Raw genomic sequence first — 69,045 nt, forward strand, 5'->3', positions numbered from 1 at the left:
TCTAACCTAGAACATTAACTACAATGTCATTTATACTAGTAAAAAAAAAAATTAGAAACAACCAAAACATTTAAATAGAGAAAAATGACTATTAAAGTTATACTATAATACATCTGTAAAGGAAATGTTTTACAGGCATTTAAACTGAGTTGTTGGTATATGTACATCACTAAGAATAACTTTAGAACTAACACATGCTGTGAACTTTCCTTCAACTCACATGTCTTCTGTCAGGATTCATTTGGACACAGCAGCATTTTAAATTCAAGGATCCAATACTAAGCCCCTATCTCTCATCTGGTTTCATTGTCCTAATTCACGGCCTCTTCAGGGCCTTCTTCACTTCAGCGTTTCTCAGGGAGTAGATGACAGGGTTGAGGAGAGGAGTGACCACCCCGCAGAATATGGCCACCATCTTGTCCACAGAGTGGCAGGTCTCAGATAAATGAAGATGATGGGCCCAAAGAACAAGACAACCAACGTGATATGGGACCCACAGGTGGAGAGGGCCTTGCACCGCCCTTCAGAGCAGACTGATGAGGAAGGCAAGTTTGAGTAGGAAAAGCACATTACAGAAATAGTGGACGATCATGTTGGGGCCACAAAAGGTCAAGTGGAAGGTGAGAAGGACTTGGGCAGAGGAATGTACAAAGCCCCTCAGCCATGCAATTCCCACCAGGACAGCACACTCCTGCTGGGTCATGATGGTGGTATAGTTGAAGGGCTTGTAGATGGCCATGTAGAGGTTATAGGCCATAATAGTGAGCAGGAATATCTTAGTACCACCAAAGAAGTGGATGAAAAATAGCTGTGTCAGGCAGCCCCACAGATATAGCTTTCCTTTCAGCCAGCAAGTCTGAGATGAGTTTGAGGGCTATAGTAAAGGAGTAGCAGATCTCCGTGAAGGACAGCTGAGGAAGAGGTACATGGGAGAACCAAGACTTTAGCTTGTGTTCGAGGTTTGGAACAGAAGGGTATCAGGAATGAAAGAAAGAGAAAAAGAATGTGAAAGGGAAAGAAGGAAGGAAGAAAGGGAAGGAGGGAGGGAGGGAGGGAGGAAGGGAGGAAGGAAGGAAGGAAGGAAGGAAGGAAGGAAGGAAGGAAGGAAGGAAGGAAGGAAGGAAGGAAGGAAGGAAGGAAGGAAGGAAGGAAACTCTCTGCACCTCCTGATTAGGAGAAAGGCCCAGAAAAATGAATTCAGGCATACTGTGTGTGTAAGTCATGAAGTTAGTACTAGCAGACAATATTTTGTGTGGGGTGGTCTGAAATGATACAAAGCAAGAGACTGTTCATTGGAATGAGTGTGTGAATTCTATAATAAACTCTGGCATATCTGAGAAGCTTGTAAGCTATATATCAAAAGATGAGTAGGAATTAATTGTGTGTAGAAGAGAACATTCCAAGAAGGCAAAAGAGCAAGTACAAAACTATGAGAATTCAGTGTGTATGACTAGAGTAAAGGGGGTAATAGCAAAATAAAAATCAGGATATAGAATGTAGAACAATTTAAAGAAGGACTGTTATGGACATTGAGTTTATCCTGCAGACATTGGGGAATCACCAGATATGTGAGTCAACTAAAAAAATAAAATCACTAATGGAAATGTGAAGTTGGGGGTTCCTCTGGCTTTGCCCAGGCTGCTTGAGGTGAGGGGTCAGGTGGATGCACAGCGGGCGCAAAGAATGCTGCGGAGACAGCGAATGGTGGTAACACGCAGTCTGCTTTATTAAGGAAGTGCTGGACAATATATATTGTGGGGTGAGGGGACGGGGCAGGCAGGAGGCGGCGTGTGGGGCGTTGGTTGGTTGGGGCTGGTGGGAGTTAGGCAATGTGGGAGTTGGCCGGCGGGAATTGGCTAGTGGTCGTTGGATGGCGTGGCCCCGGCGAGGGGGGGGAGAGGGGGAGGCAGCAGGTCGGGCTCGGCGGTTAGGCAGGAATGGTTGAGAGGGCGTGGCTCGCCCGTACCTCGGCGAAGAGCGGGCGGCCTGTTCACCAGACAGGGAGGGCGGGACTCGCCCATGCCCCTGCGGAGAGCAGGAAGCCCGTCTGTTCTACCAGTTCCCTTGGCCCACCGCAGCTCGCCTGGATAGCCTTCCCTCAGAAATGGACCCAAGGAAGGGAAAACCTGTGAGGAGATTAGTGCCTCATTGGGAACTAAAAGAACCTCTTGGGGCAGCTAGGAGCCAGGGCAGGCTTACATTTTTTACATACATTTCTATTACATCTGAATGATTTTAATTGTTGTTTGTTTCCTGAAAACTTCCTTCAACCTCCTTCCTTTCATCCTTTCTAGCCATGGTTTTCAGAAAACATTCACAACTTCCCCACACGCCCTTCAGAGTGTTCAGAAAAGATGTCCCTTCTGTACCACCCTTGTCACTCAGTGCCCCTTCTTACTTCTGTTTTCCCTCTGAATTCTCTTCATCTACACTTGGTTAATGGGTAACTTTGTCCCTTCACAAGGGTCTTGCTCATTCCCTAAGTTCTTCTCTGTATTGGTACCTTCATGTCCTCCAATTTTATGCCCCTCAGTGGTGACAAAGGTCTGAACCACTCACTCTGCATGTCACTCAGGCTCTGACATACCCTTCTTCCCAGCCCAGCCCTCCAGACACTCAGGGCATCACCATGACTTCTCACTGACTGGTATGAAACTGTCCCAGTCCATGCTGAACTCTGTCCAAGGTGGCTGAGGTCTGTCTGTCAACACAGCCCCTCATGTAGCTCCTGGGATGAGGAGCCAGATGCCTTCCTCTCATACTAAAAAGATCCTTCCCTTGGCTATTAGGACAAGGTCAGGTGATTCAGAACCAAAAACCAGAAGGAAATCACTGGGAAAGTTTAAACCACAGAGACAAAGAAAAGTGATAGAGACCAGCCTGACCTTCTCAGATCAGCAGGGAGATTTTACCAAGAGGCTGTTCATGGAAGAAAGGACTGCTAGGAGCCTGGCTGCGGTCACCCCTCGGGCTGAAGTGTGGTTTGCTGGCCTGGCGGGGGAGCAGCCGCGGCAGGCCAAGCCGCTGCCCCCATAATAGGGTGGCTGGTCGGACTCACCGCCACCCCTGAAGGAAGCTCGGCATGGGCGCAGAGTGCCCTCGGGTCTCCCCTTCTCGGCAGCCATGCTTCCGCGGCCGCCCCTCCTCCCAGATGGCGCCACACGATGCCTGTGGGGCAGCACCCTTCTTCTTCTTTCTCCCTGTGCAGGCGCAGTATGGAAAATTCCAGTCTGCCCTTTTCCCCTCCCCCGACAGCAACAACAGCCAGGCGTGGGTGGAAAAATCCAGTCTGCCCTTTTCCCCTCCCCTGACAGCAGCAACAGCCAGGCGTGGGCGGAAAAATCCAGCCCACCCTTTTCCCTTCCCCCGACAGCAGCAACAGCCAGGCGTGGGTGGGAAACTCAAGTCTGCCCTCCACCCCAGCAACAGCAGCCACCAATCCCTAAACCCTGCCCCTTCCCCCAGCAACAGCGACAGCCAATCCCTAACCACCACCCCTCCCCCGTCCAGTACCGCCCACTGACCTTTCGCTGGCAACCAATCAGAACAGGGCGTGGCTTCAACCAATCAGCCTTCCCCAGCCCCTATAAAACTGTTGCCTCTCCCTCAATAAAGTGGACTTGCGTGTTTACCTTGTCTCCGCGGTAGTTCTTCTGCCCTGCGCCCTCCAGTCCTGAGAGCCCCCGACAAGGGCCTGGCCTCCCTTGTCCCCAGTTCGTCGCCTGCTTCTCCGGGCGACCCCTTCGTCGCCGGCTTCGCCGGGCGACCCCGTCAGCCGAACCGCGCAACCCCTTGTGAGACCGATCCCTCGTCTGCTGCCGGACCGACCCCTCGTCCCAAGTGGGACCGACCCCTCGTCCCAAGCGGGACCAACCCCTCGTCCAGAGCTGGACCGACCCCTCGTCCGCAGCCAGACCCCACCTCTACCGACCGAGCAAGCCGTCGCACCTGGCCTCTTGTGTTCACACTCAGGGTTCCTCAGGTAGTATCAATGTGATGTCAGGAAAGTTATTTTACTTCTTAGAGACTCAGGGTCCTCAGGGAAACATGGTGATAATTCCTACCTCACAGGTAGCTGTCCTAATCTTTCTTTTAGGCCCATTCCAGAATGTCCCATACTCTGTATTGTCTTAGGTTACTCTCAGACATGAGAAATCCAACTCCCAGTGCACAGGACTTTAAGGTCAATGGTCCCTCTTTTCTCAGGGCATTTTGGAATCACTGCACTTACCACACTAACTTATCTTACAAGGCCATCGGCACCCTGAACAGTGAGCTTCCTGAGAACAGGGATTATATCTTGCTCACCATGTTATCGCCAGGGCCTACTGAGATGCCTACCAAGATATAGCATCCAAGAAATGTAGTTAAAATGAATGAATCGAAAAAAAATGAATGAATTGATTGCAGATATATATCTTCCCTAAACTTCTTAGGACAATCATAGGCACATTGGATCAGTTCCATAAATATTGAAGGAACAAAGTTCCCCAAGGACCAAGACTATGTCTTCTCCATCCCTCAATCCTAGTGCCTACACTGTGTTTGCATCAGGGTAGGTGTACAGTCAAAGACCTGATCGTTGAGAGAGCTCTTTGTAAGATGCCATGTGCTTCATGAAACATTCCTTTGCTTACAAATGGGATGGTAAAATTCACATGCAAAAGAAACAGATGGTACAAAACAAACTCCCCTCAGTGTTTCTGTGGCTGTGCTGTTTTCACCACAGTTACATTTCCTGTTCTGACCACAAAGATCCAAATAACAACCTGAGGACAGCCCTCCACTCACCCAGGTTTCCCACTTAGCCAACTGAGAAGCACCATATCTAAGACACCAACCAATACTCTTACATTGCTTAAGCCAGAAAGCTGTGGATGTGCAACCCCTGCTCTCAGGTTTGGGGATGCTGAGACTAAGCCTTGTGGGGTCTTAATTCTACCTGATTTAAAACAAAAGCAAAAGAGACCTGCCTCTCTTCTGCCTCTTTGGCGTTTCTCAGAAAAATGGGAACCACGGAATCCTGACCCTGAGTTCACACTGCTCAAGAGACAGGGGAATGGCATTATGATCAGGTGAGAGGAGGTTAGTCCCCAGTGAGTTGTACCCATTTCCCCTTTCTAATCAGAGAGACTTCCTCATGGGAAGCAGGACCTGGTTACTAAAAACTCAAGCTTCTTTATGGAAACAGTTTCAGAAATCAAAAGAAAATGTGAACATTTAAATTAACCCATGTTCACAGATACTCTGGATGGGGCTCTATGCTGTTCAGCAGGTAATTAGATACAGCTAGGAACAGGCGTAGCTCAGTATTGATCACCTGCTTCACATGTACGATGTCCTGGGTTCAATCCTTAGCACCTCCTTAAAAAAAAAAAATAGATACAGCTTCTGCTAACCATGGGTTAGTCATGGGAGTTTATATGAAATGACATGACTTGAAAAGGTAGGTTGAAGAATTAGGGGCCTCATGTGTCAGGAAATGGAAATTATATTGTTTTGGTGTGGACAAGGGAAAAGATCAGTAGTTCCCAACCAGGAGCAAATGCTCCAGAAGCAAATGGCAATGTCTGGAGGCACTTCTGGTTGTCATTACCTGGGGCAGGGCAGAATGAGGTGGGCTACTTAGTTGGTAGACTATGTAGTGCAGTGCAAATGATCGTCACCTAAAGCAAAGAATTAACTGACCCAAATGTTAATAGTGCTGCTATTGAGATACCATGGTATTGGTACAGACTAAACAAATTCCTCCTGAATTGATAACCACTGAAACTAAGTTTTGGTCATTACGCTGCCATTCTCGCATCTGTATCTTTGAAATTTTCCATAATAAAAAGTCTTTCAAATGCCATAAGCACTCTTCTAATATGCAACAAGCTGTACAGCAATGCTATTCACAAATACCATTGTGAATTTTAATCAGCCTTGATTAAAATTAAAATTGAAATAAGATGCCACAAGTTTCAACTATTGGCTAAGAAATTTTGATGAGACTGCTTAAGATAAAAATGGTTTGTTTACAATTGCTTTTAAGAATGCAAACACAGATTTTACCATTACCCTTTGTATGGAAAAAATAGAGGAAAGAAATTTAACAAATATTTATATTTAATAATAGCTTAAGTACAACCTATATTTATTCCATAAAACGCCATCATGAAATTGAATTTCTGTGAAAGTCTTTCAGCCAAAATCATTTCTATACTGAAATATTTGTATTAATAAATGTAAGGAAGATAGAGGTTTTTAATTTATTGAAATATATCACTCATAAATAAACATACATAAACAATAAAAGTATTATAGTTGTGAACCTACAAAACAAACATATATAATATCTCATCTTACCACCAATAACTTGAATTGTTTTTAAACCTTTTTAAACTAATGATTAAAGAGTATTGTCAAAATATTACTACTAAACAAAGTATTTTCCCCTAACAATCTGATTATTATCTTTATATTGTTTCTATATGAAAATACATAAACAATTAAGTGTATAGCAAAAGTTGTGTACTTAAAAAGCAAACATGCATAACATCATACAGGGGTCCCATACATCAACCCTCCTCCAACACCTTGCATTGTCATGAGACGTTTGTTACAAACTATGAAAGAACACTGTCAAAATCTAACTACTAATCATAGTTCTTTTCTTATATTTGGTGTGCTTTTTCCCCAACCCACCCTATTATTATTTTTTAAATATATTTTTTATGATAGAAGTTGTAAATTTATAAAACAATCATGCACATGTGCAGAATTCTCAAACAACACCCCTCCATCAACACACCACAATGTGGTGTGTCATTTGCTACAGATAAAATAATATCATCTGATTATTGCCATGTCCGTAGTGTATATTGGGCTCACATTTTCCATACTGCCTCAGTATCAACACAGTACATCTTTTGCATAGATGCAAGAATATTATATTATTACTACTAACCACAGTCCATAGGTCACTCCAGCTGTATTTTTCCCATGCTTCTCCACATTCCCAACACCCTGCAGTAGTGATACACATTTGTTCCAGCTAACAAAGGACACTCTTTCATCTGTACCCTTAACCACCATTCTCATCCACCTCTTGGTTAACCATGCTTTCAGTTCCTAGATTATTCTCTAGCATTCTGTCAATTGGCATTTACACACCTAGACTACCGTTTTCAGTCACTTCCTCATTTATAAACTAGCTGTTACTCACTGTGTGTTACCATCTACTCTATACATTTCCACACATTTACAGTAAAGCTAATTAAAACTTCTACATACATTAAATATCAGTAGTCCACTCAGTCCTTCTCTTATCTCCTTTAAGAATCCACCACCTACCACCAGGTCTTGAAGATATTTTCCTATAATTTCTTCTAGAAGTTTTATGGTTCTTGCTTTTATTTTTAGTTTTTTTATCCATTTTGAGTTAGTTTTTGGAGAAGGTGTGAAATGGGGGTCCTCTTTCCTTCTTTCGGCTATGGATGTCCAATTCTTTCAGCACCATTTGTTGCATGGATTGCTCTGCCCAAGCTGTGTGATGATACCTGTGAGGGTCTGTTTCCGAACCATAAACTTGGTTCCATTGGTCTATTGTGTCTGTCTTTAGGCCAGTACCATGTTGTTTTTACCACTAAAGGTAGGTATTATGATTTAAAGTCTGGAGATGATGGTTCACTTTTCCTTTTTATGATGTTTCTGGCTATTCAGGACTCCTTACCCTTCCAAATAAATTTAATGTTGTGTTTTCAATTTTTTCTTTAATTTTCTTTATCGGTATTGCATTAAATCTGTATATCAATTTGAGAGAATTGACATCTTAATGATATTTAGTCTTCCAATTCATGAGCATGCAATGCTTTTCCAGTTATTTAGGGCTTTTTTTATATGTTATAACATTGAGCTGCAGTTTTCTGAATACAAGTGCTTTACATCATTGGTTAAGTTTATTCCTGACTATTTGAGCTTTATCCATCATATTTTATTTTCACCACTCTTTTGACACTTCTAATTACTTTTGTTGATATAATCTTCATTTCTAGACTCTCTTCCAGGCCTCTCTCTCCTGTCTTTTCTTTATAGGCTTTAGCACACCCTTTAGTATTTGCTGAAAATCTGGTCTCTTGCTTAGAAATTCTCTCAGTTTCTGTTTATCTGTGAATATTCCAATTTTGCCCTCATTTTTGAAAGATAGCCTTGCTGGATATAAGATTCTTGCTGGAAGTTTTTCTCTTGTAGTATCTTAAATGTATCAGACCACTGTCTTCTTGCCTCCATGGTTTCTGGTGCGAAATCACCACTTAATCTTATTGGATATCCCTTATATGTTAAGCATTGCTTTTCTCTTGCTGCTCTCAGAATTCTCTCTTTGTCTTTGGCCTTTGACATTCTGTCTTGGAGTTGGTCTATTTGGATTTTTTCGGATGGGAGTACATCATGCTTCTTGGACAGGGATATCTATGTCCTTCAATAAGGTTGGGAAATTTTCTACCATTATTTCTTTAAATATTCCTTCTGCCCCTTTTCCCTTCTCTTCTCCTTTTGGGACACCCATGACCAGTATGTTTTGCATGCCTTTTGCTGTCATTTAGTTCCCTGAGACCTTGTTCAATTTTTTCCATTCTCTTCTGTTGCTGCCTCCCTTCACCCCTCCTCCTAGCCCTTGTTATCTCCCTTTTCCAGCCGTGGCTATCCTTCCCGCCAGTCCCGCCCACTTAGCCAACTCATAATCTGCCCCCTTCCTTAGTTACCGCTTACCTCATAGCTGCCTGCACGGCTCCGCCTATCCACTACCGCCCCGTAGTTAATCCGCCCCAGCTCCTACCCCTCCCTTAACCCGACCCTATATAATCAAGTGTATTTCCGCAATAAAGTGGACTAGCTCACTCTCACAGGCTGTCTCCGTGGTTTTTACCGCGCGTCCCCCACACCTGGAGAACCTAGGTCTACGCGCTGGCCTAGGGGCTCACCGCCGAGCCGTGGAAGCGCGCCCGGTCCTCGTGGGTTGCTAACTCAAAGTAGCAAGCTCAAAATAGCAAATCCACAGCAGGGGGCTCGTCCAGGATCCTTTCTTTCCTTCCACCGCCCTCCGACCCCTCTCTGCTGCTGCTGCTGTCTACAGGCGACCATTTCAGCTCTCCAGGTAGGGACTCCATCGCCATCTTTTCTTCTCCCACTATGGGCGCCTCTCTCTCCTCACACCATACCCCTCAGGTTCGGCTTTTAGCCGCCCTGCTTGATACCAATGGAGTCCGCGTTTCCCTGAAACAGCTCCAAAAATACTGGGACCTGCTACTCCCTTTTAATCCATGGCTCGCCACCTGCCAGCTCTGGAGCCCGGACACATACTCTCGACTCATAGATCGAGTCACCTCCACCATAGAGCATGAGAAGCAGTCTTTTCCGCCCGGCCTGCTGCCTGCTGTAGTAGCCATACGCGCCTGTCTCCTTGGTGCGCCGTCAGAAGCCATCCGGGACAAATCGGTTAAGCAACCCAATGACTATGAGCCCAATGATCCTGGCGACACAAATTCTCTGTCTGACCAGCTTGCCACCGCTTTCGAGCGCGAACCTCCCCGCCCGCGCTCCCCACGGCCCGCAGAAGCCGCTTCAGTAGCTCCTCAAAATAGCGGACTTTCTCCTTCTTCTTCCACCTCTGCCCAAAATGGCGCACTTCCGGCTTCTTCTTCACCTATATCCGAGCCCGCCGGCGGGAACAAAGGCGCTTCCTCTCGCCTTTACCCGCCCCTCCCTGTCCCGTCATCTTCCGGCCCTGCCCCGGAAATGACTTCGCCGCCATCTTGGCTGGCGCCCGGAAATGACGTGACTTCGCCGCCATCTTGGCCGGCGCCCGGAAATGACGTGACTTCGCCGCCATCTTGGCCGGCGCCCGGAAATGACGTGACTTCGCCGCCATCTTGCCCGGCGCCCGGAAATGACGTGACTTCGCCGCCATCTTGGCCGGCGCCCGGAAATGACGTGACTTCGCCGCCATCTTGGCCGGCGCCCGGAAATGACGTAACTACACCGCCATCTTGGCGGGCGCCCAGAAGTGATGTAGCCGCTCCGCCATCTTGTCCAGCGCCCAAAAATATCCCACCGCCAGTTTGTTGCCACCTTGACTCTGCTAAGCCATCATTCTCTCATCTGTTTCCCGCTACCATTCATCCCTCGCCACCACCGTATGGCAGCAGCCCCCCACCTGCTTCTAGCGAAGCACATTCTCCCGCCCCCCAGCTATACCCACTCAACCTGCTGCCCACGCAGCAACGCCCTCAGACTTGGCTTCCCTTCACAGCAGAAGAAGTTAAAACTCTTCGCAAAGCCGTTAAAGAAGACGGCATTGATAGCCCATATGTTCAACAACTAATAGAAGAGCTGGGGGTTCAGCTTGTTCTTCCTTATGATTGGATTTCTCTAGCCCGTTCCATCCTTCAGCCAGGCCAGTTCCTTGAGTGGCGCGCTCACTATCAAGTGGCTGTTGATCAACAAGTAGTGGAAAATGTTCGAGCAGGTGTCCAAGATCCAGCTGATGCCTACACAGGGGTTAACAACTATGCTGACCCTCGTTCCTATGTGGACATAGACCCAGGGTTTTGGCACCGAGTGAAAGTTCTCGTTCAGCGGTCATTCTCTTTAATTTCCACCAAACAATCCACCAAGTTCGCGCAAATGCTTCAGGACTCGCAAGAAACCTTTCCGGCATTTGTCGCCCACGTTATCGAAGCATGCCAACGTAAAATTACTAACGAAGATGCTCAGTTTGCGTAAGCAAAAGAACTCATTCTCGATGGGTGCCTCGCACCCTTCCGAGCTGTCATCCTTCCTATCCGCGATAAGCCGATGCACGAATGGGTCCTAGCTTGTCGAGATATTGACCCACAGACTAAAGCACTTACTGCTGCCTTCGCTTCCGCCATGGCTGTCTCATCTGCCTCCACTTCTGCCTGTTTTCGATGCGGTCAGCCCGGTCATTTTGTTCGTGAGTGCCCTCAACCGGCAGCTCCCCACCCTGCCGTAGCACTGCACAGACCAAGAGGTCCCCCCACGCCATGCCCGCGCTGTGGTAAAGGGTATCACTGGGCCCGCGACTGCCGCTCAGCGCAACGTTTTTCTCAGCCTTTAAACTTCCAGCGGGGCAGGCCTCAGCCCCTCCCCCAAGAGGCCCTCCACAAAGCTCCAAAACCCTAATGTGGACCATGCCTATCAAACGTCACCACAGACCTTCACTAGAACTTAAAATACAGGGACAATGGCTTGACGTACTCTTGGACTCGGGTGCCAAAATCTCTTGTATTCCCTTCGAAATCGCCGCTTTTAATCACTGGCCCCTCGAAACTGGCCCTCAAGTCATCGGCGCCACGGGAGCTGCTACCTCTTGGAAAACATCTCAGCCTCTGCATTGGAGCGACCGAGAGGGTCACGAAGGCCAAATTCGTCCACTCGTCCTCTCTTCAGTCCAAACCATCCTGTGGGGAAGAGAGGTACTCAGCCAGCTAAAAGCTCGAATCACTACAGAAGCCTTCTTAGCTGCGCTGCCCCCCCCCCCTTATAGGGGCCACTGCTCCCGTTTCAAGACCTGACCCTATCCCTCTGGAATGGGACACAGAGGAGCCCATCTGGGTCGAGCAGTGGCCCTTGCCAACTCACAAACTACAAGCTCTCTCTGCCCTCATTGAAGAGCAACTACAGGCAGGGCATATTGAGCCGTCTACCAGTCCCTATAACTCACCAGTTTTTGTCATCAACAAAAAGAACACAAGCAAGTTTCGCCTCCTCCACGACCTTCGAGAAATTAACAAGCATATTAAGCCAATGGGGCCACCTCAGCCTGGTTGCCCGCATCCCACTGCAGTCCCCCAGCATTTTTATGCAGCCACTATTGACATCAAAGATTGCTTTTTCTCCATTCCCCTTCACCCGCGAGACTGTCCACGATTTGCGTTTACAGTCCCGCGTACCAACAATCAAGGGGCAGCACTCCGATTCCAATGGCGAGTACTACCACAAGGCATGCGGAACAGTTCAACTATATGTCAGCTCTATGTCAATCATGCCATTGAGCCGCTACGCTCTAAGTTCCATCCAGAGCACACATACATCATCCACTATATGGATGACCTTCTTTTAGCAGCAAGTTCTAACACACTTCTCAATGATTTACTCTCTGCAGTTATGACGAACCTCTCAAGTCTCGGATTAACAGTGCAACCTGACAAAGTTAGCCCCCAGCCACCTTTCCAGTTCTTAGGCTTTCATTTTCATCAATATATTCGGCCCACCAGCCCGCAAATCCATGTTTCTGATCACATGACGCTGACTGAGCTCCAACGGCTTTGCGGACAGATCAATTGGCTTCGATCAGCACTCCCCATCACAACAGCGCAAATGCAACCCCTTTTCGAGCTCCTGCAGACTAAGTGCAGTCCATCCGCTGCAGTCATTCGCCCCATCACCATCACCCCAGCTGCCAAAGAAGCCATCCAACAAGTAAATGCTGCACTCCAGCAATGCCGCCTAGAGCGATTCTCTCCCGATCTCCCAATCCTTGCCTTAGTTTTGCCAACACCAGTCACCCCAATGGGTCTCCTATGGCAAGATGGTCCTCTTCTTTTTCTACACACATCAAAAAGTAAACTCCCAAAAATCTGCCCATTTACAAGGGCTTGGATCACATTAGCCACTGACTTAGTACTTCTCTCCATACAAACGTACGGCGTCCCACCACACACCATTGTTTGGCCCTTTGATGCAAAAGAAGTTACTTCCCTTATCATGAATAATGCTCAAATGCAGAGCCTGATAGAGTTCTTTCGTGGCTCCTTCGACAACCACTATCCTCATCATCCACTGCTGCAAGGTGTGTCTCAATTAGCATTTTTCAACCCGTTCCGTCCGCTGCCCGCAAGAAAGCCAATTCCCTTTGCCATCACTGCTTTCACTGATGCCTCAAAAAAGGCCTTCGCTGCTGTCCTATATGCGCCAGGAAAGCTTGAGCCACGACAGGTAATGTTTGCCAATCACCTTTCTGTTCAAGTGGGTGAACTTTTAGCTGTTGCTGCAGTCCTCAATCTTTACCCAGACCAACCTCTCAACATCTTTACAGACAGCTTATACACCTTACAGGTATGTCGCAGCCTCCCACTTGCTACCTTTCTACCCAGCGACTCATCTATAGATCAAGCACTCGCCTTTGTACAGCGACTGCTTGAAGAAAGGCAACAACCCTGGTTCATCGCTCATATCAGAAGTCACTCTGGCCTGCCAGGACCACTGACTCAAGGAAATGCCCTTGCTGATGCCTTAGCGTCTGGCCGCCATGTATACCCAGCTGCCATTCGAGAAGATTCCATTGACAAGACAAGACTAGGGGACTTCGTCAACCAAGCCAAACTTTTACACTCTCAATTCCACTTCTCTGCGCGATCTATCCAGAAGCTCTTTCCAGACCTCCCCATCGAAACATGCAAACATCTTGTGCGTTCCTGTCGAACATGCGCACCTTTGCTACCCCTTGGACCCTTGCAGCCCCGCGGAGCTAATCCCCGTGGCCTGCGGCCTAACTCCCGCTGGCAACTAGACGTCACCCATGTTAGTGCTTTTGGGCGCCTTAAATATCTTCATGTTGCAGTTGATACCTTCTCGCACCTATGCTATGCCGTGCCCCTCACAGGAGAGAGTGCCAAACATTGCATCAAAGCGCTTCGGCAAGCCATTCTATTCATGGGAATTCCCTGGGATCTAAAAACCGACAATGGACCAGCCTACCGCAGTGCCACCTTTGCCAGCTTTGTGCAGATGTACCACATCACACACCATTTCGGCATCCCCTACAACCCGCAAGGGCAAGGAATTGTTGAGCGCACTCACCAACAGCTCAAACTACTCATTCAAAAAGAAAAAACTTCCTCTCCCCATAAAGCCCCTGCCGACGTCATTACTGCTTGCCTTATCCATCACAATCTCCTGACCTTCGATAACAAAGGACTCTCCCCAACTCACAAACATTGGGGACCCATGTGGCAACCTTCGCAAGTTCCTCTTGTTCATTGGAAAGACCCCGCCACAAACCTTTGGCAAGATCCAGCCCCCTTGCTAGCACAGGGGAGAGGCTTTGCTTGTGTCTTCCCAGACTCCGAGCCACAACCGCTCTGGGTTCCTGGGGGCTACATCAGGCCTGCCACCGACCCCAAAGTTCCACTGAATGACGAGTACACTGTGCTCTCCCTTAGAGACAACATTGACTGCGGAGGCCCAGATGTCACCCCATTCGCTCAAATTCAACACCAACCAGCCCCTCCCTGAAATGTTTATATTTAAATAAGTACTCTCTCCGAGTTTCTTTCCGCTGATTGTCCCTCCCCTATGAGGGCTCTCTTCTCCCTTCTTTGTCTTTACAGATTCCCCAAAAGACTCGACTCTGCACAATTTACAAGAAGAGCCTTATTGCCGCCTCTACAACCTGCTGCTGACAAGTACCTGACCTCCACCGAAACGTGCCTTACAACTTATCAGAGAAGAACTCTCAGTGCAGATGCTCTTCCCACTCCCCTCGCACCCTCACCCACTTTTATACTTCTTTTTTATAGTCTTCATTTTTTTAACAATCTTTTCAGCTGTCTGTCTCGCCGCTACAGCCCCAGCAGATTGGAACCTCCGCCAACGCTTTCTCCTTGCTGTCGCCTTTCTACTTCTAATTGGCGTTTTCACCTCCCTCGTCGCCCTCCTCCCATGACCACCATGCGCCCCCAAGCAAATTCACTCGAGCCTACCTCTCCAACACCACCGTCCGTGAGAACCACACCAGCTCCTTCTCGCCGCGAACGACGTCGACAACGCTTCCTTGCCCGCCGCCTAAGCCGTCTTTCCCTTGAAGATGATGACCCCATCGAGCGCCAAGTTCTCCAGCTCCTCCGACAGGCCCGCTCTGTTCACACCCCCGCCTCCTGTTCCCCTACCCTTCCCTACCTCATCCATCTCCTCATTCTCATGTTGTCTCTAGCCTTCTCTGCCCAAAGCTCCTCATCCCATCAGCCATTCAACTGGACCTTGCAGACATTCCCGGAAAAACGCATTCTCGCTTATAATGTTACTAGTGTCGCTCCCTCCTTTCTCACGCACGTCTGCCCTCTTGCTGGAATTTCCTTCCGTCCCGAATGCCAAGTAAGCAACATCAGAAAAGCGAAGGTAGGCCACCACTCCTCCTCATCCTGTCGAGGCGGGAATACAGCATGCCTGCTTTCTCGAAACAACCGTCTCCTTGGCCCTCAATTCAACCCTGTGTCTGGTTTTTACATCTGTCCTGCTAGTGCTCGAGGTTGTCATGACCCATCACACTTCTACTGCCCCTCTTGGGGATGTGTGACCATGGCCCATGGATGGTCCGGCACCCCCAACAGAGACCCGTATCTCTCTCTCCAAGTAGCCAACAATTCCCGTTGGGACTTTATTTGGCTGACAGTAAAAAACCCAAATGATGATACATGGCTGGCCGCTCGCCCCTATGGACTCTGGTTGTATATGAGCAACTATGATCGTGGCACTTTGTTTGAAATCCAAAAGCGTGTTGTCTCCGCCCCACCCTCTGCTATTGGTCCCAACCACATCCTTAACCCTCCTCCCTCACCCACTGTTAACCTTCTTCCATCCTCATCTACCCCCCTCAAAATCTCTTCCACCTCGGCCGCCGTCGTCCCTTCTACAAGCCCCACTTCCCCCCCGCTCCAGGTATTCAACCACATCCTCTCATCCCCTCTAGTCCCTACTTCAAACTCCTAAACGCCTCCTATTCCTCTCTCAATGCCTCCCACCCCAACCTCACTCGCTCTTGCTGGTTGTGTCTTTCCCCCAGCCTCCCCCTCTATGATCCACTTGCTATCCCTTCACCACTCTTTACTTCCTCCACCGACGATTCCCCCTCTTCCTGCAATTGGAATCAGTCTACTCATGTCCCACTCACTTTTACGCACATCTCTTCCAAAGGTTTATGCATTCACCCCCGTTCTTCCCACACTCCTAGCCTTACTGTCTGTACCAACTATACCTCCCCAAACATCTCTGCCAAATACTTAGTTCCCCTAAACACCACCCAATGGCTCTGCTCTTCCACCGGACTTACCCCATGCTTATCTGTTGCCACACTTAACAAGACCAAAGAAACGTGTGTTCTCATCCTCCTCACGCCTCGAGTCATCTATCACACTCCTCTACATTTCTTTGAAGCCTTTGATCACACTCAAGAAGCTATCTACCTCCACAAACGCGAACCTATTACTGCTGTACTCACTGTCACTTCCCTCCTAGCTATAGCGGGAGCTGCCATTGGTGTTGCAGCCCTAGCCACACAAGCCTCCGCCCTCCAAAACCTCAGACAAGCAGTAGACTCTGATATCATCTACCTTCGAGATGCAGTCAAGTATCTTAGAGACTCCCTCAATTCCCTTTCGGAAGTTGTCCTGCAAAACCGCCGAGGCCTTGACCTCCTCCTCCTCAAAGAAGGTGGCCTATGTGCAGCTCTGGGAGAAGAATGCTGCGTCTATGCCAACTATACCGGTTTAGTAGACTCCAGCTTAAAAGAACTTGAAAAAGGTCTCAACCGACCCCTCCTCCCCTATCTCCTCCCGTTACTAACCCCAGTTCTGCTCATCATCCTAGGTCTCACCGTTGGTCCTTGGGCCATTCGACGAATCATCCGCCTTGCCAAAGATCACGCTGACAGTGTATTTTCCTCGTTTGTTCAAATCCATTACCACCGTCTTGCTACCTCTGATCTCGCTCCTCAATCCTGCCCTTGTCCTCGCCCCCTTTCCCACCGTACTTCCCGCCTGTGAAGCTGCTTGCTGTGAAACTCCCTGACCTTAGCCGCCGGCATGGGTTTGTTTCCCTCAGCGTAAAGGGCTTGGGTGCACCCTCCGCCCCCCTTTATTGCTATACGTCTGAGAGTCCTTCGCGGTTAAACCAGCCACAGCACTATCCACCCCAAAAAAAGCATGCGCAATATCATGTTAGATATTTCGTCTAGCACCGGCACGCACCGACCCTAAGGGCTATGCATACATTCTGGCCAAATGATATGTCATTTGCCCATCGCCAGTCAATTCTACCCCTTTTTTCTCTCACCCTCCACAGCCCATCCCTCTATTCTCTCACGCCCCTTTTTTTTTATAAAACAAAAGGAGCAATTGTTGCTGCCTCCCTTCACCCCTCCTCCTAGCCCTTGTTATCTCCCTTTTCCAGCCGTTGCTATCCTTCCCGCCAGTCCCGCCCACTTAGCCAACTCATAATCTGCCCCCTTCCTTAGTTACCGCTTACCTCATAGCTGCCTGCACGGCTCCGCCTATCCACTACCGCCCCGTAGTTAATCCGCCCCAGCTCCTACCCCTCCCTTAACCCGACCCTATATAATCAAGTGTATTTCCGCAATAAAGTGGACTAGCTCACTCTCACAGGCTGTCTCCGTGGTTTTTACCAAGCATCCCCCACACCTGGAGAACCTAGGCCTACGCGCTGGCCTAGGGGCTCACCGCCGAGCCGTGGAAGCGCGCCTGGTCCTCGTGGGTTGCTAACTCAAAGTAGCAAGCTCAAAATAGCAAACCCACAGCACTCTTCATCATCTCTTCTTTTGTATGTTCACTTTCAGAGGCCATTTCTTCAAGCTCACCAATCCTTTCTTCTGCCTTCTCAAATCTGCTATTACATGATTTGAATATTTTTTAATTTCATTGATTGCACCTTTCATTCCCATAAGAGCTCCTATTTTTCTATGTATGCTTTCAAATTCTTCTTTGTGCTCAGCCAATGTCTTCTTAATATCCTTAATCTCTTTAGCCATCTCATTAAATTTATTAAGGAGATTTGTTTGAACATCTGTAATTAGTTGTCTCAACGCCTTTATGTCATCTAGAGGCTTATCTTGTTCCTTTAATTGGGCCATAGTTTCCTGTTCTTGGTGTGGATTGTAATTTTTTGTTGGTGTCTTCGCCTCTGACTTACTAGAGTATTTATTCTGGGTACATTTTTTCTCTCCAGTTTAGGGCTTCCTATCATTTCTTCCTTGCTAGTTATGCAGTAGGAGCCAAGCATGTGGTTGGTGCTATAAGCTGTGGAGGCTTAAGCTGCCCTCATTGCACCAGGGACCAATGAAACTTCTTCCAACTTTCTCCTTTGCCAGGGGTAGGGACAGAGTCACAGCTATGTGAAATAATCCACGTTCAGGTCTAGACTGTAGTTGCCCAGAGACACTGATGAAGTTTCACATCCCTTTCTCCCCTACTTGGGGTGGGGTGGGGCTGCAGGTGTGGGCAGCAATCTATGCAGTATAGAGCCTAAGATGACTGTAGTTGCCCTGGTAGACTTCTGATTTTCAGTCTATGCCAGTCAATGTTCCCTGTAGTTACCTGTATAGGCTAGCACAGGGCTCCTCAGCCTCCTCCCTGCCAGAGGCTGGGCTAAAGCCTAGGTGGGCCACAGGCTGATCTGTGTGAAAGAAACTGTCAGCCTGCCTTCCCCTCAGGGTGGGGGCAGAGTCAGAATGGTGGCTACTGGGCTCTTTCTGACTTGGGCTGGTTTACACCCCAGCTGTTCCCAGGGTTATCTCTTAGCCAACCAAGTCTCCCAATCAGTAGCTGAAATCGGCAGCCAATCGTCTCCTCCTCTCTGTTTCTGGGAAATGGAACTTCCAATTCCTGTCACAGAGCAGCTCCTGACATGGCTTGTGCCACCAGAGTAGGACTATCACTGGCCTCTGCGTCTTGGCCAGTAATTTCCAGGAGAGGATGGCATAGGTACCCGCAGCTTACTCCCTGCTGGAGGTGGTACTGAGACCTAGGCTAGACCTGCAGTATGATCTGTATGGGAAGAAGCCCCCAAACAGGTGCTTTAAATAGTGCTGGGTGATTACTAACTGCCCTGTAGCAAGAACTGACTCTAGGAGTATCTTACTCTGCCACCATCTTGCTCTTTGTTCAGGAAGATAGACTTTTAAAGTTGAGTCAATAAATATTTTTATAGGAAATTACATCTGTTCCAATATTATAGATAGAAAACTGTGTTTGTTCAGCTAAAATTATAATTTAGTTTGTCATAGAGGTTGACTTCATTTCCTAACCATGTGACAATCTTTTGACTATAACCTCATTTCTCTAGTTCTAGCAGATTTTTTAGAATTAGGAAGGTTTATCTACACATTCCTACTTGCAAAACAACATTTTATTTGGAAAATAAAACAAACAAATGGCTCTATCAGTTAATGCTTTCAAAAAAATAGGAACGTATACAATGTGTATAGAAGCATTTATTCATAATAGATAAACTCTCGAATCAAACTAAATGTCCATCAAAGAGAGATGGATAAAAAACAATTGTGGTGGGGAAAGGGTATTACTCAGTTGGCTGAGTACCTGTTTCCCATGTATAAGGTCCTTGGTTCAATCCCTGGTGCCTCTCAAAACAAACAAACAAACAAACTGCAATTGTGGTATATTCATAGAAAGAACAAACTACTATAACTTGAAACATTAATGAATCTCAGAAAGCATTATGTTGAATAAAAGAAGCCAGACACAAAAGGATGCATGCTTTATTATTCCATTTATATGTGTTCAAGAGCAGGTTAAACTAATTGGTGATGATAGAAAATAGATGAGAGATTACCTCTTGGGTGTACACTTAAGGTCTGTGCATTTCACAGAATGAGAATTTGCCTCAATTACAAAACAACACCCACTACCCACTTGTGATGAGAGGATACAATGAAGGGAGCATCTGGTCTGGGAGTTATAATACCTAAATTCAAGGTTCAGAGATTACAGACATTCCCCTACACTTGTTTCCTTCATCTTAATTCCACCTGCAATAAAACTACATTATCTAATCTCTCTTGCAACCTCAAAGGAGGGGACACGCAGCTGTTTTGTCCCTTCCTCCTTCTTGATGTTAGGAATGCTGCCATTATGACTGGAGATCTAGCAGCCATGTTGGATCATGAGGTTACCTTGGAAGTGAGGATGTAAATAATGGAAGAACAAAATAGAGTACCTTTACATCCAGAACTGTCTACCTCTTGAGTTCTATCTTGTTTAAGCCACTAATGTTTTGGATTATCTATTCCAAAATCATATTAGGTTTAGGTTAAAATCTAATCTAAATGGTGTATCAATCTTCATGACTGCATACTAAACATAATTAACACATATTCCATTGGTTTTGAATGATTGTCATTAAACTCCAGTGAAATAATGGAGGTGAAAGGATTTTGAAATATGCACAAGGTATTCTGCAAATACATAGCATAGCAATTACTCACTAATAAATCCAAACTGGTCTTTCAGACATTTTCCTGCACTTTGGAAAGTCAGAATCTTTTTCATTACAAAATAGTATACTAATATCCAAAAAAAAGCTCACTTCTATATTTCAACTAAAATGATACAAAAGCAAGTTTTTCTCTGGTTCCAAATGGTCTCACATGTGAGTCGAGCTTTCCCCAAATATTAAAGATAAATGTTTATACCACTCGATCTATTTTATTCATTCAGCAATTATTAGACACCTACCATCTGTCACTCATCATGCTAAGTACTAAAGCAGAGCAATTTGCCTAAAATCAACTCACCACCTAGAAATTTGCTAGATGACCAAATTATCAACAGTTAATTCACGGAATACCCAATTCCACAATTTAGCTGTTAGGCACATGGCCTAATAAAGATGTAAAATAATTACACTGAATTATTAATTTAAAAAAGACATACTTCCATTTTCAATCTAGTCTATTGCGTTTCCTCTTAAATAGGAAGCCCTGAAAACATGACTTTTAAAGCACATGAACAATTGATATTCAAAAGATTTAGAATGAAAAATCCATAAAATGTAAAAGAGCAATTGAAATATGCCAGCTTGACAGAAACTTGCAGGGACTGTTTCCAGATAGTTCAAATCAAGGGTAAAGCATTGGGCAGCAGGAAGGACTCAGCAGTACCCATGCTCAGTAAAGTCTCTATAAAGAGCTGTGATGTAAGTATGCCCTAATAAATATTACCCACTTTAACCCAATCCACTGACTTTTCTCCTTTGTTTTCATATGCAGATTTACCAATTCAACTCTAGTAAGTCTGTGCTGGGTAACCAGTCATCACCAAACCTCAGGAGCATGCAACAGAAGCATTTATTTTCAAGCTCACGCGTCTACAGGTCCATGAAGGCAGCGCAGCTCCAGGCTGCACTTCCGTAGGTCAGTTAGGGAAGCTCTGCTCCAGGTACGTGTTCTGCAGCCCAGGCAGAGGACCAGCAGCAAGCCAGAGAAAGCCCTCATGATGGTGGCAGAGACACAGGAGGGCGAGCAGACACACATGAACTTCTTTAGGCCTAGCCTTTAACTGGCATCTTGCCATTATGACCCACATTCCATTAGATAAGCCGTCATGTGGCTGAGCTCAAAGTCAAAGGGTGGAAAACACAAGTGAGCTTTTTGTGGGAAGATTGCAAAATTGCATGGAAAAGAGCACAGGGACAAGAAGTAAAGAACTGGGGCCAGTTTTTCAATCTGGCATAGGCAGGCTTGGTTTAACACATGTGAAAACATACCGAGGCAAAATTACTCATCTTTTACTTGTACCTGTACCTGTCCCAATCTCAGGAGAGTAAATCCAAGAATTACAAGAAGGAGGTAAAGCTTCTGATCAGATATAAAATCCTTAATATATATTATTTTCAAGAAAACCAAAATTAAAATACATAAAAATTCCCCCTATACACTACTCATTACAGAGTCAGCAAAACATATGTGCTATAAACATTATTTAAAGTTAAAAGAAATATGCTTTTGGTGAATCAAAAATTCAGCAAATTAGTCATGTACATGGTAATTCACTAAATTAGAAAATTGCTATTTGGTGACTTCATTTGCAGTGAATGAGCCTAGCACTGTAAGTGTAGGTGTATACATATATATATAGGTGAATAAAACTCATTCACTGCCTTCACAGACTCCAAAGACAGTTTGGTTCCTATTCTCAACTCCCAGGCACTCATATCTCAGAATCTCAGAATCAGGAGAGATAATAAGGATCTACTCTCAGGAAAACCATGACATTAAGGGAGATGGTTCTTGTGCATGGTTCCAAACTTTCACATAAAAGAAACTGACTCCCAGACAGTTCACATCACAACCTGAAATGAAACAGACACGAAGTGGTGGAGCTGGGTTCTCCCAAGTCTGCACGAGAGTCAGATCTCTTAACCACCTCATTATAGGCAGATGCACCAGCCTCCAATACATCGTCTCCATCAAAACTCCCTATGGCAGACACTCCTTCCTTAATGACAGAAACTTGGCATTCCTCAAGCAGCGATGTGCCAAAATGAAGGGGGAAACTGGCTGGTCTAAACCAATGGTATCATGCCAATTCCTGCTGCCAATATTCACTTTCCCAGCTTCCTTTGCATCAAGGCATAGACAAGTGACCTAGTTCAGGTCAATAAGAATAGGTATAAGAGAAATTGTCCTGGGGAGTTTCTGGGAAATATTTCCCAATATAAAAGCATAGCCCCACCCTCCTCTCAAGTGAGGATATGATGGCTGGAGATGCTGTAGCTATCTTGCAACCAGGAGGGGCCAGCCAAGAGAACTGAAGAGAAAATAACCCAATACGCTGGCATTATACAATTAACAAGCCAACCTTGGAATTACTGGCCAAGGCTATAGTAAAATAAAACGATTATGGACACTAAAATTTGGATTTCATATACTTTTCATGTGTCACAAATTATTCTTTTGGTTATTCTTAAACCATTTAAAGATACAAAAACCATTCTTAGGAAAGTGGCTATGGCTCAAGCAGTTGAGTTCCCGTTAACCATTTAAGGACCTGCGTGGATCCCTGGGAACTTCGGGTAAAGAAAAAAAAAGGTGTCCCAGCAGAGGTGGAGCAGAGAGGAACAGACCTCCCTGCAATGCAGCAACTCACCAAAAAGACAATGATGCAACCAAATAGGAAAAAAAAGACATCGGGAGCGGGGACTGCATTTGGTTTAAGCAATTGTTCATCAGGTTGTGTTATACTTACAATTGATGCATTCTTAAATGCATCACTACCCTTACCTCGCTGCCCAGATAACAAGTGTCTAGAAAGAGGAGGATCTTATAAAATTGTTCAAGTTAAAATATAAAGTTGAATGAAAACTTTATCATATTTCATCTCCCAGAGACACTTACATTCTAAAAATAACCTTCCCTAGGAAATAAAGCTCCTACTGTGGGACTGTAGGCACTGGGATCAGGTTAATGGTGTGATGAAACCAAATGAAGTAGAGAAACTTCCTGATATTCCCCCAAGGTCACACTGCAATGAGAGAAAAAGACAAAACATGAATCTCTGTCTCCAACTGCCACAATCTTTCCACAATACCACAGCAGGTTAACACAAAGAGATGATGTGAATATATCCATGGTCACATGGCTAGCAGATTACAGAATGAAGAGTTCAGTCCAGGTGATTTCTCTCTGAAATATTCCCGCACTAGAGAACATTGAAGAAGTAAAGGAAAGCAGCCAATTTTTAACATTCTTTGAAATGCTAAGAACTATGAGAGAGGACTTTAATTGGCACCATGCAGTAAAAACAGCTCATCTAAATTACAACAAAATCTATGAACAGGTTAACTTTTATTCTAATCATTCATGGTTAACTAAAATCACATGGTTTATTTGGTCCCTTGTTCTTGCTGTATAATTTTTCAAGTTTTCTTTTTTATTCCATCCCTGAATTCACTTTCTTGCCCCACAACCTCCTCATGGCATTTTTTACCTCTGCATTCCTCAGTGTGTAGATGATGGGGTTCAGCATGGGGGTGATCACCGTGTAGAACACGGCCACCAGCTTGTCCTCAGTGAAGGTGGAGGAGGGCCGCATGTAGAGGAAGATGGCAGGTCCAAAGAACAGGAGGACCACTGTGATGTGGGAAGCACAGGTGGAGAGGGCTTTGCGCCTTCCTTCTGCTGAATGGTTCCTCAAGTTGACCAAGATGATGATATAAGAGGACACCAAGATGAAGAAGGAGAAAACAGAGATTAAGCCACTGTTGGCCAACACAATAACCCCCTCCACAGAAGTGTCAGTACAGGCAAGCTTGAATAGGGGATGGAGGTCACAGAAGTAGTAGTCAATTACATTGGGGCCACAGAAGGGCAATTGGACAGTGACAAGGATCTGTACCATGGAATGAATTATTCCCCCAAGCCATGAACCAGCCACCAGGAAGTGGCACACAGCCTGGCTCATCATGGTTGTGTAGTGCAGGGGCTTGCAGATGGCCACATAGCGGTCATAGGCCATCACTGTAAGCAGGATGATCTCTGTGACTCCAAAGAAGTGGAAGAAGAAAATCTGAGTCAGACAACCATCCAAGGAGATGGTCTTAATCTTGGTCAATAAGTCTGTGATGAATTTAGGGACTACAGTAGAGGAGTAACTGATCTCCACCAGGGACAGGTAACTAAGGAAGAAGTACATGGGAGAATGCAGACTCTTGCTGATGATGACTGTCAGGACGATGAGGCCATTGCCCACCACTGTAGCTACATACACAGGAAGAAACACCACAAAGCACACTCTTTGCACTTCCAGATCCTGGAAAAGGCCAGTGATAATCAACTCAGTCACATTATTTGACCTGACCATGGATTCCATTCAGGTGTTCCAGAAGTCAGAAAGTGAGAGGACTGCAATAAAAGAATTTTAATATCAATTCATCTCATTTATAGCACTATAGAGGATGTAAACATTTTAAAAGCACTTAGTGCTCAATCTTCATTTATTCAATAGGTACTCATTTAGCATTTACTCTTAACCCCCTATTATCAGTGTACAGATTAGGAAATTAAGAGAAATAATTATTTGCCCAAAATCAGACCAAAGGGGGTGAATTCTGCAACTCAGAACCAGGCTTTCTAACTCTCATCCAGGATTCTTTATAGTTCACCACAGAATATTCTGAATATATAGGTTAATAGCCTGTATCTTTATTTTCTCATTGCATTTTGATAGCTCTCTCCCATTAAGGAATCCCCACAACACATCCCTGCTTCTGAATTCCTTGTTTCCTCCATTTATGACTCAAAGAATCATCAGCCCATTGATAATTCCCCCTTTGCAAAAGATTCTCTGTACTCTTTACTTTACTCAACTATCCGAGTCCTAAATTTACTCGGGTTAGACTCCTTCACCATTCTTGCAGCTTCAAAAACTATTTTAATATGGCAAATTCTCAGATATTCTGGGGACTGTACCAGGAAGTTTCTCTACTTCGTTTGTCCCCTTCACCCCACTAACATGATTCCAATGCCTACATTCCTACAGTAGGAGCTTTATTTCCCAGGAGAGGGTCATTGGTAGAATGTAAACAACACTGAGAGGTGATATATGATAATACTTTCATTCAACATTAATATCTTAACCTGAACAGTTTTATAAGATCTTTCTCTTTGCAGACACTTGTTATTTGGGGAACAAGGTAAGGAATGTAACACAGTCAGGAATGCATTCAGTTGTAAGTATAACACAGCCTGATAAACAATCATTTAAACCAAATGCAGTCCACCCCCTGTTTTCTTATGACTGTGAACTAAGAATGTTTTTTCTATTTTTTATGGCTTAAAAATAATCAAAAAATGAATAATTTGTGACACATGAAAGTTACATGAAATATCCCTCAAAGCTGCTGCAGGTCGTTATCCTAACCAAATCAAAGTCAGAACAGTATAATTCCCAGGCAGAATATATTCTATGGAGCATAAAGAGGGCTAATGGTCCCTTGCAGAAGAAAACAGGATCATGGAAGCAAGAAGAGACTGCCTACCCAAGAGCATGAGGTTTCAGGGAAGGTATATACAACAGAGAAATTACATCAAAACTCACGGCCAAAACAAGCAATATTGTCAAATTCATCCTGGTGTGCCCTTTCCACTAGGGGCAATGATGTGGGCTCCAGGCACCCAAAATTATTAGGAGTATCTGGCACTATCTCAGCACCTTGGGAGCCCGGATAACTGAATGGCTTAAAGAAAAGAGGGCAAGTCTCCTCAAGAACCACTACAACCTCACCCATGAACCCAGGGAAATTATTTGGTCAGGGTAAAGGTTAGAGGATAGCACTATGTAATAGAGTAACATGGGATCTACAGGCAGGTATGACCTGGAAGATATTTTGATGACCCCATCACCTTCCTAGCCTCCCAGACTTGTCGTATTTGATTCATGCCTTCCTGTCATCTCTCATATCCAGTCAGTCACTACAACATATTAATCTTAACTTTAAATCATCTCTCCACATGCCCTTTTCCTCCATTTCTACTGCCACCATTTTCTTGCACGCCATCAGCTCATGCCTGAAATACCAAAGTCTCTTAGCCTTCATCCATCCTGAACACTGAAGCCTGAAAATTGTTTCCTAGATTCTTCTTTCCTCAGATCCCTCCACTGCTTGTAATGATCAGGGCATTCCTTCACTGGAACTGCCATCTTCTTCCCTCAACTTTTCCATCTATATCCTACTCACTCCCCAATTCCAGTTCTCATCCCACCTGTTCAAGGACACCTCCTGCCTTAAATACTCCAACACAGATGTCTCTCTCGAACACTGTAGAAGGCCTCAGGTGATTTTCCCTAAATAAAACCTAGCCATGTTACTTCTAACTAAAGTTTCTCATTATCTTACCTTTGCTCTCAGCAGCATAAATTCTAATACTCTTAGCAAGGAATTCAAGGTCCTTTTTGAACTGACCATCACCTATCTTTGTAGCCTTACTTATTGGCATTCCCCAAATGAACACTATACAGTTATTTACTAACCCAAGGGATCTTATCATCCTTCTCTGTGCTTAGGATTCCTTTCTCTTCAGAATGCATGAGGAACTTCTTTCCATACGAATAATGTATTCCCTCCTTTGGGCTCCTGTGGGACTTTATCATGCTTTCTTACAGCTATTAACAGATTATCTTATAATTATACCTTCTCTGCTTTGTTTTCAACTAAGAAATACAGTGTTTTGGTATTCAAATTTATTTTTTAATGTTTTTCTAAAATCTTTATTATAAATTACATTTTGGTTATTTATAATAGCTACCGGGTATTTCAATAGTACTTACTATGTGCCAGGCATTTTATAAGTGCTTTATATGCATTAGTTCACTTAATTCTCACACCAAAATTGTAACAAGAGTGTTATCATGACTGTTTTACATATGAAGAAAAAGAGCCACAGAGAAGCAATGAATTTGCCTAAGGTTACATACCAGTAAAGCCAGGAATTGAATCCTAGTAGCCTAACTACAGAGCCTGTGCTGTAACCATGACCCTATGCCATTTCTAGGTACATAACATACAAACGGAGAGTTATAAATAACTATGCACTTTCACTAAAATTCCAAGGTTTATTTATTTACCAACACAAACATACACATCTCTTCTCAGTTTGAATTCAACCAAATTTTTGATCCACTGGAGAAATTAAGGAAAAGCCTATTCCAATTAGCCTGAGAGACCACTTGGAAAGAAGGAAGGATCATGTAAGTTCCAGTTAATCCAGGCTTCATCCTGGAATGATGGGGAATACCTGATAGCTTTCATCCTTGAAAACTTCCTTTTCCTTTTCTGTTCACCTATGCCTCTTCTGTTTTAATCCCTCTCTGCTCCTCATCCTCACCCCATTCTCACTATCTCTCCCACTTAGCTTCTAGCAAATACCTCATCTGTCCCACAATGCTGCCTTACCTAAAATCATGGAGAGAAAACGTGGCCAGCAGATAAAATCATAAATCTGCACGTGAGCATGTGGACTCCATGTCAGGGAAACTGCTGGACTTGAAACCAGAGCGTAATGATAAAATGTGGACAATGAATAAAGAAAGATATTAGAGAGAACCTGATGGGCTTATGCAATTGATCTCAGAGTGAATCATATAACCTCCATCTCCAGTCACACTCTCAAACTTCGTAATTCCCAAATGGTACTTTGCAGAATCCCAAAATTGTAGAAAGACTTTAGGAATCATCAAATCCAACCACTTCATTTTACAAATGCCCAAATAGGTGTATTGACTTGCCCTAAGTCCATTGGCTGCTTAGAAACTTTACACCTTATTTCTGGTTACATCACCTACCTTTGGGTGAGGAAATCTGCTGTGATTTGGGTCTGCCTTGGAGCAAGTAATTGGTCAAGATGGAATTCAGCAGCACTGAGGTCCTTCCAATTCAGCATGAAGTTAGCCACTCTGTTGAAATAGATCATTATTCAAGGAAATATTCTGGGTTGGGAAGTATAGGATTCTACTCTGTAAATCTGGTCACTGGGCAAGCAAGGTCCCTTCCTGATATCATAAACCCAGCTGATTTTTCATGGAAGGGCCCCAATGAGCAAAATCTCTGTCATACTACAGCAAGTCAGTCTGAGGATGCTGCTGAAAAGAATTTAGAGAGATTTTACTTTAACTCCTTTGTTGATATATGAGATGACAGGGGCTGAGTGAGATTAATTAGCTTCCCCAAACCACACACTAGTTATTTGCCCAATTACTAACTCAGAAAACAGTGCTCTTTCAACAACACTACACTGTTTTCTGGTGGCATTGTTTTAGTAGTTGCTACTGTGTTTCAAGGATCAGACCTTGTCCCCAAAGGCAAATCACCAAAGGTCCTGCAAGCTTTTAGAAAACAAAGAAGATGGTATCTAAGATGAAGCACTCAAAAAAGGGAAATTCATAGGATCTGTATCTGGGTTCATATTTGAATTTCTAATATCTAAGAAATAAACAAAAGCCACAGAGCCTTTAAGTGAACCCAGAGATTCTAAGATCCTGTTTTAAATATGGAAAACCTATATACCCACTTAGAGTCCGAGGGTTGTGATTAAATGCTGAAATTATTAAACTATTTTAAATAAATTACGTCAAACACTAAAATCAACAGACCAATTTCTCCAGGGGATTTCTTTTCTGGAGGGAAAAATTTTTCATAATAAACTATGACTTGGGGAAGGGCTCAAAATCTATTTTAATTAATTTAGTGAGATTTCTGCAAAGTTTTTGCACCCAATAATGATGTAGTAATACAAGAAAGTTGAATTAAGGCATGAAGGAAATTTTCTGCCAGTCTTGTCTACTGGCAATGAAAACAAGAACCTGATTCACATAAAACTTGAAAATTAGCCTAGTATTATATAGTGTCTAAGAGTTACCTCCTGAAAGCCTATTTGTTGCTCAAATGTGGCCTCTCTCTAAGCCAAACTCAGCATATAAACACACTACCTTCCCCCCAGCATGGGACATCACTCCCAGAGATGAGCCTCCCTAGCACTGAGGGATTATTACCAAGCACCAACTAGCAATGCATTTGGAAAAAGACCTTGACTAAAAGGGGTAAATATTAAATACAAATGAATTTTTATGCCTAGGAGATTTCAAAGTGAGTCTGAAGGTCATTCCAGAGGTTATGCTTATGCATGTCTCAGCAGGATCTCATTGACTGTCACGGTAAACAGGGCCTCAAATAGCAGGGTTCCTGAGGGCTCTAGAGACATATAGACACTATAGGTAGTGCAGACAATCTCAGAAATTCAGCACCCTGGCTGTGGGACTTACTTTCGAATATATGCTCCCCAATGTAACAGAGTTAGATTCGTTTACAATTTCCCTACATATGACTCCTCCCTCCCTTTTATTTGAACCTATACTCATTAGATATATGTCCCAGAGACCAAAATCTCCTGTCTGTTCATATGCCAGTTGATCCCTGAATCTCAGTAGAGTTGCAACACTTACTCTCCAGTTCATTGGATTTAACTAGGACAACTAATGAAAGGATGATGATGGACAATGTCCATCCCAAAAATAAACAGAGAGTATCCACAGCTGTAAGCAGACAGTTCCATTAATCTGTCCCATGGGATCTAAAACCCCTCTCAATTATCAGCAGAGTGGGCATTAACTTTCCAAAATCCTCAGTATTGAGGAATGAACAAACACAAGGGAGGAATGCAACTATGGACTAAAATATACTTATTACTCTAGCAAAGGAAGAGCTCTTATCATTGAAATAAAGGTAGTGGCCACGAGAAATTCTGAGGGAAGGGAGAGGGATGAACAGGCGTTAACATGGGGCATTTTGGAGACATTGGAATTTTTCTGCATGACATTGCAATGATGGATACAGGCCATTAAATATTTTGTCAAAATTTATAAAATTGTGCAGTACAAAGTGTAAACTATAATGTAAACTATAGATCATGGTTATAGCAATGCTTCAATATGTGCTCATCAACATAAGAAATGTACCACACTAATGAAACATGCTGATAATGGGAGAAAGTGGTAGAGGGGATGAGGGTATACGGGAATCCTGTCTATTTCTGTTGTATCATTTATGTAATCTAAAGTCTCTTTAAAATTTAAATTTAAAAATTTAAATTTAAAAAAAATTAAAGTGTAAACTAAAAAAGGAGGATAACTAGAGAAGAAAAGGAAGACTGGACCAGGAAGACAGGAAACCTGGGCACTAGCACTGGTTTGGTAATTAACTCTCTGACCTTAGCCATATAATGTCACCTTCCACTTCTCAGTCTCTCCTGTTTCCATTTTTATAAAAATAAAAGAGGTGGGCTAGATTATTACCATTGTATCTTTTATTTGTAATATTCATGTCTAAAGTCACTTACTCTTCTTGTGCCTCAGTCTCTCCATCAAAAGATGATAGCAATAATAAGACAACATGGCGGGAATTTCTCTAAAAGAGGTGGCATTCATTCAGCCATTTATTTATTCATTCAATAAATAGTACTGAGAACTATTATGTACCAAGCCTTCTTCTGGATAGTGGAAATTTTGTAGTGAAAATTCTCTAGACTCATGAACATTAAATCCTCTCATATGCCTATTAGGCCATAATGGAAATAAAGACAGGCAATGAACAAATAAAGTTTAGTATATAATAGGTAGTTATAGGTCCTATGGAGAAAAATAAAATCAATTAAGGATGATAGGGATGCTAGTAGATATTATTTTATATAGGATAGTAAGGAAAATCCTCTTTGTAAACGTGACATATGAAGAGACATATCTGATAGAAGTGAGGGAGTGAGCTATGAAAAGATCTAGAAGAAAAGGAACAGAAAGTGTAAAATCCTTGAAGCAAGAGTATTTGAGAAACAGTAAGTCCAGGAGACTAGAATAGAGGAATCACAGTGGAAAGTGGTAGCAAAACAGCTCAAAAAGTTAGCAGGTGGCCATGGTAAGTCCAATAAGCCAGAGGGCATTGCATCCATCATCCATGTGGAATCTAAGCTCCCTCTTGATGTAGAGGGGAACTAGACATAACCATCCAAGGGTCCACAGGATGGAGGAATAGAGTATGGATTAGAGTGGACTTACTGGTGTTCTGCTGGAGAACTATTTTGATTAGTAAGGGAAGAAATTGTAATATTGATGTGGAGAAAGTGACCACGGTAACTGCTGATGGTAGGAAGAGGGAAGAAAAGATATGATGTGGGGGCATTTTCAGGATTTGGAGTTGTCCTGGGTGGTGCTGCAGGGACAGATACTGGAGACTGTGTGTCCTGCCATGGCCCACTGGGTGGACTGGAGGAGAGTGTAGGCTATAATGTGGACCATTGAGCATGTGGTGCAGCAGTGCTCAGAGATGTATTCATCAAGTGCAGTGAACGTCCCATGATGATGGAGGAGGTTGTTGTTATGGGAGGAGTGGGGTAAGAGGGGTGGGAGGTATATGGGGGTATATGTTACATTTAAAAAATAAATAAAGACAAAAAAAAAAAAAGACTTCCTCTGGCATCAAAGCCATTTTGCCCATCCATGTGGAAGACCAGATGTGCTGAAGGATTAACAGCCCTAGTAGCAGCCTTCAACAATGGCTGATGATAGCTGGTGTATAAACACCCCAGTTCTCTCACCTGTCAGGTGGAGTAACTCAGAAACATGTTTTCTGCTCCCAGTGTTGCCTAGTGGGATTAAGCTTCCATTGCTCACAATGATAAATAACCTAGTAATACATCCTTTATTGGCTGCCTTCTTTCCTTTTCTCACTTCCTCACTCCTCTATCAGGATGCCCTTTGCATCCCAAATTAATTATTTGCACTCCAATCCTTGTCTTAGAGTCAGCTTTTGGGGAACCCAACCTGAGCAAGCTTGCTAAATCAAGTTTCTGCATCCATATATGGTAAATATTCTAAATACTAGCAGAGCCCTATACCTAAACCCAACAAATAGAGTACAAAGAAAATTAAAAACCCATTATAGACCAACCTCATGACAAAACTTCTCAGAGTTGTAAATGCTCATTTTCTTGATCCTCGTCCCCATGCATTCCTTAAACACACGAATCTAACTTTCATCTGCAGTAATCCACCAAATTTATTCCCATCAAGGTAAAAACGACCCGTCAGTTTGGCAAGTCTAAATCTATCCTCTTTCTTACTAACTTTTCAGCCACATTCCAACCAAATGAACATTCACTTTTGCTCAAAATGCTTTCCTACCTTGACCTCCTTACACCATGTTCTCTTTGTTTTCTTCCCACCTCCTGTCTAGGTCTTTCCTGATCTCGAAAGTTTTGAGAAATCAAAGAGGGCCCTCTTTTCTTACTATTTTCTTACCCCAGTGATTTTATCCAGGTCAAATGATTTTAAATAGCCTCCTATGTAATATTGATTCTCAAAATTACATTTCTAGTTTCTGCCTTTCCGTGACCCAGCAACACACATGTTGACGTACCTGTCTTCTGGACCTAGTAATCATATAAACACCTTATACATAATACATCTTAAAGAGGACTCCTTGTTTTCTCTCCCAAAGTTATTTCCACCATCTTACTCTCTATCTCTTTAAAAAAAACTTCATATACACCTGTTTGTCACACCAAAGACTTGTGAATCATTCTCAATTGCTTCCATAACGCATTCCCTATAAGCAGATCCTAATAGTTCAACCTCAAAAACACAAAAACCAAGAGAATATCAAATTCCCATCCTGGAGAACTCTGCCACATTCTCTAATGGGACATCAAGAATCCCCCAAGTACAGGGACGGTGACTAGTAAAGAAAGATGGTCCACTGATGGGCCCTTGATATTGATGACTGTACTTATGAACCTTTTCTTTTGAAATTGAAACCTACCTAGCATTATAGGGTGCTTAAGAGTTACTTCTTACAAGACTCCTTGTTGCTCAAATGTGGCCTCTCTCTAAGCCAAACTAAGCATGTAAATGCATTACCTTCCCCCCTAGCATGGGACATGACTCCTAGGGATGAGCTTTCCTGGCACCAAGCGATTACTACCAAGCTCCAACTAGAAAAAAACCTTGGCCAAAAGGGGAAAGGGTAAAGACAAATGAGTTCACATGGCTAAGAGGTCATTCTAGAAGTTACACTTTTGCATGTCTCAGCAGGATCTCATTGGCTGCCATAGTAAATACCAGGGCTCCTAAGGGCTGGGTGGAGACACCCAGACATTATAGGCAAGGCAGACAGCTCAGAAATTTGATGTGCTGTCAGTGGGGTCCCACTGGGGGATTTATGCTCTCCAGTGTGACAGAGTTGGACACAGTTGTGGTTTCCCTACACATACCTCTTCTGCCCCTTCTATATGAACCTATAGTTAGTATTAGAGTGGATATGTGTATGTCCAAGAGACTTACATCTCTGGACTTTCCATGTGCCAGTAGGGCCTTGGATCTCAACAATATTGTAACATCTACTCTCCAATTCATTGGACTCATTCAGGAAAATTAAAAAATAAATGATGATGGACAATGACCAACCCAAGGAATAGACAGTTTCTGCAACTGCAAGAAAGATAGTCCCATCCATCTGCCCCATGGGATCTAAGCCCCCTCTCAATTAGAGTCAGAATAGGCATCACCATCCCAGAATGTTCAGGATTGGGAAATGAACAATGGACTAGAGTAGATTTACTGTTACTCTACTATAGACTTATTGCTTTCAAGCAATAGAAAAACTTTATCATTGATGTGGAGGCAGTGGCCACCAGAGATTCTGAGGGGAGGGAGAGGGAAAAACAGATGCAATACTGGGGCATATTTGGGACATTGGAATTGTTCTGAATGGCATTGTAATGACAAATATAGGCCATTATATATCTTGTTATAAGTTACAAAATTGTGTGGGACAGACAGTTTAAACTATAATGTAAATTATAATCCATACTTGGTGGCAATGTTCCAATATGTGTTCATCAATTGTAACATACTAATGAAGGATGTTGTTAATGTGGGAAAGTGTGGGAGGCGTAGGGAGTTGGGTGTATGGAAATCCCCTACATATTTTATGTATCATCTATGTAATCTAAGCATCTTTAGAAGACACATGGGAAAAGAGAGCTCTGTCATTTTGATCCAGCCATGGGACAGAAAGAAGAAGGCTAAAACAGCTAAAGCAGGGGAAAGATGAACCATTCTGCCTGAAAACTTATAGCTGACCTTGGGAAGAAAGCCAAGCCTGACATAGGAAGCCCTGAGAGGCAAGCCCTATGCCAGAAGAGGGAAGACTTTACTTAAGCATGAAGTCTCATGAGGCTGGGCCCACAGAGCCTCAAGAGGAAGAGGAAACCCAGAGGAGAAGGCAGAGACACCAGCCAGAGATCACCCACCATCTTGCTTCAACATGTGGGAACTGATTTGGTGAGAAAGTACCACTTCTGGTACCTTGAGTTGAACTTTCCACAGCACTGGGACTGTAAGCTTTACCCCATAAATACCTTTTATTTTAAAGAAAAAAATATTAAGAAGAGAATGCACTGAAAGCTGTTTGTTGGATATGTTATTGTAAATTTCCTAGTGAGTAACCATACCTCTTGCCTGAATGACTGCAATCTACATGATCTCCCTGCCCTCATTCAACCACTCTAATCCATTATGAACACAGAAACCACAGTGACCTTTATAACATACAAATCAGAAACTTCTACATCTTAAAAGTTCTCCCATGATTTTTTAAAAAATTCATTTTATTTATTTACTCCCTAACCCCATTGTTTTGCACTCACTGTCTGCTCTCTGTGTCCATTCACTATGTGCTCTCTGTGTCTACACATCTTCTCTTTAAGGGGCACCAGGAAACAAACCCAGGAGATCCCGTGTGGGGGAGAAGCACCCAGTCACCTGAGCCACCTCAGCTCCCTGCCCTGTTGTGTCTCTCACTATCTTTCCTCTTTGTTGTATCAGCTTTTTGCATCAGCTTGCCACACCTGCCCATTGCACCAGCTTGCTGTCCTGGTAGTCCTCTCCAGGAGGCACCAGGAACCAAACCCAGGACTGTCCATGTGCTAGGTGGGAGCCCAATCGCTTGAGCCACATCAGCTGTATCCCCGCTCCTTTCTTATCTTAGCACAAATTACCTTCTTAAAAAATCACTTTAACCACCCTGTCTAGGTTAATCTTCCCAGCTGCTCCGTATCAAAAACTGTATTTTTATTTCATGGCTCATCTCTCATGATGTGTTGTCATCCTGCTAATTTATTATTGCTAATCTAGTCTCACCCAACTAGAGAGTAAGCTCCATGAAGGCAGGGAATTACTCTGTTTTGTGCACCACTGTATCTCTAGCACTTGGAACAGTGCCTGGCACACAGAACATGCTCAATATCTCTTTACTGAATAAATAATTAAACAAATCTAAAAGCCTCTCAAAGGGGAATTCATTAAACACACTATGCTACAATTAAAAACTGAAATGTTTACAGGTCATTACAAATCATATCTATGAAGAATTTGTAAATATATGGCAAATGGGGTATGTAATAAGGTACCAGAGACTATTTGCCGATCTTAATATCCATTTTCCCCATTCCTCTGTAGGAACGGACAGAACTTCAATTTTTAACTGAACACAATTCCACACAGAATAAAAGATAGTAATTTCGAGTCTCCCTTGCAATTAGAAGTGACTGTGTACCTAAGTTCTATCCCATAAGATGAAATCAGAATGCTGTGTGGCACTTTTGGAAAATCTCCTTAAGAAGGAGTATGGTCAATATACTCTCCCTTTCCCCTTCCTGCCTCCTGGAATACAGAAAGGCTAGAATTGTGTTATCCAATAAGGCATCCACTAGTCACATGAGTCTACTTAATTTTTAATTTATTAAAATTAAATAAAATTTAAAATTCAGTTTCTTGGTCTCATGAGCCACATTTCAAGTGCTCATAAGTCACCACCATCTTGGAGAGCACAGATGTAGACCATCTCCATCGTGGCAGGAAACTCTTTTGAACAGTGCAGGTAGAGAACACTAGCAGCCAGTGTGGGGTGCAAAGGTTGATGCTACATGCAGGAGATGACAGAGGCTGTGTTTCTGATAATATATTGGGACTGCTGCAATGATTCTAAACTTTCTATCTCTGTTTTATATACTTCTAATCCACGAACTTATGTTTTCCCTATTATATGTGGTCAAACCTAGTCCTAAAAGAATAAAAATAATAAATAGGAAAGGAATACAAAATGTATATGCAGAAAAGATTGCTGCACTCTACCAACTTTTCTATAAGGAGATTATATTACATTTATTATCTTAAAATACATTTTTTATATGTTGTAGCGTGTCAATAGTCAAGGACAATATAGTCTCAGCAATGCTAAGTGGTATATTTAGACTGTTACTGCATCTGTGAATTGAGAAAGCAGTTTTAAATTTTCAAAACCTTCTCTGTCTCTTAAAACAATGAAAAAAATGCCCTCACCCCCGGGAGACTAGAACAAAATAAGTAGTTGGGTCTCAGTAGGTCCACCAAGACTCAACTCTCAATGAGTGAAGTAATCCTTGAGAATTTTGACAATCCAGTTAGAGTAGACATTATCTGCCAAGTAGAAGCGAACTACTCAGAGTTCACCGATGGTGTTCTGTTAGAAGTTCCGTGAGGAAGTGAGGAAGCCAAACCTGCATATGAGTAAGGGACTTCAATCCTAACATCCTAGTCTACTTCAATACAAGTAAGGCATTAAGAGAGAGGAGAGTAATTCCACTGAGTTTAGATCTGAACCAAATGGCTTAAAATAAACATGAATAAAACGGGAAGTATTAACAAACAAGAAAATAGGCAAATTATGTTACAATCAACATTTTATTTAAAAATATCTATTGAGGACTTACACCATACTAGACACTGGGCTAGACACTCAAAAGTAATTAAGCAACAGAGAATGTTTAACCCAGAGAATTCTCAAAACGAAGGATTGGACTACCTTCAGATATATAAAGGCTTTAGGGGTACAATCTGCTTTAAGCCTATCTGGGTAGATCTATAAGAGAGAAGATCTGTGGGTGGTCCTGGACACAGTTATCATGCAAAATGAAAATAATGACACCAGCACAAATGATGATGATGGTTAATATTTATTGAGCTTTCCAATCAGTAACAGGTTCTTTACTAAAAGCTTTACATATATACTATCTCATTTGATACCCAGAAAAATGTTATGAAGTTCCTACAGTTGTTAAACTTACTATATTTATGAGTAAACTGTTGTTCTGAGAAGTTAGGTAACTTGGACCTTGGTTATGGCCAAGACACATTTGAAACACCTTAGTGAATTTCAGAGCCTGAACTATTAAAAATGTTAACAAAAAGAAAATGGTCTTTACCATGAAAGTGCTCCAAAAGAATCTGTCAGAGTTGATATAGAAGAAATTGCCACATGGGCCTAAAGGGTTGTTTATTCAACAAATACTTACATGTGTGAAACTTATAGCTGCAAAGAGGAAGAAACACAATACTTCCTTGGAGAGGTTACAGTCTGGAGAGGGAGAAACAAATATAAAGCAATTACAATTAAAGAGATAAGGACAAGGATAAAGGTATGCAAAAATGACAATGGAAGAGGTTACAAAATCAACCCAAGGAGGAGGGAAGACAGAGAACACATTATAAGACAGGTAAATTAGACCTTGATCTTGAAAGAGATGTGAAAATTTGCAATAAGAAAAAAAGAGGTAAAATCATTCCAGACAGAAAACTCAACACTTATTAGGTTGTTATGGATGACCAATCATGGTCATAATTAATGGGGACACCAAGGCAAGTTCCCTTAAAACCTGGTGCCCTTAAAATGAGAATTTCACCTATACCTTCAATTAAGGGGAAAGGACCTCATGGCAACTAGCACGCCCATGTGCTCGATCTCTCATAGAGAACCTGCCTGCATTATGTCATCTGATCTTGAAGGGGGATGGAGGGATCGAGAGCAAATTCAAAGCCAGTGTCTAAATACAACCCCACACTCTTTACACTAAAGTGCAGCCTTTTAAAAGTAGAATTAAGGGGTCAGTTTTATGATATTCTCTAAATCTCTCACAATGACATGTGGAAGTATTCTGCAGTCAAGATTCTGGGAGGAACCACAACAATGAGACATAAATTTTCTCATCTTACTTCACCAATAAACATTGGACATTAACAGAAATTGACTTTACAGGGCCACATAAAATAAAGGGCAGAGTTCTGGAGTACAAACATACTTAAACAGAATTTCCCCTTCAGTTTTCAAGTTAGGTCTTTTAAGCATTGCTAGGATTCTGTATTTTCTTAGATCTGGACAGGATTGGCAAAGATGTTCATGTTAAAATATTTCACTTGTTCTTTCCCTATTGATAGACACAACCTATGTTGTTTTGATATTAGTTTGATTTTAAAGCTGGATATGGAGAGAAGAACCAGAGAGCTTTAACAACCATCTTTTATATCAACATGTCAGAAGAAAAAAATTCCTCCAAGGATATGTTAGTGTTCATAATCAGATGGTCCATGGCAAAAGATGCCAAGAGGCAACCAGAAGAATATAAAAATCCCTGTATATAATTTATAGGGACACACATCACCGCATTAGAAGCAATTGTGAGACCGAAACACTCCCTTTGCAAATCTCCCCTAATAATCCCTCTGGTTGGTGTCCTATTTATTAAAATACAGGTTGTTATCCTGAGGGACCTAAACAAAATGAAAAGGAAAAAAAGAAGGAAAGAAGTAAGAAAAACAAAAGAAAAGGAAGAAGGGAAGAAGAAAGGAAAGAAGAAAGGGATGAACTTTGGACACAAGAAGAAGGGATTAAGAAAGAATATTAACCTACAAAAACATTCATCAAAAGGTTCTACTTTTCATTTGAACTTGGATTAAGTTTTCATATTGCCCAAACCCATTATATTGGTGGAAATTATGGAGTCAACTAAATTTCCTAGGACCCACCAAGAAACTAGGAACTATAGTTGGGCATTATACCAGAATACCAGGTTGTCTTAGCTAACCAAAAAGAATCACAATTGTATAAATATTGAGTCCTTTTATACTTGTTTCCATAGTTCTGAAAGTCCTACTGAATTTAAAATTCAATTAAAGAACACAGAAAAATCAGACATACATTTGATTTATGACATTCTCATTTTCACTATAACCCTTTTAGAACCAAGTTCTTTTCCTTGCCCCACAACCTCTTCATGGCATTTTTCACCTCTGCATTCCTGAGTGTGTAGATGATGGGGTTCAGCATGGGGGTGATCACCGTGTAGAACACGGCCACCAGTTTGTCCTCAGTGAAGGTGGAGGAGGGCCGCATGTAGAGGAAGATGGCAGGTCCAAAAAAAAGGAGGACCACTGTGATGTGGGAGGCACAGGTGGAGAGGGCTTTGCGCCTCCCCTCTGCAGAATGGTTCCTCAAATGGACCAGGATGATGATATAGGAGGACACCAAGATGAGGAAAGAGCAGACAGAGAATAAGCCACTGTTGGCAAACACAATAATCCCGACAATGAAAGTGTCAGTGCAGGCAAGCTTGAATAATGGCTGGAGGTCACAGAAGTAGTGGTCAATCACGTTGGGGCCACAGAAGGGCAATTGAATGGTGATGAGAATCTGAATTATGGAGTGTATAAAGCCCCCCAGCCAGGATCCAGCTACTAGTACTTGGCACAGTTGACGGCTCATAATGGTCATATAATGAAGAGGCTTACAGATGGCCACATAGCGGTCATAGGCCATCACCACCAGCAAAAGGATCTCAGTGACCCCAAGGAAGTGAAAGAAGAACAGCTGAGCCAGACAACCTTCCAAGGAGATGGATTTGATCTTTGCAAGTAAGTCTGTGATGAATTTAGGGACAATTGTAGAAGAGTAACTAATCTCCACCAGGGACAGGAAGCTAAGGAAGAAGTACATGGGGGAATGAAGACTCTTGCTGATACTAACTGTCAGGACAATGAGGCCATTTCCCACCACTGTGGCCAGGTACACAAGAAGAAAGACCACAAAGCACATTCTCTGCACCTCCAGATCCTGGAAAAGGCCAGTAAAAATTAATTCAGTCACATTATTTGTACTGGCCATGGATTCCATTTGGGGAAGATGATCTCATGGAAGAAGAGCCCTGTGACAAAACAAATGCAATCATAATACCAGTCCCTCAGGTTGGTTAGGACTAGAGGTTATAGAAAACTTTAACATGTATTATGTGACAAATTGGTTTATTCATTTATTTAGTCATACATAAAACTTTATTCATCTGTTGCTCAGTAGCCTACTCTATGCAAGACACTATTCAAGCAACATCACAATAATTCCATGGTCCCTATTTTAAAAATAAATGTTGAGGCACACAAAGTTTATAAATTAGCCAAGCCTCCCAGTAAGGAGTGAACTCTGAACTAGAGTCAGATCATTTATTTCCAACTCATATATTATTTCAATAACACCAGAATAACAAATAATAATCACCATTTTGGCACTAAAAAACATCCAGATTAATTGCTAACATTTGCCTATTCCTAATGTTTCCTGATAATACTTTGCTTTAAACATTCTCAAATAAAAAGCTCCTAAATCCCTTTTTCCTCTACTTATCTGTCAGGAGTGTCATTGCCATTGACAAATCTCACTTTCAAAGTAGTTGATAGATATTTTCCCTACTTAACCCATATAAATTTCTGAATTATCACAGGCCCTATGCAAGGCAGCTCTTACCCTCAGGGAGCAGACAACTTCATGGAATTAAAAATCAAAGTTGTGAAATGAGCAAGACAAAGATTTTTGAAATATTTAAAACTAAAGTATCTCTTTTTCTGCTTATTCTAACTTCTTTCACTTGTGCCTTCACCACAAAAATAGATTAAATATCACCACCACTATCCAAACTTCTTTCATAGTGAAAATATGAGGAGATATTCAGGAGGAAACTCCTCTGAGAGAATCCTCAGTAACATGGATAGTTAGAAACATGAGATGAAACAGCGACTGATTAGCCTCAAATCAGGACACCAAAGAGGAACAGAAGGAGAGAAAGAGAAAGCCAAAGGGGACTTTCTTACTGGTACTAAAGAAGGGTAACAAAGGAAGCATGCAAAAACAACCCAAGAAGTCTGGGAAAGAGTTCTGGTGCCTGAAGGAAATAGAAGCTTCTGATTAGCTAATGGTTACCATTTTTGTGTCAACTCTACAAGCACACAACCTCAGAGTCTGCTGCTCTTTATTCAGCATTTACTCTACGCTGGACTCTGATGAAAACAATCATCCCCCCCTCCCATTAATTCTTAGACTTTCAGGTAGATCATTGATAGATGAGGAAACTGAAGCTAAGAAAGTTTAATCAAATGTCAAGAAACAGTCCTTCTGAGTGATTGAGCCAAGGCTGAAACCCAAGAATAAAGGAATGTTAGGAGGAAGTCAGCAGTCCTCAGGCAAAGAAAAAAGGGTTTAGCCATAACAATGTCTTAGAGAAATGTCACCAAGTCCTATGACCCAGACAAAAACATCTCCAGATATATTTAATATGCTTTCCCCATGAATAGCACAAGTATCACAGGAAACCCCAATATAATGGGAATAATTCATTCCCACCAACTCTGGAAAATGAGAGACTAAGACACAGAGGAGAGGGTGAGACTAAGATATCTCCCTTTTCTCCTCCATCCCGTAACAGGATTTGGAAAGAGGTGAGAGCTTCATTTGTTGAGACTGAGCTGTGGCATCTCATTATTTCTGGCAGGAGTGACCAGATGGAAACAGTCATACCTGAGTCTCACAAGAATATCATCTTTCTGTACTCCCTGAGCCTTGAAATTTTAGAGTCACCTCTAACTCATGACTCTTCTCCACCTCCTAAATTTACACAATCGCCACATCTTGTTGATTTTACCTCTTCTTTCTTCTGTCTTCCTGCAACCTCTAACTTCAGACAGGTCAATAAGCCTCTCTGAGGATTACTGCAAAATTTACACTTATCATCTCTCTCCCGGTGTCCCTAGGCTTCACACTAAGTTTGTTCTGCACAATGGAATTAGAAATTCTTCTGTGTTTCCCTCCGCTTGACAGACTCAGTAAAACCCATGTCTCCCTGTTGCCTGGTAATCAGGCCTAAAATCCTCCACCTAACCTTCAAAACCATTCACAGTACTTGTCCAGCCCCCTTCAAAACAACCTCAATGTCTACTGAGCAACAACACAAAACCTCACTTCTATTCAAGGGTCTCATTACTTCTATTCAGGACTCCATCACATGATTCCCAACATAAAAGCTTCCCTCATATTTTCCTCATTAATAATGAGGTGACCAATCTTTGCCTATCTCTTCAACTCCTACCAACTTGATAATGTCCATTGTCTAGAAAGCCTTCCTTGGTTCTTTCAAATCGTATACATTATCTCTGCTCTCAATATGGAAATTGATTAAATGATCTTTCTGCTCAATGCAATAAGGCACATAGTTCAGCTACGCATAAGCCCTTAAGAAATGTAAAATATAATAATCATTAACATTCTAAAATGCAAATTTGTTGAAGTCATGCAATGCCTTAAAACTCATCAATGTTTCTCCATTGACTACATGATTAAGTCCAATATCATTAACATGGCATATAAGTCTTTGTTCATCTTTCCAACTTCCATCACTCAACAGAACCTGCACTCTATCCATTCTAAACTTTGAATCACTCTCCCAACTTGCTCTCTCATTTTCATGCATTTTCTGATGCTGCTCCCTCCACTTGGTGTGCATGCTTAGTCTTCTAATGACCTTGTATTCTTCCTTCAATGCTCAGGTCAAGTATCACCCATCACTCCACTCCCAGCCAACACACACTCCATGCTTTTTACTTCTTCCTATTGGAGTACAGAGCATATTTCATTGTAATTATTGTTTCTGCTTCTGTTTCCCATGCCTACCTTATTAATCACTGTATGAACAAGTGAAAATTAAATACTCAATAGCTATAATTGAATTGAACTTAAAAGTGAATAAATTTGCCACCTACACGTGGAACCACACCACTCACCACACTTTATTTCTATTATTATTCCTCAGTATGGTTTGTTGTTAAATCTATTTGTTACTCCTTAAATTTTCACAGCACCTAAGTGTTAACCTCACAATTATTTCTCAATATATTTATAGATTCTTAGTAGGTAATAAATTGATTAACCAGTAGGCTGATAAGAAAGGGATTTTCTTAAATTATCTATCTACATTTTCCTTTCAGTCTCTGCTAATCTTGTATAACTTGGTTGAGACAGCTTCTCACAAAATATGTAGTTGTAAACAACATAGATCACTGTTATTTCAGAAATGGACATTTTACTTGGTGAAATCCACACATGCTACAAATTTGGAATTGAAGTATTTTTTTCTTCTTTGTACATTATTATCCAGGATATTGAGTATATAGATCCTTAAAATAATTACTTTCCATGATGACATTCTTTCTTCTCTGACTTGTCCACTCTTACTTGGACACGACCAGTTCTCACTTAATGTAAAATTGCTTACACACACGCACATGCATAGATTATATCTGAGACATTAAGTAGAGAATGTTACCATAAAGTACCACATGATATGTTTTTAAATAACAAACAAAAAAGCCATTAATAGAATTTAAACCAGTTAGACCAGATATTTTCTTGGAATTATACTGACAGGAAGGAGGTGATGAATTTCAAATGAACAAGCGACCTACCTTTACTGGTACAAACTACTGCTGCAAAAAGCTTGGATGGACAGACTAACAAAATCAAAACAAGGCCATCTAGTCAAGCTCACTTTTAACCTCTCAGAGATGGGTTACAGATGTGGTCAGAGGGTGAGCATTGTAGTCAGTGTCCATCTCTTACCACAATTACTTCCATATCATGTGTGCTTTGGAACAGAGTTTCTAACATTTTTCAAATAGGGTACAACTCATACTGGACACAGTTATTGCAGGAATTAGATGTGAATATACATAAAGCACTTAGTAGGATTTCCTGGAAAATTAGAAGCTCTCAATAAATGGTAGCAATTATTAGCTCAGACTCCCTTGAATTTTGTTAGGTGTCTCCCAGCTTTCATTTCACCCTTACCCAGGAGAAAGACAATAACTAACAAACTACCTCTGCTTTCCTCCAGGACATCCCCAAATGAAACCTCACCCAAAAATCATGGATTAAATTGGCTCAGGATGCAAAAGTTAAGGTGGTTAAATGATAGTATGTACCCTAACTAGGCATAATTTTATATTCTTACATAGTGTCGCAAAAAGAGAAATCTGACAAGCACAAAATAATAACACAATAAAGAGCGAGACAGGCCTGTTGTTACAAGCTCAAATCAAATTCCAAGGGTCTCATTCCCACCACTTTCTTGGGACCCCAGAATGTGAGTGTTGAAAAACATTTCAGGACGCATTTTCTCAGCAAACTTCTCATTTTACATAGGCAGAAACTCAGCATCAGAAAAGGAATGTGACTTACTCCAGTTCACACAGTGATTTGAGCCTCTTACATTCAGTCAATCTGGATAATTCTTCTGACTATGGGATTACCTACCTTTAGATCAGGTACGGATTTAGGCACTATTCACCCTTAGAGCAAGGAGTTGAACCTGAAGCCTTTTGCTTACATTCAGCAAAGCATTCTCCCTCAGTTGTAAGAGCTCATCACCCAAGAGGATGTCTTGACTGAAGAGACGGAAGAAGGAAGACCTGGAGCACAGAAAGAGCTCATCAGAAAAAGATACATCCACCCAGGACCTTCATCTATATTGAAAATCCCCAGTGGGCTAAGCCACTTCATCTCAGTAAGCAATCGGGTTGAAATGAAAAAAATAGAGTGTAGAAAGGAAATTTAGAGATCATTAATCTAAACTCATCAGTTTACAGATGAAACAACTGAAAGCCACAGGGTTCACTAGACTTCTCAAAGCCACACAGCTAGTTATTGGCCCTTGCACAAATGTGCTGATGAACAAACAAGAGATGTTTTCATGGTACTGGAATTCCTTTTTAATGATTCTTATTTAGTGATGTTATTGCTGATTTGCATAGTAAGCCTTGCTTGCACACAAAGTTCCATGGGTACTATGATCTTTAGAAAAGGCACAGCCTTGGTGGTATGGATAAATAATAAAGGGAAAGATTTCCCAAATCATTCCCATGACCTATCTTTGGATCTACTGTTTAGAGAAAGAATAAAAGCAATGGGAAGCAACAAATGAGAGAATTTTAGGTCTTGTTTTTCATTTAGAAATCCCACTCACTCACTAGAAGATCAAGATTGTTTTTTCAATACTGACATGCTTGAACAATTTAAAATACTGGAGTCAAATGCTGCAATCTGGGGACCAAATTCCCCATGGAATTTCTCATCTCTAGTGTGAAACATTTCCAAGAAATTGTGAGTTAGGAAAAGTTTAAAATGTGTTTTAATTACTTCTGTTTGAGACTTTGGAGAAGTTACAAGCATCCAGTAATTATGTCCTGAGAGAGGAAAATTAAACATGTGAACTTAGGAGAGTTTTTCCCCAATTTTTTGAATTAGAGATGGAAGTATGAAACTGGAAGAAGAAGAAAAGATAGGACCAGAAGCACAGTTGACAGCTGGGTGATTTTAGCCAAATCCCTTCACATCAACGATTTGCAGTCCAGTTATGAAACGATACAATTGAACTAGATTTTCTTTCATGTCTTTTGTCATTCTAACATTCCACATTTCAAGACCACTTAGACTCAAAGTCTTCAACATGTCCTCTAGGAAGATGATTGCAGTGACATTTTGCATGCATTGTCTAAAATTCATAACAACCCTGCAAGGAAAATTTTCTTAATGAACCTGTTTTTGTTGTTCTTGTTATTTCCCAGCATCCTTTTTCCTCTTCTCATGTCAAAAATTCACAAATTTTACTTTTGGAAAACCACATCCTCCACTCTTAGCTATTGAATTTTATAATTTTGATCACCTAGAGACAAGTTATTTGATAAGGGAGAAAGTTCTGGGAAAGGATTTATGCTTGTCCTATAGTACAAGGGCTTTCTTCATTCAACATTGCCCCAGCAAGGTGGACTCTCTCCAGTGTCCTGCCCTGCCCCCAGTATTTCTCTTGAGCACCCACCCACTGGAGGTCTCCATAGGGAAGAACTTACAACTGATCATGAACTCCTCATGGCTCTACGGTTCTGAGGAATTCCATATTCTCATGAGAAACCACATTTGCCTTGAAGCAATCTATTTTTAAATTTTTAGCTGTATTTTTCTTACACGCTCATATGGTTAAAGTTATTGATTACTTCAGTTCTTTCCATTTAACCAGTGCTTTTGTTCTCTCTCACCTTAAAGAGGATAGTCTTTCATTAGATTCCAGTTTATTTGGCTACTATGCAACCTCAAGTCTCTGATAAGGTTAAGTTATGAATTTGCAATTTACCTTGTTTTTTCTTCTTGGTAGTCTAGGAACAACACTTCTTCCAGCTCTCTATTTCCTAGGCAAAACCAGAAAACCCAGGAATAATATAAATGCTATGAAACATCCCCAACAGTGAAGTTGGAAAACATTATTTAAAGAAATTAAGGAAGACCTAAATAATTTGCAGTGATTATTTTAAAACCAGTCATTTAAGAAAGACACCAAAAAGAATGCAGCATGAGATGCCCCAGAGCTCTGTCTCCTGCTGAAGCTTTAAGCAACAAGAACTGGTAGAAACATTTTTTACAAAACAGGTAAAGGGTTGTAGTAACAAAGGCAAACACCAAATAAATAAAATGGCAATTTTATCATGGTAGGAAAAGTCTCATGACACCATTAATTCCCCTGCTTTATCCCCTCACTAGCTTGGCATAGAATCATCCATGCACTCAGTGAGAGTCCCTGGTCCGTTTTGGAAGGAACAGAGTAAGCCTTGTGCACATATTAAGATGCACGTATGTCCATGCCTATCTGTAAGGTGGAAGCCTAGAGGACTGAATCCAGACACCTCTTGTGGCACCTTGAGATTATTTATTCACTCATTTCTCACTCAAAGAGATGCACAAGGAGAGAGAGAGAGAGCTCTGTCACGTTTGATCCTGGGGCCCCCAAGAAAGACAAGCCATTCACCTGATAGTTTGCAGCTAAAGAGAACGGAGCAGCTGAGCAGCTGAGAAGACCCAGAAAGAAACTAGCCCTATGTGAGAGACTGATACAGGAAGCCCTGAGAGACCAAGCAGAGATAACCAGTCATCTTGCTTCAACACACGGCAACTGACTTTGGTGAGAAAGCAACCCTGAGTTGAACTCTTTAGGGCCTTGTAACTGTAAGTTTTTGCCTCAGATAAATACCTTTTATAAAAGCCAATGGATTTCTGATATTTGCATCAGCACCTCTTTGGCTGACTAACACACCTGTTCAGGCTCACCGTCACAGAATTTACCCTGCACTTAGAGGTGACTCGTAACGTTTGCTAACACAATTTTGTTGGTGAACAGTCAAGTCACAGCTGCCTGGGACAAAGGATTGCTGTCTGTGGGACAAACAGTGTAGCATACAGGACCATGAGGAAACAATGTTTCTGAGGCTAAAAGTAACATTTGGATCCATGTAAAAGAGGGAATACCTAGAAGCAAGCATACATGTCAAGGACAAGACTCTTGCACAGGAAAGCTGAAAAGACTCTATGCTTTCATCTCAGGAGCTCTCTAAAATCATGTTACAACTAATAAAGAGAACACATGCACAGGCCAAACTGCAAAGACTAAGAAAGGTGTTTTCTTTTTTTTCCCTAAGTTCCAGGCTTTCAAGGGAAATGAATTGCTGCCCTAATCAAGGTTTGATAAAAGCTTGAGAAGCAGATGCCTGGGTGTCTAAATTCCAGAGATAACACATTAAAATACAAATATCTAGAGTGCAACAAAAGATTACATGACACAAAGAAACAAGAAAACCTTGGCCAATGAAGAAGCAAGCACTAGAAATCACCAGCAAAACAGAGCTGAAGAGCACAGTAAGAGAAATTAAAAATTCCCTATAAGGGTTCGACAGTAAACTGGAGCTGGCAGGAGAAAAAATCAGTACTCTTGAAAATAAGATAATTGAAACCATTCCATCTGAGAGAAGAAAAAGTAAAAGAATGAAAAAAAGTGAATAGAGCCAGAGAGACCCATGGGAAAACATCAAGGGCACCAATATATACATAGTGGAAGAAGAAAAAGAAAAAGGGACAGAAAGAATGTTCAAAGAAATAACAGCAGAAAACTTCCCAAGTTTAATGAAAGACATGATTATACATATCCAAAAACCTCAAAAAACTTCAAACAGGGTAAAAGAAAAAGAATGAAAGAGAGATATATTATAAGCAAACCATTGGATGCCAAAGAAAAAGAGAAAATTCTGAAAGCTGCAAAAGAGAAGTAAGATTAAGTGCTGATTTCTCATCAAAAACCGCAGAGACATAAAGGCAGTGGGATAACATACTTAAGGTGCTGAAAGGGGAAAAAAGTCCTCTAAAAATCCTATCTCTGGAAAGGTTGTCTTTTAAAATGAGGCCAAACTAAGATATTAAGATAAACAAAATTGAGGATGATTGTCACCACTAGGCCAGTGCTATAAATAACCTAAAGAGAATTCTATAGGTTGAAATAAAAAGATACTAGACAATGTATCAAAGCTGCATGAAGAAATAAAAATCTCAACAACAATAAGTATATGGGTAAAGAGGTATACCAGTACTAACTTGTTACATGATCGAAAATGCAAATCTCTCAAAAATACTTAAAAATCAATTGTTTGGAACTCATAATGTATAAATATGTAAGTTGTGCCAAGAAGTACATAAAGGTGGGGGGAAGGAAAGGTTTAGGAACATAATTTGTGTGTGCAATTGCAATTAAGTTGGCATCAAATCAAACAAGTTTGCTGTAAACTTAGAAATTTAAATTTAAGCTCCATGGTAGCCACAAAGAAAATATTAGAAAAGCATTTACAGAAAAAAAAAGGATTCTAAAGGGTTTACTATAAAAGATCAACTAAATTTTTAAAATAAACAATAAATGGGTGAATTTCGTGTGAAAAAAAAATTCGTAAGACTTGAAAATGGTAGAAGAAAGTCCTGCATCATTATAGTTACTATAAATGCAAATGGGTTACAGTCTTCAGGCAAAAATCAGAGGTTGGCAGAATGGATTTAAACTATCATAAACCAACTATATGCTGTTTACAAGAGACTCACTTTAAATTCAAAGACGCAAGTAAGTTGAAAGTAAAATAATGGGGAAAAACTATACAATGCAAATTGTAACTAAAATGGAGCAGGGGTGGCTATAGTAATATCAGATTAAAGAGACTAAATCAAAAACTATTTAAAAAGACAAGAATGATGCTATATATTGATAAAAGGGGTCAATTTATCAAAAAAGATAAAATGATAATGAACATATATGCACATAACATCAGAGCACCAAAATACATGAAGTCAATATTGACAGATATGAAGGGGAAAAAAAATGGCTCTACATTAATGTTATGATGCTTCAATCCTCCACTTTCAAAAGGAGACAGAACTTCTTGAAAGAATACTAATAACGAAACAGTGTACTTGAAAAATACTATTAACCAGCTGGACCTAACATATATATAGAATATTTCATACAGCAACAGTAGAATACAGATTTTTCTCATGAGCAAATGGATAATTCTCTAGGATAAATGATAGGTTAGATCACAAAACAAGCCTCAATATTGTTTAAAAGGTTAAAATCATACAAAGTATCATCTTCATCCACAATGTCATAATGCAAAAAATCAATGGCATAAACAGAAATAGAAAATAAACAGTGCTTTCTCAAATAATCTATGTACCAAAAAATAAAAAATGAAACAACAAGAGAAATTAGGTAATATCTTGAGATTAATGAAATGAGAATACATCATACCAATACTTATGCAATACAGTAAAGGCTGTGCTCAAAGGAAAATCCATGCTCTATGTTCTTGTATTTAAAGAAAAGAGGAAAGGTCTCAATTCTGTAACCTAACCTTGCACTTGGAGGAACTAGGACAAAAGAGAAGTAAACCAAAAGTGAACAGAATGAAAGGAATAAAATTAGAGTTTTAATAAATGAAACAAATAATATGGAAAACATTGGAGAGAATAAGCAAAATTCTGTTTTTTAGAAAAATCAAAGAAACTGACATATCTTTAACTACACTGACAAAGAAAAAAGAGAAAAGACATAAGTAATTAAAAATCAGAAATGTTCATTGTGGTATCACTACACTTCCATAAATAAAAAAGATTACAACAGACCACTATAAACTATTTTATACCAATAAATTAGACAATCTAGATTAAATAAAATAATTCCACAAGGTACACAAATTACCAAAATTGACTCAAAAAGAAAAAAAATTCAATAAACCTATGACAAGAACAAAGATTGAGTCAATAGTCAAAATCTTCCATCAAAGGAAATTACTTACATATAGTTAATGACTGTTGTAAGTTCACAACTTCTCTAATAAAAATATATTAAAAAAAAAAAAGGAAGTGCAGGTCCACATGCTTTCACTGATGAATTCTAAAAAAAAAAATGTAAAGAATTAACACTAATCATTCCCAAATTCTCCCAAAAAATTCAAAAGGAGGAAATACTTCCTAATTCATTCTTTAAGGCCAGCATTATCCTTATGCCTAACTCTCGTAAGGACATCACTAGAAAAGAACACAAAGACGAATTTCCTTTAAAAATATAAATGCAAAAATCATTAACAAATTGTAGCAATTGAATACAAAGGCATATTAAAAACATTATACACCATGAATAAAGGGGATTTACTCCATGAATGCAAGGGGATTCAAGATAAAGAAATAAATCAATAGAATGCACCAAATAAATATAACAAATTATTTAAAAACACATGATTCCTTCCCTGCCATAATTGAACCCCGCTGTGGTCCAAAACTTCTTCAAAAATGAAGCTTAGAGGTGGGGCAAGATGGCATGAGTGAGTGCACCTTACAGTCTCTCCTGCAAAGAGGCAGCTGAGTGGGGTTGATTCTTGCCAGAGCGGGTTGTCTTGGGGGCTTGCAGGGCAGAGGGAGTGTGGACATCGATTTGGAGAGAGAGTGGCAGAGGTGGTGCTTGCTAAAGGTACAATTGTGGCTTACAAGTACAGAGGTCGGAAGCTGTGGACTGGCGGGACCCTTCCCCCTGGGGCTGGCAGCTGCGGTGTTTCCTGAGAACTGTCGGTTGGGTTGTGCGATAGCATTCCTGGGCCACATGGTCCCCGGACGCGTAGTCCCCAGTTCAGTGTCCCCTGAGCCCGAATAGCCCGTGTTCCACGGACCTACGCACCCTGGATCCCTTTCCCAAGTCCAATGCTCCAGGGGGGTCTGGTATTGCCTTAGCCCCCCAGTTTTGGGCTGACTCCGTGGATGGGAGGGATTCAGTGGGGGGTGCAAAAGGGGGGCCTGACTTGTGTGGGTTTGATTTTCTGGTGTTCCCCCCCCCTTCTTTTTTTTTTTCTTTTTTTCTTTTTTTGAGTTTGGAGGAGCATACCGGCTGGCTTGGGGAGAGTCTGGGAAGAGAGGAGTGGCGAACCTGCTGAGAAAGCCGGATTCACCTAAATATCTGGGATGGGAAACTTGGCCTGGGAGAAGGTGGGGTCAGAAAATCAATTATCCCTCTCATAGCACACCTGAAGGGGAGGGACTGTAAGAGGTGCTTTCCAAGCCTCCAATAGTATACTTGGGGTTCCTAGTGAGGTGTGGGTGCTCTCTCTCTGGAAATTAAGAGTCATTCTTTTCTGTGCAGAGCTGATTCAACAAGGACCCACTTGAATCTCCTACCAGAACTCTCAGGCAGCTTTCCTGCTGCCTGAGAGAGAGGGAAGTGAGGAAGGGAAAAAGGAAGAACATCAGATCCCTAAGCGTTTTTTTTAACTACAGACAGAATTCCTTGCTGGAAACTTTCCCTAGTATTTGATTGGTTTTTCCTTGTTTTTCCTTCCTCTTTATCCCTGCAAGGCCCTTTCTTCTTTCTTTTTTCTTTCTTTCTTTTTCTTTTTCCTACTTACTTCCCCACTCCCTTTTGTCCCTTTTTTTTCTCTTTCTTTCTTTCTCTGCTTTCTTATTCTTTTTACATTAGGTGCTGCAGGGAGAGCTTCATATTTGCTGTATTTCCTCATCCTCCATTTACTCTTTTCTGTGTGTACTGATTTTGGCCACCAACACTATTGCCTTTCCTCTACATCTCTCTATCCTCCATCATTGATTGTTTCTCTTACATTACACCTCTCTTTGTTTGCCCCCCTATTTTTTTGACTTTTTATTACTATTAGCTTTGTTCTGGTTTCTGCCTTATATTCACTCTTTATATTATTGTCCTCTCTTTTCTCTTTCCTGCTCTCCTGAACACACAGGCCTTTTAATTCACACTGTATTCCTCCCCATAGTCAGATTTTTACATACTCTACTTTTCTTACTTTTATAACTCTACATACCTTACATGAGTCTAATATCCATTCTCCTATATCTCACATGGTTCCTCTCACATGGTTCCTCACATGGTTGTATTTACTATCAAAACTACTATTATTCATATTCTTTTCTAACTCCTTTTGCTTTCTCTGGCCCTAATATTTTCCTTCAAGTAAACATAGCCAACAACAAGGAAATAGAATAAGAAGAACAAAGTGACAAAGAGAAGACTTAACATGCACGCAAAAACAACTAATTAAACTCCAAACTAGACAAAGAAGCTAAGCAACTGGCTAAACCCATCAAGATAAAATAATAACCAGACAGCAACAAAAAACTGCAAACTAAGCCAATAATCAGGAAAACAGGCCCCAATCCAATGAACAAACTAAAAACCAGGAAGAGGAGTAGAACATTGAACAAGTAATTAAAGATCTCAAAACATATATTAGGGACCAATCTGATGAGGTGAAGGAAGAGATTAAGAATATGAAGGAAATAATTGGAGAGAATACAGAAGAAATTGGAATCATACCCAAAAATATAATGGATATGATGATGATGAACAGCACAATTCAAGAAATCAAAAATACACTCTCAGCAAATGACAGGAGACTCAAAGAGGCAGAGGAGAGATAAAATGATGTGGAAGACAGTACATCTGAAATCAAACAGATAGTAGAACTGGTTGAAAAAAAGATAGAAAAAATCCAGCAGGGGCTTAGGGACCTGAATGGCAATGCAAAATGTGCAAACATATGCATTATAGGCATCCCAGAAGGTGAAGAGAAGGGAAAGGGGACAGAAGGGGCGTTGGAGGAAATAATGGCTGAAAACTTCCCAAACTTATTGAGGGAGATGGATGTACAAGTCCAGGAAGCACAACACACCCCAAACACCATAAATCCCAACAGGCCAACCCCAAGACATATACTTGTCAAGTTATCCAATGCTCAAGACAAAGAGAAAATACTGAAAGCAGCAATAGAAAAGAGAACCATCACACACAAAGGAGGCTCCATAAGATTAAATGCTGATTTCTCATCTGAAACCATGGAGGCAAGAAGACAGTGGTATGGCATAGTCAAGGTACTAAAAGAAAAGAATTTCCAGCCAAGAATACTCTATCCAGGAAAGTTAGCGTTAACTTTGTTAATGATGGAGAGTTCAAAACATTCACAGATAAACAGAAACTAAGAGAGTATGCCAATAATAATCCTGCTCTTCAAGAAACACTAAAGGGAGTTCTGCAGAAAGAAAGAAAAGAACAAGAGAGTCAGAGTTGGAGGAAAGTGTAAGAGCAACTAAAAAGGCAAAAACCGAAAAAGAAAATCAAACAGAATATGACAAACACAAATCCAAAGAAAATATGGCTAACATAAGTAATTCTTAGAAAGTAATAACACTGAATGTCAATGGATTAAACTCACCTGTCAAGAGACACAGACTGGAAGATTGGATAAGGAAATATGACCCATCTATATGCTGTCTGCAAGAAACACGTCTTAAACCCAGGGATTCGAGGAGGTTGAAAGTGAATGGCTGGAAAACAATCCTTACAAGCAAACAATAACCAAAAAGGGCAGGAGTAGGTATATTAATATTAGACAAAATAGACTTTAAATGCAAAACATTTGTGAGAGACAAAGATGGACACTACATATTAGTGAAAGGGATAGTCTTTCAAGAAGAAAGAACAATCATAAACATTTATGCTCCTAACAACAGTGCCTCCAAATACGTGAGGCAAACACTGGAAAAACTAAGTGAAGAAATGGATGCCTCTACAGTTATAGTGGGGAATTTTAATACACCACTATCAACTTTGGACAAATATCTCAAAAGAGAATCAATAAAGAAACAAAGACTTTGAACAACATATTAGAGGAGCTGGACCTAATAGAAATATACAGAACATTACACCCAAATACAGCAGGATATACATTCTTCTCAAGTGCACATGGATCATTCTCCAAGATAGGCTAGGCCACAGAAAAAGTCTCAATGAATTGAAAAAGATAGAAATCATACAATATAATTTCTCTGACCACAGTGGAATGAAGCTGGAAATCTGCAAGGGCCAGAGACCCAGATTTGGCACCAAGATTTGGAAGTTAAACAACATACTCTTAGAAAAACAATGGGTCAAGGAGGAAATCTCAAAAGAAATTAAGAACTACTTTGAAACTAATGAAAATGATAACACAACATATCCAAACTCATGGGATGCAGCAAAGGCAGTATTGAGAGGGAAATTTATAGCCGTAAATTCATACATCAAAAACAAGAAAGAGTTAAAGTTGAAGAACTAAAGGCACACTTGGAGGAATTAGTTAAAAACAATAAACTAACCCCAAAGGAAGAAGAAAGAAAGAAATAACAAAGATCAGAGCAGAACTAAATGAAATAGAAAATAAGAAAACACTTGAAAAAATAAACAAAACCAAGAGCTGACCACCACACCATGGAACCTAGAGTGTCTACAACTGAAAGCAGGAGGAGTGCATCCAGTATCCATCTGGAATCTAAGCCCTCACTTGACATAGATGTGCAATGGACACAACCAATCCAATGTCCACAGAGAAAATGTGGAATGGGTGTGGGAAGGGTAGCCATGGTGGCTGCTGGGTTTGGGGAATGGGAAGAAGAGATGAGATGTGGAGGCGTTTTCGGGATGTGGAGTTGTCCTGGGTGGTGCTTCATGGACAATTACGGGACATTGTAGATCCCCCCAGGGCCCACTGGATGGAACGTGGGAGAGTGTGGGCTATGATGTGGACCATTGACTACGGGGTGCAGTGATGTTCAGAGATGTACTTACTGGGTGCAATGGATGTGTCACGATGATGGGAGAGAGTGTTGCTGTGGGGGGAGTAGGGGGTGGGGGCAGTGGGGTTGATTGGAACCTCATATTTTTTTAATGTAATTTTAAAAAATAAATAAATAATTTTAATTAAAAAAATAAAATAAAATAAAATAAAATAAAATTGACAAACCCTTAGCTAGATTAACAAAGAAAAAAGAGAGGAGATGCTAATACACAAAATAGGAAATGAGAAAGGAGATATCACCACTGATCCCACAGAAATAAAACTATCATAAAAGGATACTTTGAACAAACTATATTCCAACAAAAACAACCATTCAGAAGAAATGGACAAATTCCTAGAAACACATAAGCAGCCTACATTGATAAAAGAAGAAGTTGATGATTTCAACAAACCAATCACAAGTAAGGAGATAAAATTATTCATCAAACACCTCCCAGTTAAAACGAGCCCTGGACCAGATGGCTTCATGGGTGAATTCCACAAAACATTCCATAAAGAACTAACACCAATCTTGCTTAAACTCTTCAAAAAACTGAAACAGAAGGAACATTGCCTAACTCATTCAATGATGCCAACATTACTCTACATGTACCAAAGCCAAACAAAGACACCACAAGGAAGGAAAATTACAGACCAATCTCTCTAATGAATCTTGATGCAAAAATCCTCAACAAAATACTTGCTAATCATATTCAACAACATATTAAATGAATTATACACCATGACCAAGTGAGGTTCATTCCTTGTATGTAAGGATGGTTCAACATAAGAAAATCAATCAATGTAATACACCATATAAACAGATTGAAGGTAAAAAATCACATTTCATATCTATAGATGCAGAAAAAGCATTTGACAAAATACAGCACCCTTCCTTGATAAAATAACTGCAAAAGATCAGAATAGAAGGAAATTTTCTGAACATGATAAAGAGTATATATGAAAAACCCACAGCTAACATCATTTACAATGGTGAAATCAATCCTAAAATATTTCCCTCTAAGATCAGGAATAAGACAAGGAAGCCCACTATCACCCTCCTATTTAACATAATCTTAGAAGCACTTGCTCAAGCACTGAGGCAAGAAGCAGACATAAAAGGAATCCAAATTGGAAAGGAAGAAGTCAAAATTTCACTATTTGCAGATGATACGATCCTATACATAGAAAACCCTAAGAAGTCTACAACAAAGCTTCTAGAAGTTATAAATGAGTTCAGTTAAGTCACAGGTTACAAGATAAATGCACAAAAATCAGTAGCTTGTCTGTACACCAATAATGAGCAATCTGAGGAGGAAATCAAGAATCAAATACCATTCACAACAGTAAATAAAAAAATCACATGCCTAGGAATAAATTTAACTAAAGAGGTAAAAGATTTATACACAGAAAACTACACAACACTGTTCAAGGAAATCAAAGAAGACCTAAATAAATGGAAGAATATTTCCTGTTCATGGATAGGAAGACTAAATATTATTAAGATGTGTATCCTATCAAAACTGATCTACAGATTCAATGCAATCCCAATAAAAATCAACCCATCATTTTTCAATGAAGTAGAGAAACTAACTATGAAATTTATTTGGAAAGGAAAGAGGCCCTGAATAGCCAAAGACATATTGAAAAAGAAAAATGAAATTGGAGGAATCACACTACCTGACTTCAAAACATACTACAAAGCTACAGTAGTGAAAACAGCATGGTTTTGGCACAAGGATAGACACACTGACCAATGGAACTGAATTGAGAGTTCAGATATAGATCCTCATATATACAGCCATATGGTATTTCACAAAGCCACCAAACCCTCTCAACTGGGAGAGAATGGCCGCTTCAACAAATGGTGCCTGGAGAACTGGATATCCATTTGTAAAAGAATGGAAGAGGATTACCAACTTACACCTTATATAAAAATCAATTCAAGATGGATTATATAAGACCCAAGACCATAAAGACCTTTGAAAGCAAAGTAGCAAAGCATCTACAGGACCTCATAATAGGAAATGGCTTCATGAACTTCACAACAAAAGCATGCACAGCAAAAGAACAAATAGATAAGTGGGAGTTCCTCAAAATTAAAGCCTTCTGCACCTCAAAGGAGTTTGTCAGGAAAATGAAAAGAGAGCCTACACAATGGGAGAAAATATTTGGTAACCATATATCTGATAGGAGACTTACATCTTGCATATATAAAGAACTCCTATATCTTGAGAATAAAAAGACAAACAGCCCATTTAAAAAATGGTAAAAAGATTTGAACAGACACTTCTCCAAAGATGATATAAAAATGGCTAAAAAACACATGAAAAAATGCTCAAAATCCCTAGCCATTAGGGAAATGCCAATCAAAACAACAATGAGATACCATCTTACTCCCATAAGACTGGCAGCTATCAAAAAATCAGAAGACTACAATTGTTGGAGAGGATGTAGAGGAATGGGAACACTCATCCACTGCTGGAGGGAACGCAGAAGGATCCAGCCATTCTGGAGGACAGTTTCTCAAAAAACTAGCTATAGATTTGCCATATGACCCAGCAATTCCACTGCTGGGTATATACCCAGAAGATCTGAAAACAAGGACACAAACTGATATATGCACACCAATGTTCATAGCAGCACTCTTGACTGTTGCCAAAAGTTCGAATTAACCCAAATTCCCACCAACAGATTAATGGATAAATAAAACGTGGTATATACATACAATGGAATACTACTCAGCTATAAGAACAAATATAGTACAAACACGTGATAACATGGATGAATCTTGAGAACCTTATGTTGAGTGAAGCGACCCAGGCATTGAAGGACAAATACTACATGGCATCTCTGATATGAAATAAGTGAACCAAGCTGTCTCAAAGAGCTAGAGACTGGATGATAAACTTTAAAGTAGTTGGAGGGTAGAGGAAGGTTGTGAGCTGACAGCTACTTGGGTGAAATCTATGATAAGCTGGAGATAAGTATTTATACAGGGAAGGGATAAAATGGGGGCATAGGAATAACTTTGGGTGGGGCTGCATGGGCTTTAAGAGTGCTAGAGATGGGAGGATGGGTCAGATTGCCCAAGAAATTGGGAAGAGAGTGAGGGAAACATTTGATCATGAGAGATTGTCAGGTATGCGGTTGAAAATTGTGGTGCAGAGAAAACTCTTTAGAGAATGTAATATGGGAGGTTGCCTGTTGGGATGCTTAACGAAGGGGCATCTGACACAGTGCAAGCTTCTGGGGAGTGTGTGAGAGCTCATTTTGTCATAGTGGATTATATCATTGGGTGGAGACCCATAAAATGAGAGTAAAGGTATACCCACATCCTGGGGAGGACTGATGTTCTCAAACAGAGGGAATTGTATCTCTCAAGAGAAATGGTGGCTCCCAATGGATTAGGGCAGTCAAGTATGTGAAGCCCTCAACATTTTTGCAAGTATCTCTGAATATGGTCCCTCAAGTAATGAAGATTGATTGTCATGGTGGGCCCTGAGGGGAGGGGGAAAGAGGTATTGAATACATGGAATCAGGGTAACTGTGGGGCAATGGAAGTGTTCCACAAGATCATGCCATGATGACTATAGGTCATGTTAAATTACACAAAAAAGGTAGAAAAATCTATAGGCTAAATTGTAAACCATAATGTAAAACTTAAAATAACTAAAAATTTAGAAAATTGTATAGTCTAAAATATAAACCATAATGTAATCCCAAATGGAACCATGTTTGAAAGCTATCATTTCAATGTCTGTACATCAGCAGCAGCAAATATAATATGAACATGTAAAAAGATCATTGCTGGGGAAGGGACAAAGGATTTGATGTTGGATATGTGGGAGTACCATATATTGTGTATGTGAATTACTGTGACCTAAAACTTACATCAAGAGAAACTTAATAATCAGGAAAAAAGAAAGAAAGAAAGGAGGTAGACAGTGAGGAAGAAATGGAAGAAATTGCTTTGCCACTGTACATACAGGGCAACACCTGTAGTAGTGATGAAAGGCAAAACGATACCCCAAATTATTTTTCCTTTATTTAAATTTTCTAAATTTCTGTGTATTCTATATCTAACCTTTAAATCCATCACTATATTCGATTTTTCTATTAATGGAACCTGGCAATATATTGGGCTTCCTTTTTGAAGAAGTTTTGGACTACAGAGATGTTCAACTATGGTGGGGGAGGAGCACTTGTGTGGGGTGTCATTGGTGGGGGGCACACGGTTCGGAGGGAGTTCTCCAGGGCATGTATACAGGGTACAAAGAAAGGTTTGGGTATTTTCATAGTAGTTTCGGTTGGAAATGACAGATGAGAGAGTGCTGAATTCCTGACACGGGGAGCTCTATCACATTCCCCAATGGAACAACAACAACCCCCCAAGTGCAATGGCAAAGACCAATAAAGATGGATGGTCCCAGGACTCCAGCTTCAGCATCAAACTGCAACATCAAAACTCCAACATTAAGAACCCTCAACTCTGTCCTTTACCATGCATTTTATCTGTGATTCCCCACCCACCAAATAGTGGGGACTCAATGCCCTACTGACACAAGAGGTTTACATAATTACTTAATCAAGTAAGCCTCTGAATCCAATATAATCTAATATGCCCAGAGGAGAAGATCAGTTTACAAACACAATCCAATATTTCTTTTTGGAATTCATCAATAATATCAGACTGCTAAGGTGGGTTGGGAGAGAAATACTTTGGTTAGCAGTAATATTTTGACAATGCTCTTTAATCATTAGTTAAAAATGTTTAACAACATTGCAAGGTATTGGTGGTAGGGGGAGTTATGAAAGTCCTGTATGATGTTATATATTTTTGTTTTGTAAGTTCACAATTATTATTATACACTTATCGTTTATGTGTGTTTAGGTATGAATGACATACTTCAATAAATTTTTAAAAAATAGAAATCAATTATGCTCTTACATAGTAGCAATGAACAACCCAAAGAAATGAAGAAAACAACTTCATTTACAATAGCAACTAAAAGAATAAAATATCATGGAATAAATCTAACCAAGGGTACAAAAGATTTACTTACACACTGAAAACTACAAAACTCTGCTGAAAGAAATTGAAGAAGACCTAAATGAATAGCAACAAACTCAATCTTCATGGACTGGAAGAGTTAATATTGATAAGATGTGAATTTCCATCAGCTTTTTTGTAGCTATGGATAACCAATCTTCAAATTCATGTGGAGCAGCAAGGTACCCTGAATAGCCAAACAATGTTGATAAAAATAGGGTGGGAGGACTCACACTTCCAAATTTCAAATTAAACTGCAAAGTGAGAGTGATCAAAGAGTTTGGAACTCCCATAATGATAAGCAAATAGAGCAATGGGGCAGAATTGAAGGTCCTGAAATAGACCCACACATCTATGAATAATAAATTTCAGCAAAGGTACTAAGTACATGAAATGGGAAAATAATAGTCTTTCAATAAATGGTGCTGGGAAACTGAATATCCTCACATGCAAAATAAAGAAGTTAGACCTCCATCTCACACCATTCACAACAGTCAGCTCAATTAAGAACCTAAATATAAGAACTAAAACTATGTAACTCTTAGAAATTAGAATAGGGGCAGATCTTCATGACCTAAAAATCAGCAATGAATTCTTAAATATGACACCAAAAGCAGGAGAAACAAAAACTGGAAAATAAACTGGACTTCATCAACATTAAAAACTTCTGAATCAAAAGAAATAGTCACAAAAGAAGACAACCTATAGAATGGAAGAAAATAGTTGTAAATCAAATATCAATTAAAGGCTTAATATCCAGGATATATAAGGAACTTCTACAGTGCAACAACAAAACAAAACAAAACAAAAATTTTAATGAACAAATGACTTGAATAGACCATTCTACAAAGAACCTATACGAACAGTCAATAAACATGAAAAGATGCTCATTAGTCATTAAGGAAACACAAATCAAAACCACAATGAGATACCACTTCACATCCACAAATAGGGCTAATTTTTTTCTAATTTTGAAATTGTTTTTATTACTTAATTTGTATTTCAATAAAAACTAATATGGTAGTAATGGATGTTAATCCTAGGATCTCAAATTATTAGCTGAGTAAGCAAAACGCCTACCCTAGCAATGTTACCCTCTTCCCCCACCCCACCATTATATCTAGAGTTGTTTTTAAAAAAAAAATCAGTGCATTATATTTTATTAAGTAAGCCAAGTACAAAGTATTCTCATTTGTTATTTACTTAGAGGACCACATTTTAGTAACATATGAACAAAAATGTCCATTCAGCCCTTATCCCCAGCATAATTACAAAATAAAATACTTAAAATAGAAAGTTAAGAAAACAATGTTAATAATTACTGGGAAAACTTAAATTTTTATCATAATTCCAATGGTTGGCTCAGAATTTACATCTGACAATCCTACAGTCTCTGAAAACCTTAAATTTCCCAAAAGACAATTCATTTATTCTCCTCTCTATGAATCTCTCCCTCCTATATTCATTGTCTAAGATCATACCATCATCCAATCAATCACCCAAACTATATACATGAGAAGTTATCTTGACTTTCTACAATAATCTCCTCATATAAATTAAACATCTTTATTAATTTTTAAATACATTTCTTTCTCTTTACTGGAATGACTGTTATCAGAAACCAAGATCTCTTCCTAAATATATTTCCATATTCTTCTAATATGGTCATTCTGCAGATAGTGATGTTATATCCTCTAACAACAACATCAAGTGCCTGACAAATAATAATAATAATAACTATTATTATTGAAATAACTAATACTCTATAGAATTTATTGATATCAAACATTGTTCAAAGCACTATATCTACATTAACTCACTTTGAGATAAGCTCTACTCTTAGCCCAATGTCAGACATTATTAGTCCAACGTTAGATGTTATTTCCCCACACCCCCGAGATGGCTCCCTCATCTGTTTGTTCCTTGTTTTCACTCTTTGTTTGAACTCATTTTCTGCTCATAGTTTTTGCTCATTGTCTGCTTGTTGTTTTTTGCTCATTGTCTATTTATTTTTTCTTTAGGAAACACCAGAAACCAAACCTAGGACCTTCTATTTGGGAAGTGAGCACTCAACTGCTTGATCCACATCTGCTCTCTGCTCATTTGTTTTTGCTCATTGTCTGTTCATTGTCCTTGCTCATTGTCTGCTTGTCTGCTCTGTTTTTGTTCAATGTCTGCTCATTGTTTGTTTGTCTTCTTTAGGAGACAAACACTGTGAACCAAACCCAGGACTTCCCATGTGGGAGATGAGCATTCAACTCCTTAAGGCACACCTGCTCCCCCTATTTAAAAAAAAATCAAAATGGGATGCAACAAGTGTGGAGAAAATGTGGAGAAATTAGAGCTCTAGTATATTTATAATAGGTAAGGAAATGATGCAGTTACCACAGAAAACAATACAGAAGTTCCTCCAAAAGTTAAATATAGAATTGCCACATGATCTGGCAATTCCATGTCCAGGTATGTACTCAAAGAAAGTGAAGACATGCACTCACATAGACACTTGCACACCAGTGTTTACAGTAGCATTATTTACAAGATCCAGAGATGAAAACAACCCATGTGTCCATTAAAAAATGAATGCATTTTTTAAAACCCTTGTTCATACACAAATGGAATATTTTTCAGCCATATGTAAACAATGTTATAAGACATACTGCAGTATGGAAGACCTTGAAAATTTTATGCTCAGTGAAATAAGCAAGACATATAAGGACAAATATTGTACGATTTCCCCTAGAAGAGAAGACTAGAAATAGCAAATTTACAGAGATAGAAAGTTAACTAGAGGTTACCAGAGGATAAGAGGAAGGAGGAGGAGAGGATTTGGCTCAACTGATAGAGTGTCTCCCTAGTACATGGGAGGTTCAGGATTCAAACCCAGGGCCTCCTGATCCGTGTGGTGAGCTGGCCCACAGGCAGTGCTGGTGCACACAAGGAGTCCTGTGCCACACAGGGTGTCCCCTGCATAGGAGAGCCCCACACACAAGGAGTGCACCCCACATGGAGAGCCGCCCCATGCAAAAAAAGTGCAGCCTGCCCAGGAGTGGTGCCACATACATGGAGAGCTGACACAGCAAGATAATGCAACAAAAAGAGACACAGATTCCCAGTGCCGCTGACAAGAATGCAAGTGGACACAGAAGAATACATAGCGAATGGACACAGAGAGCAGACACCGGGGAGGGGGGTGGGTAGGGAAGAGAAATAAATCTTTAAAAAAAAAAAAAAGAGGAAGGGAGAAGTGGGAGTATTTATTTGAAGGTAAAATAATCTTTCCTATGATGTCCCAATTGGCTTAAGATAGAATTCAAATTCTTTAGCAGGATCAACACAGCAACCACACTCAAGTAAAACAAAAACATTTAGCAAATGACTACTTCATTAGTTACACAGGACAAAGGGTCCAAAAGAGTGCCGGAAGAGATTCCATTACGGCAAGTCTCCCAGAGAGGTCAACTGCTCAGGTCAGGGATGGTGTTTGGCAACTCCACACTTCCCACTTCAGAAGACAAACCTGTGCTGCCCAACAATGCAGCATTTATACAACACCAGGGCAGGAGGCCCTGCCACTGAGAGTTCTCGCCCTATTGAGGGACTGGAACTGCTTGTTCCCAGTTTCTGGGATTAAGGTATGTCAGGCCTTCTTTCTTTTTCATTTCTCTCCCCCTCTGGCTGTTTCTTTTTTTCTCTTTTTTTTTTTTCTGTCTGTGTCCATTTGCTGTGTAATCTTCTGTGTCTTCTCTTCTGGTTTCCTCCTCTAGTCTTCACCAAGATTTAATCCTGGGGACCTCTGATGTGAGAGAGAAGTACCCTGTCACTTGCGCCACCTCAGCTCCTCGTTTCTGTCGTGCCTCACCTTGACTTTCCCCTGTGTCTCTCTTTTCTTGCATCAGCATCTCTCTTTTCCTGTGTTATCTTGCAGCATCACCTGCCGCGCAGGCCTGGTATACCTTTTACCAGAAGGTCCCGGGGATGAAACCCATGTCCTCCCATATAGTAGACAGAAGCCCAATCGCTTGAGCCACATCTGCCTCCCCGGCCTTTTTATTATACCTAATATCCCCACTGGGCTACAGAATGGAAACATACTGAAGCATCGGCACACAACCAAAAAGGAGGGAGGAATTGGCTAGTGCTGGCAGATGGTTGCTTGGTGTGTCTCTGGACTTCCCTGCAATATATTCTGGCTCACATCTCCTCACACCAGCCCCCTTTGCACTCCTGGAAAATACCACATTCTTTGCATACAAAAATCTTTGTATTTACCATTCCCTCTACTTGGAAAAGGTTTCCAAAGCCTTTTCCATTGCAGATTCCTTTCCCTCTTTCTTGTATCAGTTCAGATAACCTTCAAAAGAAAATGACTTCCACAACCTCGCTGTCTAGAGTAATCCTGTCCACAATCTAGATGCTCTCTATCAAAAACTGATTTTATTTCATGGCTCATCTCTCACAATCTGTTGTCACCTTGCTAATTGGTTAGTGTATTTAACATCTGTCTCACCCAACTAGAAGAGAAGTCCCATGAAAGGCAAGGACCTTCTCTGTCTTGTGCACCCCTGTATCTCTAGACCTTGAAACAGTGCCTTGTACATAGTACATGGTCAATAAGTCCTTCTTGAATAAATATGTAAACGAACCTAAAAGCCTCAACAAAAGGGAATTGATTAAACAAAGTATGCTACAATCAGAAACTGAAATGTGTAAAACACTTACACATTCTTTGTAAATCAAGTAACAAAGACTGTATAATTAGATGTCAAAATGGGTATGTAATAAAGCACCATAGATTATTTGCAAATCCTAATATCCATTTTCTCCTTCTTTCTTAGGAACAGGACAGAACCTGAATTTTAGCTCAACACAGTTCCACACATAATAAAAGATTATAATTTCTACCCTCCCTTGCAAATAAATCTGGCCTTGTGACTAAATTCTATCCCACCAATGAAAGCAGAATGCTGTGGCACTTTAGGGAAATCTCCCTAAAGGAACAATGGTCAGTTTACCCCTTACCATTCCCCCTTCCTACCTCCTGGAATGAAGATTAAATGCTAGAGCATGTTGCCAATAGGGTATCCACTAGCTACATGTGTCTACTTAATTTGTAATTTATTAAAATTTTTAAAAATTAAAATCTCAATAGCCACATTTCACCTGTTCATAAGTCACTACCATGTTGGATATCACAGATATAGAGCATCTTTATAATGGCAGAAAGCTCTTTTGAACAGTGCAGGGTGTGAGCACTAGCAACCATCTGGAGTCATGAGTTTGATGCTACATGCAGAAAACAGCAGAGGCTGTTTGTCATAATATTGTGAGACCTTAATAACAGTGCTGAATTTTATCTCTTTTTGTGTACTTCAATCTCATTAAATTGCATTTTTCCTATTATATGCAAACCTATTCCTAAAAGGATAAAAATAATAAATGGGAAAGGAATACAAAAAGTATGTACAGAAAAGTTTGCTGCAGATACCACCAATTTTTCTATAAGGACATTATGCTACATTTATTATCTTAAATGTAAATACAACTACATTTTAATATATTTTAGCAGAACCAACAGTCAAGGGCTGATTATATACTCTCAACAATGCTAAGTGGTATGTTTAGATTGTTGCTGCTGCTGTGCATTGAAAAAGCATTTTTAAATTCTCACTACTTTCTCTGTCTCTTCAAACAATGAAAACATGATTTCCTTTGTATCCTGTGTTTTTTTCCAGGGAGATTAGCACGACATGAATAATTAGCTCTCAATAGACCCACTAAGTCTCAACCCTCCATGGGTGAGGTAATCCATGAAAATTTTGACAATTCATTTAGAGTAGATACAACCCATGTAGAATCCAACCACTCAACATTCAATGATGATGCTCTGCCAGTGGCTCTGTGAGAAAGTGAGGAAGTCAAACCTGTACACATGTAGGGGGTTACAATTCTGAAATATTAACCTGTTTTAATATAAATAAAATATCAAGAGAGAAGAGGGTAGCTCCACTGAGTTTAGATCTGAACCAAATGCTCTAAGATAAAAGTGAACAAAATGGAAAAGTATTTAAGAAACAAGAAAATACACAAACTATATTACAATCAAAGTTTAATTTAAAAATATTTAGTGAGTGAAGCAGATGTGGCTCAAGGGATTGGGCTCCCACCTACCATAACAGAGGTCCAGGGCTTGATTTCCGGGGCCCCCTGGTGAAGGCAAGCTGGACCATACAGCAATCCGGTCCAAGAGAAGTGCTGACCCACATTGAGTGCTGGCGCAGCAAGATGACATAACAAAAAGAGACACAGAAGAGAGACAATAAGCGATACAGCAGACCACTTGCTGAGATGGCACAAGAGACTGAGCACCTCTCTCCCACTCCAGAAGGTCCCAGGATTGCTTCCTGGGCTGCCTTAAGAGAAGACAAGCAGACAGAGAAGAACACACAATGAAAGGACACAGAAAGCAGACAGCAAACACAAAACAATGAGGGGGAGGAGGTAATAAATAAATAAATCTTTTTAAAAAATAAAAATATTTGCTGAGCACTTACAACATACTAGACACTGGGCTAGACAGTCCTCAAAACAAAAAATTGAATGACATTCAGCTATATGAAGGCTTTAGGAGTAGAATCTAGTTAGGTCAATTCAGGGCAGATCTACAAGATCTGGATAGATCTATAAGAAAGAAAAAAGACTGGTGGATGGACTAGATACAGTCATCAGGCAAAATAAAAATAATGACACCAGCATTAATGATGATGATGATAGCTAATATTTATTGAGCTTTCAATCAGTACCAGGTTCTTTGCTGAAAGCTTTACAGGTATGTCATCTCATTTGATATCCAGAAATATGTCATGAAGTTCATACAATGGTTAATTTTACTAGATATTTATGAGAGAACAGTTGTTCTGAGAGGTTAAGAAACTCGGACCTTGGGTTTGACAGAAAGAAATTGGAACAATGTAAAGAATTTCAGAACCTGAGCTATTAAAATTTTCACAAAAGGCAAATGGTCTTCCTTATGAAAATGTTCCAAAAGAATGTGGCAGAATTGATATAGAAGAGATTGTCATATGTGCCTAGAGGATTGTTTATTCAATAAACACTTTTGAAGCACAAACTATACACACAATATATGGAGATAACAAGAAGGGACAGTTCTTCCCAGGAGAGATGGCAGTCTAGTGAGAGGAAGGCATGTAAACTAATTACAATCAAACTGAGAAGGACAATGATAAAGGTATGACTAAGGAGAGGAGTTACAAAATCAACCCACAGAGGAAGACAGAAAAGGTCTTTTTTTCTTTAAAGATTTATTTATTTATTTATTTCTCTTCCCTCCCCGCCCCCCCTCCACCCTGGTTGTCTGTTCTCTGTGTCCATTTGTTTCGTCTTCTTTGTCCGCTTCTGTTGTTGTCAGCAGCACAGGAATCTGTGTTTCTTTTCGTTGCATCATCTTGTTGTGTCAGTTTTCCATGTGTGCGGCACCATTCCTGGGCAGGCTGCACTTTCTTTTGCGCTGGGCGGCTCTCCTTACAGGGTGCACTCCTTGCGCATGGGGCTCCCCTACCGCGGGGGACACCCCCGCGTGGCACGGCACTCCTTGCGCGCATCAGCACTGCGCATGGGTCAGCTCCACACAGGTCAGGGAGGCCCGGGGTTTGAACCACCGACCTCCCATGTGGCAGACAGACACCCTAACCACTGGGCTAAGTCCGCCACCTGACCTAGGTCTTGAAGGATATATGGAATTTCACCATATGTAAAGGGAGTTAAAGTTATTCCAGGCAGAAAAAGCAGCATTTATTTGGGTGTTATGGATGACCAAAAATGGTTATCATTAATGGAGACACCAAGACAAGTGCCCTTAAAACCTGTGCCCTTAAAACAAGTATTTTACCTATACCTTCTGGAGAAAGGGGAAAGGACCTTACACCAACTAGTACACCCATGTGCTGCATCTCTCCTAGGGAAACTGCCAGCATTATGTCATTTCTTCAGTTAGGAGAAGAGGAGGGATATAGAGTGAATTGAAAGCTGGTCTGTCAAATTCTAAATCCCACAAATTTGCACTAAATTCTGCGGTCTTCCAAGAGTAGAATGAATGGCACCAATTTCACAATATTCTCTAAATTGTTCACATGAATTGGAGCAGAGGTGTGTGATAAAAGATTCTGAGACACAAACTTTCTCATCTCATTTCACCAAGAAATATTAATAGGTATTAAAATAAATGGGCTTTACAATAAGGGGCAGATTTCTGGAGTAGAAACATATTTAGTACTTCTCCAGGGACTTCCTTGGTACTCATGATCAGAAATTCAATGACACAAGATGCTAAGAGGCAATGAAAATATAAAAATACCAGGATGCAATTTTCAGATAAACACTTCTCTACATTACAAGCTAATATCAGATTGA

At 40.9% G+C, this 69,045-nt stretch overlaps 2 protein-coding genes and 1 pseudogene across 2 annotated transcripts; all 3 read right to left on the reverse strand.

The window, feature by feature from the left end:
• Positions 1 to 316: 316 nt before the first annotated feature.
• On the reverse strand, positions 317 to 10,066 carry LOC131280202 (olfactory receptor 4X2-like; annotated as a pseudogene).
• Positions 10,067 to 23,741: 13,675 nt separating this feature from the next.
• LOC101446510 (olfactory receptor 4B1-like) lies at positions 23,742 to 24,671 on the reverse strand. The gene has a single exon (XM_004457986.2). It carries the CDS (start codon positions 24,669 to 24,671, stop codon positions 23,742 to 23,744), a length of 930 nt encoding a protein of 309 aa, XP_004458043.1.
• Positions 24,672 to 39,453: 14,782 nt separating this feature from the next.
• On the reverse strand, positions 39,454 to 40,389 carry LOC101422696 (olfactory receptor 4B1-like). Its single transcript, XM_004458001.2, has one exon. It carries the CDS (start codon positions 40,387 to 40,389, stop codon positions 39,454 to 39,456), a length of 936 nt encoding a protein of 311 aa, XP_004458058.2.
• Positions 40,390 to 69,045: the final 28,656 nt, after the last annotated feature.

The sequence above is a fragment of the Dasypus novemcinctus genome, chromosome 10 (assembly GCF_030445035.2).
Source record: "Dasypus novemcinctus isolate mDasNov1 chromosome 10, mDasNov1.1.hap2, whole genome shotgun sequence".
NCBI classification, from domain to species: Eukaryota; Metazoa; Chordata; class Mammalia; order Cingulata; family Dasypodidae; genus Dasypus; species Dasypus novemcinctus.

Bases quoted from the DNA above. Each gene is read 5' to 3' on its own strand.
- LOC101446510 (XM_004457986.2), bottom strand. From the start codon at position 24,671: ATGGTCAGGTCAAATAATGTGACTGAGTTGATTATCACTGGCCTTTTC.
- LOC101422696 (XM_004458001.2), bottom strand. From the start codon at position 40,389: ATGGCCAGTACAAATAATGTGACTGAATTAATTTTTACTGGCCTTTTC.